Consider the following 72,089-nt stretch of genomic DNA (forward strand, 5'->3'; position numbering starts at 1 on the left):
CCAAAACGAAACCCACAGCACGCAGACGCGTGCACCACACACACACACACACACACACACACACACGCACACGCACACACACAAAGCCAACACATTAGGACAAAACGAACAAACAAAGGAACACAGTGGGGCACCGCCTTGGAACGGTCAGTGGCAAAAACACCACTGGGGAGCTTAAACCGGTTTATGGTGCGCACCCAACCTCACTCTTACCCCCCACCATGTTCCAAAGACACGGGACAGTGTAAATAAAAGTAATCCCCTCCAGGTGAATCTCTGACACACGTAATGGAAACAAAAAGGCAGTTTTATTTTGCTTTTTCCAGACTTATTTGTAAATTATGATTAGCGGGCTCAAACGATTCTTCTGTTATTATGTATCCAAAGTGCCGAGCACTAGCAAACTGACTGAAAGGGCATGCTGTATACAATAATATATCAAATCAACCTAAATAAATTACAAAGTTTTGCAAGATATGTCTAACCATTGAAGTTTAATCTTGAAGTATCCAAATGCATAATCTGAAAGTGCAGAGCATTGGTAAATATCCGAACGAACCATAACAAGTTTTTGCTTGGTCTTTTTTCACGAAACAGTGTGATTCGTTTTATATATTGAGTGCAGTTAAATGGTAAATTTGTTTCCATTTAAAAGATTTCTTTTTTGCGTCGAGTTTTGGTTCACCAACTAATGTGAAATACACTCGATGAATAAGGGACTGTTGGAGTCGCGGTCAAAATACTATGACAGGATTCGACCCCGCGACCTCCGGATTACGAGACATCTATGCAAAAATGAAAAAAGGTAAGATTTGTATCTCGATTCTACTCTATATAGTTTTGAACTAATTTAAATATAACTTAAGTTAGTCAGTTTATTCAGAGATTACTTGCAAACTTGAAAAAAAAAAAAAACTAAAAAAGATGTTAAAACATCATAGCAACCTGCCGAATATGAAATCGATTATCGAAAGTGCAAAGACTATGCCACAAACTACTGCAATGTACCACAATATATTCAATGAGTGATTTTCATCGTACGTCAATTCAGTCGACTAAGTTCAATTCGGTTTTGTTCCAGAGATACTCAGAATACTGCATGAACAAACCTATCTCAGTATTTGTTTCTATATATTTATACAGGAATATTTTAAAAATATGGGGTACCGCGTGTAAAACTTTTCAATACTCAACGCTGCATTCTTCGTGCGTAATCGGTATCCCGACCTATCTTAAATTTTTTACAAGACCCTAAATGTTTTTATGGTATTTGAGATTTTTTTTTAAACGTTTCAATAAAAAGTTTTAAAAACTGCTCATTTTATGCTTTAAATATTGTCAGTGATATTAGAAATTATTCGTATTCATTTTTTTGACACAAAAATAATTTCTGGAAAGTCTCATTGAATAAAAAAGTATAAAAAAAACCCTGCCTATTTACTACCTATTTTTTAGGCATGTTACCGGACACAAAGAATTAGTTAGACCTTGGGCATGCACATGTGAAACAAAAACTTTTGTGCGTGCGTGTGTGTGTTTATAAAGTAAGCAAAATATGGATTAATAGACCAAGCCTTATTTCGGTGTCCGTCATTTCTTGCCGACATTGTAGAAGTAAAACTACAGAAAAAAAAAACAACTAAGAAAACACGGAACTTTATGAGGCCCGCGAGGAATTCCTTTCTTCGAAATATAACAACTTTTTGGACAAAACTTGGTTATAAAAAAAGTATATTATGATAACGATACAAAATTTCGGGAACTAATTAGAAGGCTCGTCCTTGCAATAGAAAACAACGCTATCTATAACGGCTTCCTGTGTATACGTTTACAAATTATATTAAGACGGTTTTGCAACCAGAAAGAATACGCAGTCTTATCCCATTCATCAAAGAAATTCCTCGCGGGCATAATAAAGTTCAGTGTTTTCTCTAAATTCTAAATATGTATGTTGATACCGACACGATATCATTCGTAATTACATTAGCCTTCCGTCCGTAAGTTTCCGGTGGTTTCCGTACAATCGGAAGGCGCGGTTATTAATAAAACCCGGCCCGGCCCGGCCCGGCCTAAACCACGGAAATAGCCGATTCCGATTGTACGGAAACCACCGGAAACTTACGGACGGAAGGCTAATATAATTACGAATGGTGATACCGTCATCTTAATCAAGGCAAATTTATGTGTATTTTATTTCATTATTACAGAAGTAGAAGCAAAGTATTTAATATTGATGATACGCATTTTGTGTACCGGACAGACACGAGATAGCAGTTTGCAGGATACTTTCAACAGAATTGGACAGGCTAGTTAATGGTACGTCGTTATTTCACACCTAACGATGTGACACTAGGTTGTGTAGTACGGCGAAGGGGTCTATACCGTGCACTGGAAGTATTTATAAAATTCGGTTGCCCGACCAAGATAGCGTTTTAGCATATTAAGTATTAATTTAATAAAAATATCTTGCCTTAGGGAACATATGAATATAAACACTCTTATATTAAGGTTGTCAAAGATTTGCATTGATAAGTACACATTTTGCAAAAATTAACTAGAGATGTAAGTTTATGAAATTATTATTATACTCCTTTTGCCTATCTCAGTTGCATTTTTTCATATTAAAGGGAGGCAATTACAAAATTTCATAAAAAGTATCAAAGTAAACATTTCCAGAAGAGGTATAACTCTATGTAATAGGTCTTTGTTCCTGAAATACAAGAAAACTGAAAAAAATATCATAAAATGTTGCTCAAATGATAAATCATATGATTTAGCTTTAAACAAAACCGGGTGATATGTATGGAGATGATACCCGGAGTTACAGTAAGTTGTAGAAATGAATGAACTGGAGTATAAAATATGAAAGATCGGTCGCAAAGTTTCGAATCCGGACCCCCCCCCCCCCCCAAACACACACCCCGAAACATGCCCGCTCATCCTGTTTAAAACAAAACAATAAAAAAACGGTAAATATCTAATATGGATAAATGGGAGGGTAGTGATAGCAATGAACTTTCGTGTTTTAACAATTTACTGCTAACGTTATTTTTGTTTTTAGATTATTTAATTTTTTATATCTCTTTCTTTTATATTTGAAATAATACTGGCATATCTTTTTAACACAGAATTTAAAAAAAATCGGTCTGGTCGGACTACGAACTATTTCAGCCTATGCTTATACAACTATTCACACAATGTTAACTTTTTTGTTTTTAAAATGAACATTTTAAAGCATGGATTACAAATGTGTGCAATTCAGATGTTAAATTATTATACCCCACACAATGTCCAATGCAACTTTCCCATTAGTTTAACTTGAATAATATATCGTATTTACAAGCGTTTTTGTATCTCGTGCGCAAAATCGTTTTTTTTTTTTCAATTTCTGCGCCTGTGATACTATACAATAATTGCCTTTTGGTGAGGTCGATATGAGCCGTGCCATGAGAAAACCAACATCCGCGCAGTCTGGTCAGGATTCATGCTGTTTGCTAACGGTTGCTCTAATCGCAATAGACAATGTTGGTTTTCTCATGGCATGGCTCATATGTGGATTTATCGGCCTGATAAAAACAATATCAACCTCGGGCGAATTTATCGACTTGATATCGCTTTAACAGGTCGATAAATCCACGTATCGACCACATATAAAAGGCGACAATTGTTTTATTATTAAATCCAGCCTACTCATAAGTATAAACATTAGATACAAATGTCTGCAGCCATATTGCATCTTTCGTGGCGTCGCATTGTTTTAACGTAATAACGTGTGGACGTCACAGCTGGAGGTCAATGTGTTTGGCTCCGCCTTCGAGAAAATACGGCTTTTTATCGTTGAACATGTGACTACATCTAGAACAATGGAAAGGACTATAAATATAGATTTAATGATAAAAACAATAATTTCATATCACATTCGCAACAACGCTATTTTGTTTTACTGCGCATGTGATATTACATTTTCATGTCTCCCTATGAGAGATCGATCATACTTTCATACTGATTAAAAGACGATGCGCTTATTTGTACATAGGATTAAACTTTATCTTGTGTTCATACATGTGTGAACCCGGCCTATTTTGAATGATTTGTTCTACATGCAACATTTTAAAAACAATTTTTCATCAAATATTAAACTGAAACTATCACCATCAGATTGGAAATTAACTAACTACTAACTATTAAGAAAATGAGTGCTCTCATTATATGTTCCGTAGTTATCGCCGTTTTTCGAATGTTACTGCTGCTGATTTTGTTGAAGTATGCCCATAAATACAGCGATATGTAACCTCAAGACTATACCTATTCAACGCTGCATTCTTCGTTCGTAATCGGTATCCCGACCTATCCTAAATTTTTTACATGACCCTAAATGTTTTATGGTCTTTGAGATTTTGTAATTGCCTCCCTTTAATATGAAAAAAATGTAAAAAATGGACTATTTTTTTTTAGCTTTTGGTATAATTTATAGTTTTATATTCAAATTTGAATACTTCAACAACCTGAAACAAATGGCAAGTATGAAAACAGCGCATAGCTTCGAAGTTCATCTATTTTCGATCTATTTTGGTTGCGCAACTGAGATAGGCAAAAGGAGTATAATAATAATTTCATAAACTTACATCTCTAGTTAATTTTAATTTAATCTTTGACAACCTTAATATAAGAGTGTTTATATTCATATGTTCCCTAAGACAAGATATTTTCATTAAATTAAAACTTAATATGCTAAAACGCTATCTTGGTCGGGCAACCGAATTTTATAAATACTTCCAGTGCACGGTATAGACCCCTTCGCCTTACTACACAACCTAGTGTCACATCGTTAGGTGTGAAATAACGACGTACATTTAACTAGGCTGTACAGTTCTGTTGAAAGTATCCTGCAAACTGCTATCTCGTGTCAGTCCGGTACACAAAATGACACATCGACTGCCGAACGTATTACTTCTTTGATTGAGATTGATTCCAATATCTTGTTATTTTAGGTCTTTGCTTATGTCAAGTGCAGTACTTCATCAAACATACGTATCATCAATATTAAATACTTTGCTTCTACTTCTGTAATAATGAAATAAAATACACATAAATTTGCCTTGATTAAGATGACGGTATCACCATTCGTAATTATATTAGCCTTCCGTCCGTAAGTTTCCGGTGGTTTCCGTACAATCGGAATCGGCTATTTCCGTGGTTTCGGCCGGGCCGGGCCGGGTTTTATTAATAACCCAATCGGAATCGGGTATTTCCGTGGTTCGGGCCGGGCCGAGCTGGGCCGGGTTTTATTAATAACCGAAAATTTATACAATAATTCAAGTCTAAATATAAAATTTATCAATCTATCCTCTATACCCTAAAATCCGCTATACCCTAAAGCACTGTAGAAGTGGCAAAAAAAAAAAAAAAAGAAAAAAAAAACTTCTTTGCGCTTCGTGACGCTTCTTGTCGCTAAATTCTTTCTTGTCGCTTTATGTACAGTAGCTTCCGGTTCGCTGTAAGGGGCAGGTAATCGAGACTAGAAAATTGCGCAAGTGTGGTCGATTATAAATCAAAATCAATGGCATAAAACTTAAATTATTTGTATGCTGAATTTGAACATAGTGTAGTTAAACTGTAAATAACTAAAGTCTGGTTTATCTGAACAAGTATTTTGCTGAATTTGTACATGGAACTCTGCATGTTTTGACAAAGTTGAAGAGTAATCGGATACAAATGCCAAGCGGATGTGAATGGTATATTTATATATACAAGGTTTGAAAGGCCGTGAATAATGGAACCAAGAAATAACTTTGAAGCTGTACTTGGCAAGTTCAGGAAGGCAAGTTTTTCAGCATTTATTTTAGGAATTTATGTAAGGCAGTGGCTAAAGAACTTGAATCGCTTCCCGAGAAAACAAACTTATTCGTCCGGAATCGGTTTTCTAGCCAAAGTACCTTGCTTAGGCTGATTTTTGGTTATATCCTGTATGAATGCAGGAAGAAAGTGTTTGTTATTAACACCGAGACACCACTTCGGTGAACAGTATCTCTGGAATATTCAATAAAACTGAACGTAAACTAGAAATACATACTAAAATTATGCTATCAGTGTGTATCAACATTCATTTTGACACCATGCAAATTGTCAACAGTCCAGATAGCGCAAGCGAATGCGGGTCAAAGAAAATCGGGCGACTTGCATTTCACTTTGAGGTTAGATTTGAGAGAAGTTTGAAGTTCTAAAGTGACTATTTCACTCGAGTCCCCCATTGTGAGAGCCCTGGCAGTGCTCCAGCTAGGATTAAAAAAGGGCAGGGTGCTGGCAATGAAAAGGGCACTTCTGGGGTGGTGGTCGGTCTGGGACCGTGCTCCCCCAGGAAAAAAATATAACTGGTCCATGCATACAGTGCATTTTAACATACTTTAGGCATGGAATTTGGCATAATTTAGGCATGTTTTTTGGCACACTTTAGGTATGGTCTTTTAATAGGCTATGTCTTTCATCTCTAATGCACCTATTTATTAACTAAAAATTCTACTGTTTGTATTTTACTTGGCATTGATTTTCAGCTTGTAACATTTCTTTGTAATTGCATACTGAATAACAATATCTATGTGTTTAGGCCTATTTTACTTATTACAATTTCAGTACACACCTTCTTCATGTAGGCTATTTGATATTTATAAATTTATACCTGCAACATATTATATACAGAAAATAAAGTTTAAACTTCCACTTAAATAAATGAAATCAGGCAAAGTTTTTAACTTACAACAGTGTAAAAGCAAGTTTAGCACTTGTAATAGACATATTCCGGGTATCCAAAATTTTATATCCCGATATGGTTACACTTTTTTCTAAAAGTCGTGGAATGTCCAGTTTAAACAATATTTTTGAAAAAATATTATGATGCAAAGACAGTTTAACAGCATTTCACAGTATCTGACAGGGTCACACATTAAACCGGAATCCACCTAAAAACCGGAATACACGGGAATACACTTTGCATAACCGGAATACACCTGTATTTTTTAATTTAAAGGTATTTTTGAAGTGTTTTTGATATAATTCAATCATATTTATCGTATATAATTAACATACGAAAGGAAAATAAAATACGTTCACGCAAAATGATTTTATACGAGATTGAAATTCGGCGACTGCGCCGGAAATTTCCATAACCGAAATACACCCGTATTTTATTAATAAATGGTATTTTGTAGTGTTTTTCTTTTCAGAAATCATTCGTGTTTAATATAAAAAATAAGTTTACAAAAGGAAAATAAAATACTTAACACAAAATGATTTATACGAGATTGAAATTTGTCGACTGCTCAGGAAATTACAATAACCTAAATACACCCGTATTTCTTCAACAAATGGTATTTTTGAAGTGGTTTATGACTGAATTCAAACATATTTATCATAAATAATTAATTTTCGAAAGGATATTAAAATACTTCTGCGCATTACGTCTTGTACACGATTGAAAATCGGCGTTTCGCACTGAAAATTTGCGCATTCGTGAATGAATTTCCATGTCCTAAAATTCTGTAATATACACCCGTATTTCTTAAATCAATCGTATTTTTAGGGTTTATGACAGAATTAAAACATTTTTAAAATGAATAATTAATTTACAAAAGCAAATTAAAACGCGCAAAACGTTTTTATACGAGGTTGAAAATTTGTTGAGCGCACGGGAAATTTGCGCACTCTTGGATGAACCACAGTCGCCATAATTTTGTTAGCTTTCAACTTAGGTAGGTAAATTTCTTTAAAGTTTCAACTTTTTAGTTCAAATTATTTCAAAATATCTTTTTATGCTTATATGATATTCCTCCACTCTTTATTTACTGAACTTTAATAATAACCAATATGAAATATACTTTTAAATCTTATTGCTTATCATTCTGTTAAAAGTACCTTATATATAATTGTTAATAACGAACAGGCATGTTATTCGAGTGTCACCTGTCAATCAACAAGTTGAGCATGTTGAGTGGACACTGATTGCTATAGTATCACGTATGATTAAATCTGCAATTCATCGCTGTTTTAGTAAAACATTGAATAAGTGTTGATACGTTTAAGTATATATGTATATGGCTGTATAAGCTTTTCGTGTGCAAAAATAAAAATTATACTGAATGTACCTGTTTTCCTTCAATTTTTCAATTTGCAATAATATTGACAATTAAATGAAATTAAATAAAAGCTTATCATATTTAACTGCACTTCCCTCGTTAGACATAATTAAATTTTGTCACATGTCACTTGTGTGTGCTTTCAAATATACTGATTAATTGATTATCAATAGTGTGATAATCCCAATCAAACTCTATTGGGGACTAATCAGAGACACGTGTTTGTTACGCCGCATATATTTAAAGGATATAATTGTGCTATTGCAATGAACGCAGTAAACGTTTGTATTTTTTATATATTAAACATGATATAATTCTTTTGAAAACTGATTTTTCAAAATATATTTTCTTCTTAAACATGTTAAATTATCAGATTAATTCTGAGAAATAATTCAATTAGTTTCCAATAATAAACATATGGCCGGTCCTTTCCGATCAGCGCGGCTTTATGCGCTGACATGTGTTTTTGTGTATAATTCATTAAAATCGAATATTGATATTGTTTTCTCAATTTATTTTTTTTTTTATTTGTTATACGAAATATGAAGAAATAATTAAATAATTTCCAATAATAAACACGTGACATGCCCCTTCCGATCATGTTATGTCCTTTTCCGATCAGCGCGGTTTTTTGCCACTCGTATTTTGTATATAATTCATTTTAAAAATCGAAAATTGCTATTTTATAATTCCTAATTTATTTTCTTTTTTTATTTGTTAAATGAAATATGAAGAAACAATTAATAATTTCAAATAATAAACATATGACAAGCCCTTTCCGATCAGCGCGGTTATGTCATGACCCGTATTTTGTCTATAATTCATTTATAAATTGAATATCGATATTTTTTTATCATAAATTATTTTCTTTTTTTCATTTTTTAAATGAAATGTGAAGAAACTATTAAATAATTTCCAATAATCAACATTCCGGTATCTAGTCAGAGCGACGTAAGCTCGCCGAATTTCAATCTCGTATAAAATCGTTTTGCGTTAAAGTATTTCATTTTCCTTTTGTAGACTAATTATTTTATATTATACTCGAATGTTTTCTGCAATAGCCCCTACAAAAATACCATTTATTATTGAAATACGGGTGTATTTCGGTTATGGACATTTCCGGTGCGGACGCCGAGCTTCAATCTCGTATAAAATTATTTTGCGTGAACGTATTTTATTTTCCTTTCGTATATTAATTATTTATGATAAATATGATTGAATTATATCAAAAACACTTCAAAAATACCTTTAAATTAAAAAATACAGGTGTATTCCGGTTATGCAAAGTGTATTCCGGTGTATTCCGGTTTTTAGGTGGATTCCGGTTTAATGTGTGACCGTATCTGACATTAAAGTGTACCCTGTCATTACATCTTAGTAAACTAATTTCAAAGAAATCTTCATGAAAATTCGGCAATTTCACAAAGCAGACGACAACTTACTTTCGATTTCAAAAACTTATAAACGATAAAATCAAAATATTTTCCTATTTAAATTTGATTGTGATCGATTTTTATTAATTACATATAAATGTCTGTTGTCTGGACTTAAGTTTCAGTTGTGTATAAAGGGGTATTTACGACTATATTACTGAAAACGAAAGTACACTTTGACAGGTGGCGCGAAATGATAATGATTTCAGACTGGTTTGCAAACTGTTTTAACACTAAGGTTCAATGATTTTAATGCTAGTGGAGCAGTCTATAATATCATGGTTTGCCTCGGGCACGATTACAGCAGGTAATTGTTTAATTGTTTGCTAATTATGTCAATGCCCCCCGGCGTGTATCACTCGATAAAAAGGGGGCAATAAAGCAGTGTATTATAATCACTGAGGCAAAAAAGGGAAGTTTGGCTTAAAAAGAAAGAAATGAATGGTTGTAAAATGGGCAGGGTGCCTTGCGGGGCAACAGGGCGGAACGAATTTCGGAACGGGCGATGCGCCCTGCTGTAAATAGCTAGCTGGAGCACTGCCTGATATTTAAAGTGATCAAAGAAGGCGCTGGAAGCTTTAATGGCAATTACGTATACATCTAATTGTACATATAGTGTAATCAATTACAGTGGATTTTCTGCCTGTAATTATGATTACTGTCTGATTACTGGAGGAAAAGTATGACACCAGGGTATTAATATATATAAATTTACAATGTAAGTGATTTTCTAATATGCTTGCTTCAATTTATCAGGAGAATATTCCTAATAAGTTCAGTGTAGTCAACAACATTTCAGTTTATTATTATCCCTAAACAATTGAGAGGTATGATAAATGCATTTTGTCATCTTATTATAATAGTCTTAACTTATTAAGGATTAATATTTAAATACTACTGTTAAGGCTGTCAACTTTACTGCACAGTGACATTCAGACCTGCAGTCTTAAACATTTGTTTAATAGGATGTTTCCTGCTTATAAATTATGACAGGTTGATAAACACGTTTGTACAAATAATGAAACCTAGTAAATGGGCATAGGTACCCTAATCTTGTTGGTTTTTTCTATGACTTTATGAGCCAGTTAGTCTTCATTTTGAGTAATTTCAAAAACGTTACAGAAAGAAACAGTTGTCAGCATGGGGTATGGAAATTTACTGGCTTGTAAATTCAGTATTGCAATGTCCATCCTCAGGAGTCTGAAATTCTATCACTAAGACTTAAGAAGTCTTATCTTTAAATAAAAAGATACCCCCTATATATCATATATTTTATTTTGTACATGTATGTATTTTTTTATATCAAGATAGATTTTTGGAGTCTTATTGATAGAATTTCAGAGTCCTGTGATCCAACAAATATTCCACTTCACTTCTAGATTACATTTGAATGTTTTAAATAGATTACTTTTGAATGTTTTCAGGGAGCAAGGAAGGACTATGACAGTTTTGTTAGTAAAGTAGCTAATCCTTCTATATCGGTGAGTTTATCAACTGTGATTTTAAGGAAACCGTGGTTTATAATATTATATTGCAGTGTTTTCCTAGCATTTTCTGAAGACCTTTTAAATTAATTGAATAACATTTCATGTCACTTCATTGCTGTAAAAGTAAAGATTTATTGAGCACTGTGTACCAGGACACGGTTCATGCAAATACTTTAAAGCGCTTACCCTGCTAAATTTCTATAATGAATTTGTCCATCATTCAATTAGGACATTACCATTAACTGATAAAAAAGAAGCTTACCAAAAAGATACTGACTAAATGGCGAACGGTGCAGATCATGATCAGACTGCATGGATGTGCAAGCTGATCATGATCTAAACTGGTTAGTTACAAAGGAAGAATCAATTGTGTCCAGTATGATAAATAAAGTCATGTTTCAAACACATCATAGATCGATGTTTCTTAATAAGCTAGGAAAGCAATGATGTTAGTTTGATGTGTGATGCAGAGTTGACAGCTGTTGCTCGATTTCCAGTCCATATTTTTGCTTATTTTGGATATTTTAGCGAATCTTTTTAGATTCAAGATGAATAATATAAACAGAAAAGTTGGATTGTGGTTTGGCTGTCTTTGAGAAAGGTGAACAAGATAAAGCCTACTGTTACTGAAAACAGAATTTAACTACATGTATTTCCCACTGGTGTTTTATGTTTACTGTAGAATCTTTTATTCTTTGAAGAAGAAGGCTTTTCAGTCTTTGAAATTTGTTTTGAAAGTGCACTTGTCATTCAGGTGGCTAACTTGAGAATATTGAATCTAGTCAAATGAATAATTTACAGTCGGAGAATGCTTAGAGCTAAGGCAGTTAAACTTCAACAAAAATGTTATTTGTGGTGAGTAGATGACCCCTGTTGTTTAAGGGTCATAAGCCCAAAGATCAAGGTACCACAGTTCAAATATTTTACACCAAAACCTTCCTCATTTTCTTCAGATTTTTAGCATCGGTTCATGATGGTCAGGTAGATATTTATAGTTTGTACAAGGTTTACATTTGTATTACATGGACAGCTATCAGTGTATTTGCTGTCTAGAGAAATTTCCATGACAACCATATTGTTTTAATAATGGACATTATAATGTATTAACCTTTATGTTTGATGGCTAAATAAATTGCTACATAACAGTGTTAGGCCAGTGGGTAATTATTCATAGAAAATGAAATGGCAGCTTCTTCTCCTGGGGACTGCTGGCATTTCAGTATTTTAAAATGTCAGCATATAAGTTAGTATGATTAAACAGTTTTACATACCTAGGTATAGTGATGTGTAAAATATATATGGTTGCTCTACCATTGGAGCACCATAGTTTGGCTCATTCGGATGGAACGAGGAGACTATAATTTCTCCTATCACATTAAACTCTTCTATAAACTTGTTTTGCTTGTACTTTTCTGTCTATGCTATAATGCAGGACGGCCTTCACATACTGGTTTATATATATGTAAAATGAAGTATGAAATTATAGTGCTCTGCTTTGAACATAGCCTATCATGACATAGCTGTACCACATTTATGTTGTTTTAAGAAGAAAAGAAAAAAACCTTGATGAGTAGATAAAATACAAAGTGTTTGTTCTATATCTGAATTCATGTACAATATGATATTTAATCTTTCCAGGATGCTGAATTAGTGAAATGTTTGAAATCTTTGAAGGACTGTGCTACACTGCTGGACAATGAGCATGAGGTGCTGATAGGGGTGCTTCTGGTAAGGCTGCTCAGTTGAATAGTTGTGAATTAATTGCTTTCTGTAGGTAATTCTGATATATAATACAGAATGTGTTAAAGGAATAATAAGCAGGATTTACTGAGGGTTCTCATGCTATTTGATGAGACCACCATTTACATATAAAAGAAGGTGTTTTGACCAAAAAAAGTTCACATAAAGTGATAAGTTCAAACAGCTGTTATGGCCCAAAGTGAAGTTTTTTTTGATACCCTGTCCCCACCCCCTGAAACCTAGATTTAAAGTGTAACCAGAATACACATGGTGAGAAGTATTTCATTTGTTTTAACATTATTTCATTATGAAAATTTAGTGTCTGCTAGCCTAATATTGCTATAATAGACTGACCTATATATTAAAATGTCATATAAGATCAGAAGATCTGTTAATAACTACATTTTTATGTCCCAAATGGGAGGTATATAGAAATTGCACTGTTCATTACTTAACATGCCTGACTTTCAGCCACTAGCAAGGATTCTAACTCGTATAGGCAAGGATACTAACTCGTATAGGCAAGGATACTAAACATTGTGTGTCACCTGTAAGAGTTAGGTCTCAAGCCACAAGCAAGCATCCTAACTCTTGGGCAAGGAAACTCAACATGGACAGATCCAAAACTGTCAATCATTAATGTTTACATAAAACAGACTGTCCAGTAGGGACTGTCAAATACGATTGACCTAATTTACACAATAGACCACGTGCGTTTTGTTTGTGATACCGCTTGTGAGCACTTGACCTTGGTATGAATAGAATAACAATAGAGGGAGGAGTTAGATGAAATTTATCGACAAAAACTGGAACAAGAGTTAGGTCTTGAGCCACTGGCAAGGATCCTGACTCATGTGGGCAAGGAGACTCATGTGGGCAAGGATACAAATGTACTACACATTGTGTGTCTCCTGTAACAGTTTGACCTTGAGCCAAAAGCAAGGATTGTAACTCATTGTGTGTCTCCTTAAGGGTCGTGTCTTGAGCAACTTGCAAGGATCCTAACTCCTATAGGCTAGGTTACTCCATTTCAAACGCATTTACCACTCGCTTGAGACATCTTTTGTTTATATCTTGTTTCTTAAAACAGACCTTAAGAATATAATAAAAATATTTATGCTGTTTTGTAGAAACTTGATTGGATGAGGCGATCGAGTGCTGTGGTCCAGATGTACCAGTCTATGATGCTGAATATTGTGTCAGTGCATACAGTGTATCTGAGGGCTTGTTTGAGAGCACTCATCAAACATTTCATGCCAGGTGTGTTTTTGTTACTGAAATATATCAATTTATTAGCTTTTTAGCTCACCTGTCACATAGTGACAAGGTGAGCTTTTGTGATCACCCTTCGTCCGTCGTCAGTCCGTGCGTGCGTCCATCCGTCAACAATTTCTTGTCTGCACGATAGTGGTTTCATTTATGATTTTATTTTAACCAAACTTGCACACAACTTGTATCACCATAAGATCACGGTTCCTTTCTTGAACTGACCAGATCCCATTATGGGTTCCAGAGTTATGGCCCCTGAAAGGGCCAAAATTAGCTATTTTGACCTTGTCTGCACAATAGCAGCTTTATTTTGATTTGATTTTTTACCAAACTGGCACACAACTTGTATCACCTAAGATCTTGATTCCTTTCTTGAACTGGCCCAAATTCCGTGATGGGGTTTCCCGAGTTTTATGGCTCCTGAAAGGCCCGAATTAGCTATTTTGACCTTGTCGCACAATAGCAGCTTCATTTATGATTTTATTTTAACCAAACCTGCACACAACTTGTCTTACCATAAGAACTTTGGGTTTCCTTTCTTGAACTGGGCGAGATTCCATCATTGGGGTTTCCCGAGTGATGGCCCCTGAAAGGCCAAAATTAGCTATTTTGACCTTGTCTGCACAATAGCAGCTTCATTTATGATTTGAATTTAATCAAACTTGCACAAAACTTGTGTCACCATAAGATCTTGGTTCCTTTCTTGAATCAGCCAGATACCATAATGGGGTTTCCCGAGTTATAGCCCCTGAAAGGGGGCCAAAATTAGCTATTTTGACCTTGTCTGCACAATAGCAGCTTCATTTTGATTTGATTTTTAACCAAAGTTGCACACAACTTGTATCACACAAATCTTGCTTCCTTCTACAGCTGGCCAGCTTCCATCATGGGTTCCAGAGTTATGGCCACTTAAAGGTCCAAAATCGGCTATTTTGGCTTTTGCAGCCATATAGAGACTTCATTTATGGTTTTATTTGATACAAACTTCCAAAATATCTTCAACAACAATAAATCTTGGATTCCATGACAAATCAGATCCAATCGTAGGTTCCCAGGGTTCTCACTAGCAATTTCAAGTTGCAGTCCTGGGACTCCCAAAGCTAAAAAAGTTGCAGTCCCAACTACTGACTAGACTGACGGACAGACTTAAATGTTTCGTCAATACACAGGCCTGTATTGTACTGTCAAATTAAGTTTAGACCGAAAGACATTTTGTAATCACAAATCTTCACCCAAATATTGTTAAGGTGCGATGAAAAGGTAAAGGTAAAATGTAGTCAAAAATTAATGCACGACAAAATCACCCCTGCACAACAGCCCCACACCCTCTCCGCCCCATCCCTGCTGTTTCTGATCTTCCTGGACAAAATCCCCTTGTGAAATTATAAAGATGGACAAAATTCCCCTTGTAAAAATATAAAGTTAGACAAAATTCCTGGCGATAATTTTATCTTTACCTTTTTATTTCAAAATGGAAACGTATATAAACATACAGTGAAAAGAAAGTACGTGAACAATTACTGCTTTTATTTTAATACTTATTAAAGTTAAAACATTCGGTCTAAAATACATTAAGAATGCACAGTATGTCTATGATCAACATATTAATAAATGCTTCTTCAGTAAAATCATCGATTTCGCAGAATAATAATCACGTTACTAAGACTGGCATCGGCAGCATCTTAAATTACTCGGACATTCATTCCTAATTATCACTTCTTCTAAAAAAGTTCTTTAAAACTGCCTGGTAATTAGTACGTGAGAAAACAATCGGAGTTACACCAAACACTACGTAATCCGTCGTTAACAATTAGAAATTGTCACCTATGCAATCACGCCGACAATCACATGTATACATTAGAGTAAATTATACATATGCAGCTTATCTCTCGGTGTACTGTAAACGGGCAATGCTGATTGGCTATACGCGGCTATCGGTGACAAGCGAGTGACTCCGCCCACATATTTTGCTCTCGAGTCAAACCTTGTGTATTCACAGGTTTATGTAATCAATTAATTTTCATTGCGTCTCACTGCAGAAACGTGCGTCCGGGGACTCCCAAGCTGCAATAAACACGCGTATACCGGGACCAATTATGTGTACAGGGACGCCGATTTCGGCGTTTCCGAGAACCCTGGGTTCCAGAGTTATTTTATATCTTATTACCTCACCTGATTGTAATTAAAATGGATTTATATCAGTAAGTACTTATAGGACTTTTTTGAAATTTCATCATTGTTATTAGTTGGACAGAGACAATCAGGGTAGATAACTATGAACTGATTTTATGTCAAATTACCTCCCTTTATTTCAAATTAAAATGGGTATATCTCCATAACTAATGAAGATACTGATCTGAAATTTCATTTATATAAACAGTTTATTTGGCAGATCCTGCTTTTGTTCACTTACAATATTTTTTTTTAATTACTTTTACGTTATTATAAATAGCTTATTTTCAGTAACTTTTTTATTATTGGCCATAGGGAAAAACCGAGACCACTTTTCTGTGGTACAGCATGGATGGTACCTCCAATTTTTAGATGTATTTTGACATATCTATACCTTGTAAGATTTTTTTTTCTTTTTGGTTAAATTTCTTCACTTTGTTGTTCCTGTCTTTTGGACTTAGATATTTTTTCTGAGGACCTTCTTGTCCTCAAGTGCAATGATAACAGGTGAGCGATATAGGGCCATCATGGCCCTCTTGTTGAATTATTTTGATGTAAAAGAACAAAGAATTTTAAGGTTGAAAAAATGTCTTGCCTCATGATTTATGATAATACATATTTAGTTGTTGTGTTGGTGATGATGTTGTGATTACAGTGATTACCTTCTGAATTGTAGTGTTACGTCCTGTAGAAAGCAAGGAGACACCTGAAGGTTTCGTCACTGATGAAATGATGGCTGCTCACAATCAAGGCTTCACACATGTGCATACCCTGATAAAAACTATAATGAAGATTGTACCTATGTAAGTAGAGTTTGTGTATTAATTTAGTGTTCAATATTTTATAAAACAAAATCTGTTTGGAATGTATAAATCATGTTTTCTTTATTTAATGTCTGTGAGCAAAAGGAAAAAAAAACAAAAACAAAAGAGTCTCATGTATTATTTGCTCGATCTGTGGTATATGTCTGAAGTTGGATTTTACTGTACTTAAAATTTGTCAGCTTAAAGTGGCAGTAGTCACAACAGGAAAAAGATGTGACCATACAGTTGTATAATTTGAAACAGATATGCAGATTTCTTGTATAAACCTTGTTTCAGGTCCTCAAATTTACTGATGCCACTTTTGATAGATAACTACCCATTCTTCACAAAGGATGTGTATATCCAAGAGTGCTTCATGAAAAACTTGCTGCAGATAACATACTACAAACCAGATCTCAGACAGTCCATTATGGAACTTCTCATAGAGAAAGTCATCAAACTTGACGTATGAAACCCTATTTTACTCCCTACTTTACTTGTGATGTATGTTACCCCTTCTTTACTTGTGATGTATGTTACCCCTTCTTTACTTCAGGGGTTCCATTTGACCCGGGACCCCGGGTCCGGACCCGGGAGATTTTCAAAAGACGCTCAAAGGACCCGGCATGATACTTGCCTGTGCGTCCTTCGGGACCCGGAGGCATTTTCCTTTGATAATCCTTTCTCTCATCATTCATTTCCTTCAGTAAAACTTTTCCACGATAGACACGTGTATTCCAAAATAAACACTCGCGGTCATGCCCTCCTGCCTTTGATCTTCTGCTAAATCCCGCCCTTTCTCCTGTAGACATGCCTCGCTGATTTTTTTATCAGCAAGTTACGTCACGGTGAGTGCACATAGGTAAGAAGAATCAATGAAGTGTTGAAATTAATTGATAAAGAGTATTGATCCTGTGTACTGTCAAAAAAGGCGCCAATTATTAAATTATCGTAAGCAGCTGATTACCGAGCATGTGAAAAGTGCCCTGCAAGATTTTTTCATGCCAACTTTAAATTAGACCATTGTTAAGTGATCATACCGTAATTTCAACAAGAAACTTCACAAATTTTGATGAATTTTGAAAGCAAAAATAAATTTAGAATGTCCGTTCACGAGTCTAATTACACCCGATGTCATATGCATATTTCCAAAATTCCTTAAAAAAACTGACTTTCAGTGCAGTTTTTAATGATAAATAGCATCATTATTTGAGGAACTATCTCCGATTTAGCTTAGTTGGCCAAGTAAACTAAGCAAAAACTACTTTCCGATGACATTCCGAAAGTGTACCAGTATCCGGATAGTACATTTTGGATACATTTTTATAGAGTGTTATAGCACTGTTCTGTTATTAAAAATTAAATGAAATATAGAAGAAAAACCTAATCAAAATAACATGAATTTTGATAAATATTAGTTTACAATATGAGACTATATGACCTGAAACTGACATTTTTATTATGCTGTAACATGATCTTGGGTTTATTGTTTTCTTAGGTAAAGATCTACGTATTACTAAATAAAAAGAATATAGTCAATTATATGGACGTGTTGGGACAGGACTCCTGTATTTTGGAAAAGGACCCTTCAAAATTTGGGCCCAAGGGTCCTGGGACTCTTGGGTTTTCAGGTCTAGTGGAACCCCTGTTACTTGTGATGTATGTTACCTCTTCTTTACTTGTGATGCATGTTACCCCTTCTTTACTTGTTACCCCTTCTTTACTTGTGATGTATGTTACCCCTTCTTTACTTGTGATGTATGTTATCCCTTCTTTACTTGTGATGTATGTTACCCCTTCTTTACTTGTGATGTATGTTACCCCTTCTTTACTTGTAATGTATGTTACCCTTTCTTTACTTGTGATGTATCTTACCCCTTCTTTACTTGTGATGTATGTTACCCCTTCTTTACTTGTGATGTATGTTACCCCTACTTTACTTGTGATGTATTTTACCCGTTCTTTACTTGTGATGTATGTTACCCGTTCTTTACTTTTGATGTATGTTACCCCTACTTTACTTGTGATGTATGTTACCCCTTCTTTACTTGTGATGTATGTTACCCCTACTTTACTTGTGATGTATATAACTCTTCTTTACTTGTGATGTATGTTACCCCTTCTTTACTTGTGTGACGATTTGATAAAAGACATTGTGTCTAAAATCATTAGTCCTCCACCTCTGATTCATGTGGGGAAGATGGCAATTACTTGCGGAGAACAGGTTTGTACTGGTACAGAATCCAGGAACACTGGTTAGGTTAACTGCCCGCCGTTACATGACTGAAATACTGTTGAAAATGGCGTTAAACCCAAAACAAACAAACAAACTTTACTTGTGATGTATATAATTTTTCTTTACTTGTTATGTATGTTACACTTCTTTACTTGTAATGTTATAACTTTTCTTTACTTGTTATGTATGTTACCCTTCTTTACTTGTAATGTATATAACCCCATCTTTACTTGTGATTTATAGAACCTCTTCTTTACTTATTATGTATATAATAAAATCTGTAAAAAGATCTTTTGGAAGCAAAGAAAGCAACCAAGCAGAATAATAGCAGACTCAGTTTGAGTCTGTTCATGAGAGGTAATGAAATATGCAACACCTCTCATGCCCCCTAGCACCGGCTTAAGCGAAACTCTATTACACATCAATTGAATGGACTCCATGATCCAAAAGGACCAGAAAATATAACAACACTGAATCCAAGTATGGGGAGACTTTTTACAGCTGCCATAATGACACTTAAAGATTGCTGTTGCGATAGTTAATAAAATCTGTAAAAAGATCCTTTGGAAGCAAAGAATGCAACTAAGCAGAATAATAGCAGACTCGGTTTGATTGAGTCGGTTCATGAGAGGTAATAAAATATGCAACACCTCTCACGCCCTCTAATACTGACTTAAGCAAAACTATTACACATCAGTTGAATGGACTCCATAATCCTTTTTAACTTGTGATGTATATAACCCCTTCTTTCTTGTGATTTATAGAACCCATTTGACTTGTGATCCATTCTTTTTCCAAAGGGACATATTATGTTATGATACCGATGTCCGTCTGTCTGTCTGTTAGCATGTGTAATTCTTGAAGGATTTCAAAGAAATGTGACACAAATGTTCACCACATCGGGACGACATGCAGAGCACATGTTTTGGATGGCTCACTTCAAGGTCAAGGTCATACTTGGGGGTCAGAGGTCATATGACTTTGTTTCGTGTCCGCTCTGTAACTCTTGAACTGCTTGAAGGATTTTAAAGAAACTTGGTACAGGTGTTCACCACATCGAGACAGCAAGCTGGACCTTTTTTCGGATGGCTCGCTTCATGGTCGAGGTCACACGTAGGGGTCAAAGGTCAGCTCTGTAACTCTTTAACCCCTGAAGGATTTCGAAAAAACTTGACACAAATGTTCACCACATTGAGAGGACTTGTAGTGCGCATGTTTTGTCTGACTCTCATCAAGGTCAAGGTCACAGTTAGGGTCAAAGGTCACTTGGCTTTGTTTCATGTCCGCTCTGTAACTCTTGAACTGCTTGAAGGATTTTAAAGAAACTTGGCACAAATGTTCACCACATCGAGATGACATTCAATTTCAATAAAAATACTTTTACAGTATTTAGTAATGAATTAACACATTTTCTGAATGCTATCATGGAACAGCTGTTTAATAGTATAATAATTTATTATCAGCAGATGAGATTGTTAATAGAATGGAGTTTTGTTTCTGTTTTGGTGTGACTCATTGTTACAGGATAAATCATAACACTTGTAATATCAGGTTCCTGGTTGTGATATATGTAGGATATGGTAGTTTTTAATAGAAAAAGAAAATATATTTTATAAAATTATTGTACTTGCAGACTAGAGCTCCTAGGTCAGCCATATTAGAAGCGAGATTACAAGATGAAAGTCAAGAAAGTGGTATATTCAATATGGTGAGTGTATCTAGATGGTTTCATTTGACTTCAGAATTTTTATTACAGTACTACATTAAGAGTTGATTACCATTAGAAAATATGTTTGGACAGGATGGCATTGAGCTCTTGTTACAGAAAAGAGTTATCATTTGCAGACTTTTATTAAATATATTATTTCCATTTATCTAGATCTTTACCAAACCATTGCTGAGAAAAAAAAAGTTGATATAAAAAAATTCTGTCTAACTATATACTTAGCTTGCCTTGATCTTTGATTTCTCAAGCTTAAGAAAGGTGATATGCACTTTCAGAAGTGTATCTGACTTCTTGCATGTATTTAACACAACTAATGATAAAAATCCAAACTTAAATATTTAGTTTAAACATATTGTAAAGATTTAAATAGTTTAGTGAAAGCTGAATAGATTTATTTTGTTGTCAAAATAACTGCAATATCATAAAAATGAAAAAAGTCCAAACATGTGAAAGTGGCCTTACCTTTGTGTTTATATACAGCACTTTACAAAAATTTGTAAATTGATTTTATCATAAAGGCACAGCCACTGTTACTCAATACTGGAATCTAAGATAATGGGATAAAATCAAATTCTTCTGTTTCATCTTTAGCTGTTATTCAAAAGTATTTTGAAAACCAAAGTACAACATATATATTTGATGCTATGAAAATCAGTATTTTGGATATTTTACCAGGGAGGAAAGTTGTATATTGTTTGTTATTTCCTACAGGATGAAGAAACGAGCCCTGTGATAGAGTATACTGACAAATTAGATGTTCTAATGGTTCATCTGTTTGAATACATACAGTCTGTTTGTCATAAAGATGGTAAGTGTTTTACACTTTCTGATAACAATAGTCATTGCAGTGATATGTTTAAATGATGTGTGAGGTATTTTTCAGTCCCTTGGAGTAAAAACTGGTATTGATGTCACTTACAATGTTTGGTCCTAACTGCACTTGGGTTCAGTCCCATAAACTTTTAATCCTGAGGGTGATACCTTATCCAATAAGCCGTCACTGTTTACAGTAGTATGTTATGTTGTCCATTAACTTCTTTGGCATAGAAATGGACCGTGTCTGCATTACCTGTCCTGCTTTTTTGTCAGATCCATTTCTCTACCACCAGTCAATAGATTTTCATATTACTTTGCAAAAATGTTCTAAATAACTAGACTACCTGACGTGTGCAAGGCCCAGGCTCCAAGTTCAAGGTCACACACAGAAAGGTCAAAGGTTAACAGAGACTGTTTTTTGCCCTGTCTATAGCTCTGCCATCCATCGAGGCATTTTAGTATTACTTAGCACAAATGTTTAGTAAAAAAATAAATGTCCAAACATAAATTTATGGTCACATTTATAGGTGTAGGTTATGGTCATGTTGTCTGGGCTATAACATGAAAACTGGGCCCTAATCCCCTAGATAAAAGTACAAACATTTGTCTTCATAGCTTGTAAAATCACTTTGATGATATTTAAGCTTGACTAAATGTATTATATGGAGAGTTATCCTACTTCACTCAGCGTTGATGTCTATTCTACATGGCTTTGCTTCAAACTTAAGGTAGTTATACCTCATCAACACCCAAATCATTATGACATAAGAGCCATAACTCTCATGCCAATATTTTATAAATTACTTCCCCTTCAGGTTAATGTTTTGATGGATTTTCACTCTCCTTCTGTTATTACTAAATGGATTTGATTCAAACTTGATTTGGCTGTTACATATTTTTAGCCACATGATATGACACATGGTGCATCACTTTTGCAGAAATATTCCTTAGCCAATGGATAGATACACTTTCACTCTATCTATGTTCTTACTTGAAATACATTTAACTCAGACTTAAACTACTGTCCAGTGTCATCACCCACATTCGAGTCATTAAATACTCCAGTGATAGCTCCAGCTTCTCAGATGTGCCCTGTTTCACTATCCTGCCCTGAAATAGTTTCTTTTTGTTTGGTTTAACTTCGCAAGACACAATTATATGTCATATGGTGACTTTCCAGCTTTGATGACTTCCTCACATGAAGAATTCAATGCCGCAAGTGAGGGTCGAACCAACATCAGTGATGGACAAGTAATTTGAAGTCTGCCACCTTAACCACTCTGCCATGGAAGACCCTGGGAAATAGTTAAGTGCGCTGTCTCCTCTAACAGCTCTTGTTGTTTGCTCTATTAATTTAAGTATGTGTTTTTTTTGTATAATTTCAGGGGAGTTGGAGTGGGAAGGCACAAAGAGGTTTTATCGTGAGATGTTGTATATATTTGAGAAGGTTATATTGCCCACATATGCTTGCTGTCACATACAGTTCATCATGTTTTATCTAGTCAGCTTCAGAATGGTAAGTATAGCAAAATACATCCCAGTCATTGACAGGTGAACTTAAATCACCAGAATGGTAAGTATAGGAAAATACCTCCCAGTGATTGACAGGTGAACTTAAATCACCAGAATGGTAAGTATAGGAAAATACCTCCCAGTGATTGACAGGTGAACTTAAATCATCAGAATGGTAAATTTCATACAATCTTCTCACTGATACACAAGTACATGTATATTATTTAGAAGTATGCATTCATTGCTCATTGTAACAGAGCATTATTAGAGCTGAAGGTTGCTCCTTATCTCTATAGTTACATGTGAGAAATGCATCCTTTGAACTCTCACAAGTTTTGGTGGTTCTACCCAGGTGTCTGAACATGCCAGAAATATTTCCCAGAGGGGCACCTTGGGTCTTCCTCTCTACCATTGCAAGCTGGAGTCATCATATGACCTAAATTGTGTCATGACTTAAAACTAAACAACAACAGGGCAGTTATTGTAGAAATGATTATGGTTTTATGCACAAAATAAGTATGTGAGTTTAGGAAGAAAAATCAGTATTTAAATTGACAGCCATATCTACTGTTATAAAAGTAATTGTTTTGTGTACAATGAAATACTGACTTCACAAGGTCTCAAGGGGATTAGGAAAATGCTTCAGTAGTCAGGACTCGAGTGACCCAAACCTTTGAGCATACATGCTTAGATTCATGTTAGATAAGTCCAGATAAAAACAATACAAGTTTGTTTTGTTTCAGCAATTATGTGATGGGTTTCTGGACTACCTGTGGAAGCTGGTACAGAATCCAAATGTACATTCTGTATACAGGCAGTCAGCCGTGGCTTACATGGGCAGCTTGTTGGCTAGAGCCAAGTTTGTTTCTATAAGGTGAGTGTTAGATGTCAGTCAAAAGGTACCATGCTTGCAAAACAAGATGCAAAGGAGCAACTGCTGAATTTTTGTCTCTTTAAAACAAAAAGATATTATTATATTAACATAAAGGAGAAGGTTTAACTTCACCAAAATGGCCTAAAAACTGAAAGTCTCGCAGTGGAATAAATTCTAAGTTTTCATTCGTCAAGAAGTACTGGTACTTTTTACCCAACTGCATGCTATAATTTGCAGTTTATTAGTCCCCTACTGGTTGAAAACCAGTTTCGGGGACTATAGGATGCGCTTTTCCGTCATTCCGTCCGTCCGTCTGTCCGTCCGTCCGCAATTTCGTGTCTGGTCCATAAATCTCCCATCCATGAAGGGATTTTAAAATTACTTGGCACAAATGTTCCCCATGATGAGATGACGTGTCATGTTCGAAAACCTAGACCCTTAGCTTAAAGGTCAAGGTCACAATTGGAGGTCAAAGGTCAACAGGGCTTTTTTCCTGTCCGGTCCATAACTCTGCCGTCCATGAAGGGTTTTAATATTACTTGGCACAAATGTACCTCATAATAAGACGATGTGTCATGCACAACTTTCAGACTCCTAGCTCAAAGGTCAAGGTCACACTTAGCAGTCAAATGTTAACATAGCATGAACAGGGTCTGTTTCGTGTCCGGTCCATAACTCTGACTTTCATTAAGGGATTTTAATATTACTTGGCACAAATGTTCCCCATGATGAGATGACGTGTCATGCGCAAATCCTGGACCCTTAGCTGAAAGGTCAAGGTCACAATTGGAGGTCAAAGGTCAATAAGGTTTTTTTCCTGTCCGATCCAGAACTCTGTCATCCATCAAGGGATTACAATATTGCTTGGCATAAATGTTCCCCATGATGAGATGACGTGTCATGCGCAACACCCAGTACCCTAGCTTAAAGGTCAAGGTCACACTTTGAGATCAAAGGTCAGTAGGATTTTTTTCCTGTCCAGTCTATAACTTTGTCATGCAAAAAGGATTTAGATATCAGTTGGCACAAATATTCCCATGGATGAGACAACATGTTATGCGCAAAACCCAAGCCCAGGGTCTAATGTCAAGGTCACACTTAGAGACCAAAGGTCAGACACAAGAATTACTTTGTCTGGAGCATTTCTTCTTCATGCATGGAGGGATTTTGATGTAACTTGGCACAAATGTTCACCAACATAAGACGGATTGTCATGCACAAGAACCAGGTCCCTAGGTCTAAGGTAAAGGTCATATTTAGAGGTCAAAGGTCAAATTCAAGAATGGCTTTGTCCAGAGCATTTCTTCTTCATGCATTGAGGGATTTTGATGTAACTTGGACCAAATGTTCACCACCATGAGGCACCCTATTTTTAGAATTATGTCCCTTTGTTGTTACTATAAATAGATTTTATTGTAACTTTTTTATTATTGGCCATAGAGAAAAATTGAGACCACTTTTCTGTGGTACAACATGCATGTTACATCCAATTTTTAGGTGTATTTTGACCTATCTCTACCTTTTTTTTTTTTTAAGATTAATTTCCTTTTGTTGGTACTATAAATAACTTATATGATAACTTTTTTAAAATCGGCAAAAACATTTCAATATGAAAACAACTGTGGGTTTTTGTATATGCACATTTTAATCCAAGTGTGTTGTTATAACATATTGTATATATAGTACAATATTGTTTATACATCATTGACAGATATCAGTTCATTATGTTATCCTGCAGTAGAGAAAATTAGGTGCCTTACAGTAGGGGACTTTGTAGTGCATGGCAATACTTCATTCACTTGTTTATGTTGGAAGAAACCATTAAACATTGTAGTGAAAACCTTCAATTTTTAGCTCACCTGAGCTCAAAGTGCTCATGGTCAGCTATTGTGATCACACTGTGTCCGCCGTGTGGGTGTCCGTCTGTCCATCAACAGTCATGTTTAAAAGACATCTCATTCAAAACCACTGAATGGATTTTGATGAAACTTGGCATGGATGTTCCTTGGATAGTCTTCTACCAAAGTTGTTCAAACAGTTCTGCTTGGTTGCACATAGGGTCCGCCAGAGCTAAAAATATAAAAAATCTTCAAGAGACATCTCCGCCTTATCCGATGGTCAGATTTTGAAATTATTACACTCAAATGGTCCTTATGTCACCCTCTACCAAAAAATTATACCAATTCGTGAAAAAACTTGACCACCAGGGGGTGTGGGCACTTTCCCCTATATGTATATAGTTGAAATTTAAAAAATCTTTTGTGAAACTGCTGGCCTGATTTTAAAATAATTTTACACAAATCATCCTTGTGTGACGCTCTACCAGGATTGTTCAAATTATTCTGATTCGTCACAAAACATGGCTGCCAGGGGGCGTGGTAACTTTTCCCTATGTGTATATAGTAGAAACTTAGAAAATCGTGTATAAAGCTGTTACCACGATTTTAAAATAATTTCACACAAATTGTCCTTGTGTGACGTTCTACAAATAGTGTTCAAATTTTTCTGATCCTTGAAAAAGCATGGCCGCCAGAGGGCATGGTCACTTTTCATCAACAATTGCTTTAAACAACATCTCCAAAACCACTGAATATATTTTGATGAAACTTTACACAAATAATCTCTGGGTAGCCCTCTTTCAAAGTTGTTCAAATGGTTCTGGTTCATTGAACATATTATGGGTCTTTTGGTTAAAAATAGGTTTTCAGCTATCAGGCATTAAACATTTTTTTCTCTAGACCTTTGATATTTGGCATGTGATATAAGGGTTTGACTCGCTACCAAAACTATCCAAATTATTGCCTTAAGGTCAAAAACAGCCATGCTCTTGTGTGTGACATGTACTTACTATAGGCTTATATGTAAGAAACTTAAGTCATTATACAGGAAGCAATGCCAATCTTATTTTTCTTTGCATTAGATACTGATTTCTGGAAATTGCTCACCCAATTTGAATAAATTTGTTGTTTTTTTTTTCACTTTTTATACGCCCATTTGAAAAACGGGACGTATTATGGGAACGCCCCTGGCGGGCGGATGGGCGGGCGGGCGGGCGGCGTCCACAGACCTTGTCCGGAGCATATCTTCTACATGCATGGAGGGATTTTGATGAAACTTGGTACAGTTGTTCACCATCATGAGACGGAGTGTCATGCGCAAGAACCAGGTCCCTAGGTTTAAGGTCAAGGTCACACTTAGAGGTCAAAGGTCAAATTCAAGTATGACTATGACTTTGTCCGGAGCATATCTTCTTCATGCATAGAGGGATTTTGATGAAAGTTGGCACAACTGTTTATCATCATGAGACAGAGTGTCATGCGCAAGAACCAGGTCCTTAGGTCTAAGGTCAAGGTCACACTTGGATACAAGATACTCAAAGGATACAAGAATGAAAACTTTGTCCGGAGCATATCTTCTTCATGCATAGAGGGATTTTGATGAAAGTTGGCACAATTGTTCATCATCATGAGGTGGAGTGTCATGCGCAAGAACCAGGTCCCTAGGTCTAAGGTCAAGGTCACACTTAGAGGTCAAAGGATACAAGAATGAAAACTTTGTCCGGAGCATTTCTTATTCATGCATGGAGGGATTTTGATATAACTTGGCACAAATGTTCACCACCACAAGACGGAGTGTCATGCGCAAGAACCAGGTCCCTAGGTCTAAGGTCAAGGTCACACTTAGAGGCCAAAGGTCAGATACAAGAATGACTGTCCGAAGCATTTCTTTTTCATGCATAGAGGGATTTTGATGTAACTTGGCACAATTATACACCATCATGAGACGAAGTGTCATGCGCAGTTCCCTTCCCTTTGTTGTTACTATAAATAGCTTATATTGTAACTTTTTCATTACTAGACGTAGGGAAAAATCGAGACCACTTTTCTGTAGTACAACATGCATGTTACATCCAATTTTGAGGTGTACTTTGACCAATCTCTGCCTGGTAAGGATTTTTGTGTGGACTTACAATTTTTTTTTTGGAATTTTTTTTTTTTTTTTTTTTTTTTTAAAGATTAACTTCCCTTAGTTGTTACTATAAATAACTTATATTGTAACTTTTTTATAATTGACCGTAGGGAAAAACCAAGACCACTTTTCTGTGGTACAACATAGTTGTTACTTTCTAATTTTAGGTGTATTTTAAGGTATCTCTACCTGGTAAGGAGTTTTTTTGTGGACTTACAAAAACAAAAGAATTACAATGATTACTAAACAACCACAAAATTAAAATTACATCTGCAAATACAGGTGCTAGTGTAAAAAAATTTGCTGTGACGGGCGTATATTGTGACATTCTGGCACTCTTGTTCACAGAGTGAAAAAACGTGTCGTTTGAGGACACATTGTACCGTATCCAAAACAATTCAGCCAGAAATTTGTGTTCTTTTGCCTCATCATATTTGATGACGATTTTTGTGCACTGTCAATATTCTTGTGTGTTTCAGTTGACGCTTGCGTCGGTGTCAGGCCAAACTTGTCTGTTATAGTGGCCTGTTTCATCTTTGACTTGCTCATTCAGAAAAAAAAAATTCACTGTCGGCCATATTGACTAATCATGAAATGTAGAGGCTTTATATACCTACTATTTGCTTTGTAAGAGCGTGTGCAAGTGCCAGAATGATTTTGAATTGGTGTTTTATTTAGCAACAGTTGAAAGCCTTGAAAGTGTGGTAAACATTGCAATGGAGCATCAGATTTTTGCATGCCCCAAGGACACAATGTAAGTTACAAGAGCAGGTCCCTGGCCCTAAAATTGTGTCAGAGATGCAGAAAACCTGCGTCAGAGAAAACTCTCCATACCCCACACTAAACATGCTCAGGTATTTCATACCCAATGAAAACTACATACTAGGATGGTGATTCACATCCTAATGTAACTGTGTTACAGGACGGTGATTCACATCCTAATGAAACTGTATTACAGGACGGTGATTCATGTCCTAATGTAACTGTATTACAGGATGGTGATTCATGTCCTAATGTAACTGTATTACAGGACAGTGATTCATGTCCTAATGTAACTGTATTACAGGATGGTGATTCATGTCCTAATGAAACTGTATTACAGGACGGTGATTCATGTCCTAATGTAACTGTATTACAGGATGGTGATTCACGTCCTAATGTAGCTGTATTACAGGATGGTGATTCATGTCCTAATGTAACTGTATTACAGGATGGTGATTCACGTCCTAATGTAGCTGTATTACAGGACGGTGATTCATGTCCTAATGTAACTTTTTACAGGATGGTGATTCATGTCCTTGTATATCTAATTGTGAACGATGATTTGTGTCCTATAATTCTATAATTGGATGGTGATTCATGCCCTAATGTAACTGTATTATAGGACGGTGATGAGGACCGTAGAGCTGATGATGAAGTGGGCACACACGTACACGCACACATGTCAGGACTGTGTGATGGCTGATGTTGTACATCATGGTCCTTTCTATTCAGTCTGTCAGTCTGTCTTCTATGTGTTCGCCTTCAGGCAAAAAGAAATATTTGAAACTAAAGCAGGTATGTAACTGTGTTAACAGTATATGGTAGTGCTTAAATCTTGAACATTCTGTTCTTTCTTGGCAGTTATTGTTTTGGAAAATCTGTAGCTCATTAAAATCTAATTATAGCAAATGTATGTCAGTGTTAGAAAGTAGCATTTTCAGATACTTGCCAGTATTGCTATATTAATTTGATAAAAATGTATTTAAATCCCAGGTATGTAAACTTTTATAGTTTTTGAAAACTTCAGCCTTTTACCATTCATGTGATTGTGCTAGTTTCAATCACTGTGATATTATTGCAACATTGTTCTTGTCAAAGTTATGCTTCCTGACTGTAAGTGTTCTATCATCGAACCCCTTGCAGGGACGTAGACGTGTTGTCTGTTACATGGAATAAGAATGAAATATAGATGATAATAGTTGAAACCTTAAACTTTTTTCCTATCTTCTTCAATATTTGCAATGATTCCATCCTATTTCTAATTCATTCTTAATATTTAAAGTCAAGTTAGCACTGTTTAAAAAAAACTGTAGAAAGAAGTGCAGTGGTACATGTTTTTAGTAAGTATTATAAAGTGGCATTATAACCTTGATTGAAACATTGGTAAATTAGGGTTTGGTTGTGAATATTTCAGGTTTAAAATGGGCAAAGAGTTTACAGTTTCAACATTTAGTTCAAAGTCGTCTCAACCCGTTAAAAGTCTGTTTACCGCTTGTTGTCAAAACGTTTGCTTCAATAACAAGGTATGTAATATTGTTTGTTTATAAAATATCTCATGAATAGCAATAATTGCATATTTGATTCATATTTTACAACTGAAATATTTAAAAAGGTTTTGATTTTTGGACTATGATTAAGGCCATTTCCTTGTGTTGTATTTGAAGGTACAGAAGAAGATTGCAAATGCTTGTGAATGTAAGGTAGTCTGATAGGTGGATAATCTTCCACCCATTGTCAGTCATCCTGCATCTACATTTGTAGCTCACCTGAGCACAAAGTGCTTATGGTGAGCTGTTGTGATCACGCTGTGTCTGTTGTCTGTAGTCAACAGTTTTGTTCAAACAACATCTAGGGGCTGCAAGAGCTTAAAATAGAAAAATCATTAAACAACATCTCTTCCTAAATCAATGGTCCAATTTTGAAATTATTTCACAATATTGTCAAAAAACATCACTGCCAGGGGGCATGGTCACTTTTTCCTGTATGTGTATAGTAGATTTTTTTTTAATCTCATGTGAAACTGCTGGACCAACATAATTTTACACAAATGGTCCTTGTGTGACCCTCTATTGAGATTGTTCAAATTATTTTGATTCGTCAAAAAACATGACTGCCATATGGCGTAGCCACTTTTCACTATGACGAATGTTTTGATACTGGTAGATACTGGCTTGATACTTAACTCTTTTAAGGGTGAAACCTTTTTATCTCATTTTAGGGCTGACACCAGTTCACTGAATTTGCTTGTTATTTTACAGACAACATCAGTTGGCATTCTGTGATCACATCATACAGCAGAATAACAGATCGTTTTTACCTGTAGATAGTAGCAGTTCACAAACATCATTTGAAACCTATTTTCCTTTTGATCCTTATTTATTAAAAAGGTAAGAATCTTTCATACTGAAACTACTTAATATTCTTTTACACTGTTTTCTTTGCTTTCTAGAATCTGTTTAAGATTTTTCTGTTGCTTTGACATTGGGTTCTTCATTAAATGTACATATGATGCATCCATGTAAATTGTTTAACATAAGACAGAGCATAAAATGTTTGCTTTCTTCGGGTTAAGTGCTGTTTTTCAAAAGAATATCAGTTATATAATGGTTAATCTAACCAGATTTTCCTGTTGTTGTTTTTTAGCTCATCTGATTTTTGGAAAAAAAATGATGAGTTATTGTCATCACTTGGTCGGCGTCGGCGTTGCCTGGTTAAGTTTTATGTTTAGGTCACCTTTTCTCCTAAACTATCAAAGCTATTGCTTTGAAACTTGGAATACTTGTCCACCATCATAAGCTGACCCTGTACAGCAAGAAACATAACTCCATCCTGCTTTTTGCAAGAATTATGGCCCTTTTTGTACTTAGAAAATATCAAATTTTTTTGTTAAGTTTTATGTTTAGGTCAACTTTTCTCCTAAACTATCAAAGCTATTGCTTTGGAACTTGCAACACTTGTTCACCATCATAAGCTGACCCTGTACATCAAGAAACATAACTCCATTCTGCTTTTTGCAAGAATTATTGCCCCTTTTGGACTTAGAAAATATCAGATTTATTGGTTAAGTTTTATGTTTAAGTCAGCTTTTCTCCTAAACTATCAAAACTATTGCTTTGAAACTTGCAACTCTTGTTCACCATCATAAGCTGACCCTGAACATCAAGAAACATAACTCCATCCTGCATTTTGCAATAATTAATGCCCCTTTTGGACTTAGAAAATATCAGATTTCTTGGTTAAGTTTTATGTTTAGGTCAACCTTTTCTCCTAAACTATTAAAGCTATTGCTTTGAAACTTGCAACACTTGTTCACCATCATAAGCTGACCCTGTACATCAAGAAACATAACTCCATCCTGCTTTTTTCAAGAATTATGGCCCCTTTTGGACTTAGAAAATCAGTTTTTTTGGTTGAGTAATATGTTTAAGTCAGCTTTTCTACTAAACTATCAAAGCTATTGCTTTTAAACTTGCAACACTTGTTCACCATCATAAGCTGACCATGTACAGCAAGATAAATAACTCTGTCCTGCTTTTTGCAAGACTTGTGGCCCCTTTTGGACTTAGAAAATATCAGATTTATTGGTTAAGTTTTATGTTTAGGTCAGCTTTTCTCCTAAACTATTCAAGCTATTGCTTTGAAACTTGCAACAGTTGTTCACCATCATAAGCTGACTATGTACATCAAGAAACAGAACTCCATCCTGCTTTTGTAAGAATTATGGCCCTTTTTGGACTTTGAAAATCATGGGTAGGACAATTTTTCTATTATACAAAAAAAAAATCAGATGAGCGTCAGCACCCGCAAGGCAGTGCTCTTGTTTTGTACCAGTACTTACTAGTTCCCAGCAAGTAACTGCCAACTTCCCCAGTGTGAATCATAGGTGGAGGACAAATGATTTCAGACACAATGATGTTTATTAGTTGTCATGGAGAACATACACCTTGCCTGGGCATCAAACTCTGGATCACTGATCCGTATTTCTACATTCTACCAGGCATACAATGTAATTAGCATTTTAAAAACAATTTCACTGTAATTATCATGTTACAGGCTGTTAAATATAAGAGCCCTGTTTTGATCATGCATTTAGCTGGAATAATTATGTAGTATAGACAGTTAAACTGGTAATATCATAGCAGTTTAGATATACCTCTAAATTATTTATATACAACAGATCTATGAAGTATGTAGAACCACATTACCGAAAATATGATCAAAGTGTAGCAGTTGATGATGATTCCTCAGGGGAGGTAAGTGTGACAGGACTAATCAAGGAAGCTTAATCCGATAGGCTTGTTAGATTATATTTTTCAAGTCACAGTTAACATGCTGTATAGGATGGTAAAGTATTGTTTGGGTTTCTATTTACAGTGACTACAATATGAGAAGACATACTGCAGGAAGAGAACATTTATTTACTTAGCAACTGACAGTTGGTCTGTTTATTGTAAATATTGATGTCATTTCTAATAACCTGTCTTTAATGGGGTAATATTGATAGTTGTCTTTAATGGGGTAATATTGATAATTTATCCAATGCTTGGTGATAATGTGGTACATCATAACATACTAAATGTCAATATATTTTACAGACAGATCTTGTGATCGTGTGAAACTGTAATGCCTTGAGCTCACATATTTTGCATGTAGCATTGTATAGTGATCTTTATCCAATGTTCTAACTATACCTCTGGGGGTCAAAATTTGTCCCATCTGGGTGTCAGTTTTTAGCTCATCTGATTTTTTGAAAAAAAATGATGAGTTATTGTCATCACTTGAGCGGTTGTCGGCGTCGGCGTCGGCGTTGCCTGGTTAAGTTTATGTTTAGGTCAGCTTTCTCCTAAACTATCAAGCTGTTGCTTTGAACTTGGAATATTTTGTTCACCATCATAAGCTGACCCTGTATAGCAAGAAACATAACTCCATCTGCTTTTTGCGAGATTTATGCCCTTTTGTACTTAGAAATATCAGATTTCTTGGTTAAGTTTTTGTTTAGGTCAGCTTTTCTTCTAAACTATCAAGCTATTGCTTGAAACTTAGAATACTGTTCACCATCATAAGCAGACCCTGTACATGAAGAAACGTAACTCCATCTTGCTTTTGCAAAAATTATTGCCCCTTTGGACTTAGAAATAGTTTCTTGGTTAAGTTTTATGTTTAGGTCAGCTTTTATCCTAAACTATCAAAGCTATTGCTTTAGAACTTGCAACACTTGTTCACCATCATAAGCTGACCTGTACAGCAAGAAACATAACTCCATCCTGCTTTTTGCAAGATTTATGGCCCTTTTGGACTTAGAAAATATCAGATTTCTTGGTTAAGTTTTATGTTTAGGTCAACTTTTTCTCTTAAACTATCAAAGCTATTGCTTTGAAACTTCCAACACTTGTTCACCATCATAAGCTGACCCTGTACAGCAAGCAACATAACTCCATCCTGCTTTTTGCAATAATTATTGCCCCTTTTGGACTTAGAAAATCATTTTCTTGGTTGAGTATTATGTTTAAGTCAACTTTTCTCATAAACTATCAAAGCTATTGCTTTAAAACTTGCAACAGTTTTTCACCATCATAAGTGGACACTGTACATCAAGAAACATAACTCTATCCTGCTTTTTGCAAGAATGATGGCCCTTTTTAGACTTAGAAAATCATGGGTAGGACAATATTTCTATTATACAAAAAAAATCAGATGAGCGTCAGCACCCGCAAGGCGGTGCTCTTGTTATGTAAGAAAACGTAACATTGAACAATTTTTGTAATAGCTTGCTAAGATACAGTTTAATTAGCTGTATTTGTAGTGTTACTTGTTACTCGCTTCCCCTCTCATTATCAAGTTTAAAATATTTGTTTGAACCATATTGTATCATAATATTTGCACCCTACAGTGATGATACATCACATACTGTTACACCCTTAAATGTGTAAAATCATAAACTTTTGCCTTTCATATATCATATCTTAAAACCACCAATGTTTTCTGTAAGCAACATATGCCCAGGTGACTGGAGCAGGGTGCTTGGTATTAATGGAATTCTATGATAGATCTAGTTTTCACTGAAAAGATATGTTATATTTGAGAAAAGAAAACAAGTGTTTGAACTAGCAGTTTCTGACATACAGTATTTTTAATTTTGATTACAGGAAGATGAAGATGAAATGTTCACAGATGACATCCCTTCATCAGAGGCTGTTGACATAGTAACAATGACTGGGAGTCTGGTTGATAAAACAGATTTGATGAGTTACGGAACATCACCTGGATTTAAACACATACTTTAAACATAGACAACTGGGATTTAAAGAAAAGTATTCTATTCTTGTTGTCTTCAGAGTTTAAGACATCGCTCACTTGCAGTATCGAGGGTTCAACGCAATAAGGGCATATCTACATATAGTTATTATATATTTAGATACATCCTTATTGCGATGAACCCTCGGTATATGAATGATAGCAGTGGTGTTTTAAGCAGTACTGTACATCAGTCAATAAGTGTTCCTCTATTACAAACAGAAAGTCTTACTGCTGTCATTCATAGTGAATATGCCGCAGTATATATTAAGAAGTCAATTTAGGGGTGCGGTGGTCTTGTGGTTAAAATGTTGGCTGCTCACCCGAGGGTCTTGGATTTGAGTCCCGCTTTGGTCATGACAGCACTTTCACATATGACATTAGTACAGGTTTTTTCAGGAAGCGGTCTTGAGAGTGATTCAAATAAGCTTAAGGCTTTTCATCAAAGTTAAGCTAGGATAAATAAGTGTAAATTAAATAGATATTTCTGTAAAAGAGACATTTCTACTGATATTGTTGTATTTGAATTATATTTTGCCAGTTGTATCAAGTACAATAAAATTTTGGAATGTCTGGCAATGTAATATTTAGAAGCACTTGTTAAGTAGTTTTACACATATTTGTTGATTGCCATTTTAAGAAGGTAACATTCTTATAATGTATGAAATTTAATTAAAATGAAATTTTATTTTTTGTTCATTTAGACGGGTATAAACAATGTTGGGACTGCTTGAAAATCCAAGAAATTGCTAGCAAATCTTGAATAATTGTTGCATTTTATACCCATCTAAATGCACAAAAATAGCATTCAATACCTATATTTTCAACACCTAAAGGACTGGCCAACATTAATTTAAATCGTAATTTGCTTCAGATAAAAAAAAAAAACTGGTCCTGATTTTTATTTAAAGTATCCTGAAGTCATAGAAAAAGCATATAGTTCTGTCAATGTAGTTTTGATCTTTGCAGTCAGAAAAATTAGTAGCTTTTATTTAATTTTCATTGTAATTTTTGTCTCGAGTTTTGAAAGATTTTTGGAACAGCACCATTTTGTTCATGTTTTTTGTGAATGATGATAGATTATGCATTCAATCTATTGACACCAGAGAATCAGTCTTGTGTTTGGTTGCTTTTAAATTGCATGCTTGCTGTTATTGTTTGTTGAATGGAGACAGTTTTTTAACTTTATTAAAACCATAAACTGGTGTTAATGAAATATTTTAAATATTATAATTAAATAAATAAAGTGGCCATTATAATGAAATCAATACAATTATCAGTGTAGTATACCTGCTGGAGTCATGTGCTTAGTTTCTGTTGGATGGTTTGGACGAGCAAGATATTTCCCTGTTTTCTATAGCAGTGGACAAATGTATTCCCATGTTAGAATCCTAGTGATTTATCATAGATTTTATTGTACCCCCCGACAACAAAGTTGTAAGGGGGGGTATACTGGTTTCAGGTTGTCTGGCCGTCTGTCCGTAGACGCAATCTTGTGCGCACCATCTCTCCTTATCCCCTCGACAGAATTTAATGAAACTTCACACAAGTGATCAGTACCAACAGTAGTTGTGCATGGGGCATGTTAGGTTCTTTTAGAAAAAAAATTTGCAGAGTTATGGGACTTTGTTTTTTTGTTACTGTACTATATACATAGACACAATCTTGTGCGCACCATCTCTCCTCATCCCCTTGACACAATTTAATGAAACTTCACACAAGTGATCAGTACCAACAGTAGTTGTGCATGGGGCATGTTATGTTCTTTTAGAAAAAAATTTTGCAGAGTTATGGGACTTTGTTTTTTTGTTACTATACTATATATATAGACACAATCTTGTGCGCACCATCTCTCCTCATCCCCTTGACACAATTTAATGAAACTTCACATAAGTGATCAGTAACAACAGTAGTTGTGCATGGGGCATGTTAGGTTCTTTCAGAAAAAAAATTTGCAGAGTTATGGGACTTTGTTTTTTTGTTACTATACTATATACATAGACACAATCTTGTGCGCACCATCTCTCCTCTTCCCCTTGACACAATTTAATGAAACTTCACACAAGTGATCAGTAACAACAGTATTTGTGCATGGGGCATGTTAGGTTCTTTCAGCGACAAAAATAGCAGAGTTATGGGACTTTGTTTCTTGTAAACATACTATGTACATACAGTCTGCATATGCAATCTTGTGCGTGCCTAATCTACCAAACCCTTACACACAATTTAATGAAACTTCACACAAGTGATCAGTACCAACCCTAGTTGTGCATGGTGCATGTTACATTCTTTTAGATAAATATTCTGCATAGTTATGGGACTTTGTTTTTTGTTACTATACTGTATACATACAGTCTATATACATACAGTCCACATAATTATGCAATCTTGTGTGCGTCAAATTGCAATGTACTGTGTCAGTGCATGCGGGGGGTACATTCATCACCTTTAGTGATAGCTCTAGTTCTACATAGAACTGTAACTATGTAGAATTTATTTGGACAATTTATCATTATAATTATAAATTTTTAGCTCTTATGTGAATATGGTATAGGTCAAATGAGAAAGTGGGTCATCTGGGTCAAAAACAAGGTTGCAATGTAAAATCATAAGAAAAGTTTGTTCAGCTTTACTCCAGATGTCACATTTTCTACCTGATGTAGTGTCAGTGAAATCTAGGTCAAATTAGATGAGAACTAGGTCAAGTAAGTGATACATGGCCCTTTTGTACCAGAGTTAATATGACATTTTCATCTAAGTTGAGGAGTATATTTAACAAGGTCTGAGCAGGTTTAAACCATGGACTTGAGATTATGGTACGGAGATTCTAGTTTTGATGGGGTTTACACTCCAGTTGTAAACAAATTAAAAACTTTTTAGTGGATTCACTGTTCATACATCCTATTTTATGTTGTCACACTTGTCATGGCATTTACCCTTGTATTGTGTTGTGATATATTTGACAGATTTTTTCCTTTCATTTTCTTAAACATAAAAAAGATGAAAACTTTTTTTTTATCAATAGTTTTGAAAAGAAAAATTTATTAATGTGTCTTCCTTTATATTAAGCTGTATCTTTCATAAAATGCATTCATCTGTTTAGATATGATAAATTATGTTGTATGACTTTACATTAGTTTTCATAGATGTCCACCAAGAACATTGTTGAGTTTTAAAGTATCTGTCCCAAAATAAAAAGGAAAATAGTTAAGTGTATGTTTGGTATTTTAAAGTGAAACCCCGGAGTCCAAGTTAATTGTACTGATACTGTCACTGAATGGATAAGAATGAGAATTGTCCATCATGTTACATAGTCTATTCCACCAAACTTCGGTTCAGTTGAATTACTGTAAGGCCTCTCGCAACATTTTACAGATTAGGGCACACAGGCCCTTTTTAGGGCTAGTTAATAGTTAAGAGCTGATATTAAAAAAACCAATTTAAACAGCGTCTGGGAACTCTTGAGGATCTTCATCAACTTGGTTTGAGCATCAAGTTTTGACCATATCGAATTTGTCAGGAATTTCGCATCTTTAGGAGCCACTAACTGACTAGTAAACCTGCAACAACTCTTGACAGCATGGTGGATCTTTATCAAACTTTGTCTGTGGCATTATTATAAAGGCTTTTTCCAATTTTGTTCAAATGGAGGCACTTGGACCCATTTAAGGGCCAATAGAGTTAAAAATGGAAATATTCTTTAAACTACTTCTTCACATGAACCGTTAGCTTGATCGTCATCAGACTTGGTTTGTAGCATCATTATTAAGTCTGGTCCCAAATCTTTTTCAAAATGGGGTACTTGGCCCCTTCAAGAATTTAAATCAGAAAAAAAACTTTATACACCTTCTCAACAACCAGGCAATGGATTATCACCAAACTTGGTATCTATCATCCTTATATGATCCGTTCTCAGATTTGTTCCAACGATTCTGCTTCTGGAGCTAAAAACATAAAAAAAGCTTGAAACTGCTTCTCATGAACAAGTGGATGGATCTTGTATCCTTGTATGGTCCTCTCTCCAATTTGTTAAATGGTTCTGTTTTAATGGCAACCAGGACTAGACATAGAAAAAAACTTGTTAATTACTTCTCATGAACCAATTTATGGATCATCAAACTGTTTAGCATTTTTGTATGGTCTTCTCTTTAATTTATTCATTTGGGTCTGATTTGTTCCATTTAGAGGTTGCCAGAGCTATAAATAGAAAATGTTGAAACGTCTTCTCATGAATGGTCAAATTTTTACCAAACTTGGTCAGTAGCATCCTTGTATGGTCCTCTCAAAACTATTCATATGTTTTGGCTTAGCCCGTTTTAGGGGCCACCAGAGCCTAAAATAGAAAAATAGAAAAAAAAGTATTCAAATAATTCCATTTCGTGAACCATGTGATAGATCTTCACTAAACATAGTCTGTAACATCTTTGTTGGGTCTTCTCTCAAGTTTGTTTAAACATTTCTGCTTGGGCCCCTTTTAGGGGATTAAAAAGCCTTTAAATGACTTTCCTCCACCACTTTATGGATCTTCACCAAACTTGGACTGTAGCATACATATAGCCATTTTTTCTTGAGTTTGTTCAAAAGGCTTAGCTTGAGCCCTTTTAGGGGCTATCAGAGCTAAATGAAGAAAACAACTTTAGATAATGACTTCTCATAGACCACTTGGCTGATCTTCACTAAATTTGGTATGTAGCATAAGGTCCTCTTTCAAGTTTGTTAAAATGGTTTTGTTTGGCTGCTTGTATGAGCTACCGCAGCAAAATAAAAATAAAAGAAAGAACTTTAAATAGATTTTAATGAACTGCTTAGTGGGTGAACACGAAACTTGCTGAGAAGCAAGGTCCTCTTCAGATGAGTGACTTGGGCCCGGTTATGCCTCTTGTTTGATAAAGGGTTCACCCTATTTACATTCATCTGTTTGATTGTTTTGGTCTTGGGAATAAGTTTTATCCAAGCAGAAAAATATCCTTCCAAAAATTATGGTTCTCAAGTTTTTAGCTCACCTGTTACGAAGTGACAAGGACAAGGTGAGCTTTTGTGATCGCGCAGCATCCGTTGTCCGTGCGTGCGTCTGTGCGTGCGTAAACTTTTCCTTGTGACATCTCTAGAGGTCACAGTTTTCATGGGATCTATGAAAATGGGTCAGAATGTTCATCTTGGTAAATTCTAGGTCAAGTTCGAAACTGGGTCACGTGCGGCCAAAAAGTAGGTCAGTAGGTCTCAAAATAGAAAAACCTTGTGACCACTCTAGAGGCCACAATTTTCAATGGATCTTCATGAAAATTGGTGAGAATGTTCACCTTGATGATTTCTAGGTCTGGTTCGAAACTGGGTCATGTGCGGCCAATAACTAGGTCAGTAGGTCTAAAAATAGAAAAACCTTGTGACCACTCTAGAGGCCATAATTTTCAAGGATCTTCATGAAAGTTGGTCAGAATGTTCAACTTGATGATATCTAGGTCAAGTTCGAAACTGGGTCACATACCTTCAAAAACTAGGTCAGTAGGTCTAAAAATAGAAAAACCTTGTGACCTCTCTAGAGGCCATATATTTCACAAGATCTTCATGAAAGTTGGTCAGAATGTTCACCTTGATGATATCTAGGTCAAGTTCGAAACTGGGTCACGTGCCATCAAAAACTAGGTCAGTAGGTCTAAAAATAGAAAAACAATGTGACCTCTCTAAAGGCCATATATTTCATAAGATCTTCATGAGAATTGGTCAGAACGTTCACCTTGATGATATCTAGGTCAAGTTCGAAACTGGGTCACGTGCCATCAAAAACTAGGTCAGTAGGTCAAATAATAGGAAAACCTTGTGACCTCTCTAAAGGCCATATTTTTCATGGGATCTGTATGAAAGTTGGTCTGAATCTTCATCTTGATGATATCTAGGTCAAGTTCGAAACTGGGTCACGTGCGGTCAAAAACTAGGTCAGTAGGTCTAAAAATAGAAAAACCTTGTGACCTCTCTAGAGGCCATGTATTTCATGAGAACTTCATGAAAATTGGTGGGGATGTTCACCTTGATGATATCTAGGTCAAGTTCGAAAGTGGGTCACGCGGCCTCAAACACTAGGTCAGTAGGTCAGATAATAGAAAAACCTTGTGACCTCTCTAGAGGCCATATTTTTCATGGGATCTGTATGAAAGTTGGTCTGAATGTTCATCTTGATGATATCTAGATCAAGAACGAAAGGGGGTCACGTGCCTTCAAAAACTAGGTCAGTAGGTGAAATAATAGAAGAACCTTGTGACCTGTCTAAAGGCCATATTTTTCATGGGATCTGTATGAAAGTTGCTCTGAATGTTCATCTTGATGATATCTAGGTCAAGTTTGAAACAGGGTCATGTGTGGTCAGTAGGTCTAAAAATAGAAAAACATTGTGACCTCTCTAGAGGGCATACTTGTGAATGGATCTCCATAAAAATTGGTCAGAATGTTCATCTTGATGATATGTAGGTCAAGTTCGAAAGTGGGTCACGTGCCATCAAAAAGTAGGTCAGTAGGTCAAATAATGAAAAAACGTTGTGACCTCTCTAGAGGCCATACCCTTGAATGGATCTTCATGAAAATTGGTCAGAATGTTCACCTTGATGATATCTAGGTCAAGTTTGAAACTGGATCACGTGCCTTTAAAAACTAGGTCAGTAGGTCAAATAATAAAAAAACCTTGTGACCTCTCTAGAGGCCATAGTTTTCATGGGATCTGTATGAAAGTTGGTCTGAATGTTCATCTTGATGATATCTAGGTCAAGTTTGAAACTGGGTCAAAACTAGGTCAGTAGGTCTAAAATTAGAAAAATCTTTTGACCTCTCTAGAGGCCATATTTTTCAATGGATCTTCATGAAAATTGATCTGAATGTTCACCTTGAGTTTCGAAACTGGGTCACGTGCGGTCAAAAACTAGTCCAGTAGGTATAAAAATAGAAAAACATTGGGACCTCTCTAGAGGCCATATTTTTCATGAGATCTTCATGAAAATTAGTGAGAATGTTCACCTTGGTGATATCTAGGTAAGGTTCAAAACAGTTTCACGTATCTTCGAAAACTAGGTCAATAGGTCAAATAATAGGAAAACCTTGTGACCTCTCTAGAGACCATATTTTTCAATGGATCTTCATGAAAATTGGTCAGAATTTTTATCTTGATAATATCTAGGTCAAGTTCAAAACTGGGTCACATGAGCTCAAAAACTAGGTCACTATGTCAAATAATAGAAAAAAACGACGTCATACTCAAAACTGGGTCATATGGGAAGAGGTGAGCGATTCAGGACCATCATGGTCCTCTTGTTTTACTGGTTCTCAGGCAAACAGTATTTCACATACATTAAAACATTTGTCTGTATACGAGGAAATGTAAACTGTACTTTGGAAATGGGCATTGTGTTATTCCAATGAAACTTGGTATAGAGATAAAGGAGTTAGGAAATGCAGTTGCTATGGCAAAACATTTTGAAATCTGACCAAAAAAAGACCAGAAAGTACACGAGCTATTTTCATGATACTAAGATTCTATTTTGATTATTTTACTGCTCATTCCTCTATCTATCCATCAGAATGTGGATTCTCCCATTTCTGAAAAAGTGCAAGAGGTTTTTTTCGTGACACCTTGTTAGAACGTATTTTGAAATACGCAAAATATGAACATTGATATTTGTTCATTGATATGACAGTTCCCTCGTCCGTCCGTCTGTCTGTCAGAAAAGGCGGATCAAGAGTTAAGATTTCTTCATGAAACACGTAAAAAGGCATTGGAGAAAATGTGTTCAAGTCCGTTTATCTGTCCGTCCTTCAGTTACAAAAAGGTTGACTTTAATTTTCATAAAACCTGGTTTATAGATAGCTGGCAATTTTGAGAATATTCAGACCTTTTTATTTGATTGAATATAGAAAATATGCAACACATTTTTAACCGATTGCTACAGTTGTAGGTATGGCAACAGAAACTTTTCCTGCTCAATTATAGTCTTGTTTTATTTAGGCCAAGTTCGAAGCTGAGCCATCTAGGGTCAAAAGCTACGCTTGCTAGACAGAATGTCTCGTTGAAATCTAGGTCAGACTGGAAACGGTCATCTTGGCTCAAAACTAGGTTAGATGAGAGATGCGGGCCTACAAGACCCTCTTTTTAATAAGAAAGTGCATATAAAACAAGGAATACTTTCCTTTGAGCATTACTAGTGATATCACCGTATTTTACAGTCTGGGAAAAAGTCCGCTAACTAAATACTACTTATCGACTATCAACAGCAGCTCTGATCAATACGTCAATAAAAGGTAAAATAGAATATGGCAATGAAGTAATGACATTATGCATTGATTGATACGGTAGCTGGGTGTGAAATGGTGACATTTCCTCGGGCTGAGGAAAAGGTTAACACTGCGGAAATTTACATTGGAGATTTACCCGTAACGTGAGTACTAATTTATAAAAAAAATGTAGACGAAAAGTGATATGTATTATCGATTGATCAGTATTATATGATAAGATTTGTACGTGTCTTTCACGGCTAAAGCACTTCTAAAATTATCGGGAATTTTTGAAGTTGGTAAGATTAAAGCAGGGCCTGAAGCCCATTACATGCATAATCTAACAGGAACACGAATGAAGAATTTTTGAATGACCTACTTCTTATTAAAAGTCAAATGATCCATAGAATAGTAGAAAATTGATATTTAATGGTAGGTGTATACAAAGAACACGTATAGATGTGCTATGTTTGTTATTACATTTCTAACAGCTAGACCTTTTTAGCTAACATTTGACCGTCGGGGTACTCTGATTGTTTTCTTTTTGTAAAATATAAAATTTACGATTAATTATATTGATGCATGTTACAGACATAACAGACAGTATCTGATGGGTTTAATTGAAGAGAAATGGAAGCTGCCTGATGAATTTCCCCAAAGAGTCATCACGGCGAGGATTGCTCACAAGATTGTGTCACGTGATTCTCGACAAAGATGTGCAGCAGGGAATCGGAGCTGTGCTGGTATTGGTTGGTTTCACACTTTTAGTGTCTGGTGTGATATTTACAGTTGTGGCTTACACTAGCACCAAACGTAACGTCATAGGGTCCTTCCCTTACGTCGGGCCTGTACTGACTGTTCTGGGTGTTGTATGCATTGTAAACGGATATCTGCTTGGCCATAAAGATGATTTTATACAGCTATGGTTTTATTTCAAGCGGAGAAAACAGCAAGCGTATACTGAGCAGGACTATTGCGATTGCGAATCTGAAGAACTTAACGGGTCAATTAGTGCAATCTGTTTTCGTGTTCTTGTTTGTTTCTTTATAAGAAGAAATACTCTGGAGGTAATCGAACCTTCCAACAATGACGAATGTAGTCGGCGTGATACCAGGGAAATGTCGTCTGCTTGTGAAGCTGTCAGTAAGACGGAACAACGGAGTAAACACGGCATGACGTCATCATTCTCACCGTTCAGACAATCTAAAATTCATCCAAGTATCACAGAATCGTCAGTGTGACAATCGGTCCGTGGTGTAAATAGGTCAGATGAAAACATTATTATGTTTATTGGCTGACGAAGTTTCTTTTACAGATGAATGACAATTAAAATATTGTGGAAAACATTAATGCACAGATCTCGAGGAGTACAGGTGGATAATCTGGTGTACATCTATCGTCCGGCATCAACATTTTTCCTAAATAAGTTCGTCAGAACGGCCGTCAGATAAAAACTGGAAAAAAAAACATTTAAAAACTTTTTAAAGATGAACCGCTTAATACTCTGGTTTGCAACATTCTTACATATATATCTCTCAGATTTGTTCAAATAGTTATGTTTCACTGCACCCGGGACCGCTATAATTTAACTAATTTCTTCACGAACCATTTGATAAGTATTCACCAAACGCTGTCTGTAGCTTCCGTCGACCTCAGATAGTGCCTTTCATTGCATCAGGGTTTCGCTGGTCTTCTTACATAGGTGATTTATGACCAGCTCGGTCGTCTTGGATCATCTATTAATGATATTTATTTACTGTTACTATGTATAAATATATTATGTGCAATTTTAATTTGTAGTGTTTTTTTTTTATTTTACGTCCTTGAAAAATATATATGCAAATGAAAGTTGTTCAGTCATAAAATACACTTGCAAACGAGTGCATTTATACAGATTTATATTTTATGCGTCATAGTAAACAAATTCGGCGGCCGGCCAGAACACCAAGTCTCCTCCAAAACGGTCATTTATAATAAACTGGAGGTATTCGAAATACCAAAACTATACAATGTTTAAGCATAAAATGCGCTCGAGTAGGCCTATTAAATTGTTAAAAGCAGTTTCTGACTTTTGATAAAAAATGTATTGTCTAACATTTGTCCTTCGAATTTGTAAATATCGGTAGTCAAGCGTAGGTATCGGCTGCAATAAACAGGTTATTTCCCTTCTACTGGCCCGTTGTTTACGGGTTGCTAATAACAACCATAAACTACAATCAGATTGGGCTTTTGATAAACCTAATAACCCGACCTAGACCTCCGATGCGGAACTAAGTAAATCTACTCTTATGATATTAGTGAAGATGGTTTAAAATGGCCGCACACGCCGACACCAGTAAACATCTGAAACATAAGGAGTCTGGATGTATAACGGAACGAGAGAATGTAAGTAATATTTGTTTAATAACTACTACAAACACTGCGTGCTGTTTTAACACAACACTATTTACAACCTTAATATTTTGTAAAACGTCAATATATAGACCACCCAAACTGTATTCGTCAGGCTATTAGGTGTCGTGTTCTTAGCTCACCTGAACATTTTGTGAGATATTGTTCGTAGGGTACTAGTTTTCCTGGATTTCGTTTGCACGATAAACATGTGAAATTCCCATTCATTTTATCTTAAAAGATGAAATCTACAAACTAATATCCCCTAGAAATAGCCGTTTTCCTAAAAAAACAGGAAAAATCTCGCCTACGGAATTAAAGAATTTCACAGTATTGTGATCGCCCTGTGTCCGTCGTCCGTCATCGCACGGTGCCGTCGTACTTCGTTGACATTTTGCCTCAATCGACATGTTACAGTGTTAACTAAATTTCAAATAAATGTTACTGGGGAAGTCCCGTCGCAAATGTGTTCAAACAATTCTATTCCATGCGGAATCCAAAAGAAAGTAAAAACTTCAAGATGTCCGAGACCGTTGGTCGGATTTCAAAATCATTTCACAAAACTGTTCCATGGGTGACTCTCTACAAAGTTTGTTCAAGCTATTTTGATTGTTAAAATACTGCCGCAAGTGTGTGTAGGGGTGTGGTGGGGAGTCGTGTTTTCCTTATTGGGTACGCATGGCTATAATGAAACGTTTAAAAACCTTTTCTTACTGTTGTTCAGATTATAAAATAAAGTTGCGTGAATGTTCCTTAGTAGACCAAGGTATTTTGAATTAAACTTGAACTGAAGACGCGAATGTCACCAGAGAGCATTGTCACTTTCCCCTGCATGTATGATTGTAGTGAATATTTAAACATATTCCCGGTTAGCCAGATTTCAAAATGGTTTTTACTTTTCTTTATATGACCTTCTTCTAAATTTGACCAAAACATTTTGTTTTGTCTAAATCATGGCCGGCCGGGGTGCTACATGAATCTGCTTTCAAAGTCATTTAGTAGACACGTGTTTTGGACGGCTCTGCCAAAATTGTTACCAGTTTGAACTATGAGACTAAGGTGAGCGATCTTGGACCATGTTGGCCCTTTTGTTTCTATTTTGGTATTGCCGTGCAGGTTTGAAGTATCGAAGCTATTTATCGAAATTATCTCAAATTTAATCTCTATTTTGTATTTGTTTAAGGCACCAAGAAAAAACACGACTGTTGTTGTGTATCGGATCGATAATAACTGTATATAAATAACATAACAATTACAAAAGTACGCTGTTCCGTTAGGGCCATCGCCGCATATTGTACTACGAGTGAGTGAGTTGGGTTTTACGGCGAATCGACACAAAATGGTTATATATCGCCGAGGATTTTACGATGATGCTACGTCAAAATATCGAAACTACAATGGTGAAAAGTCAAACCATGATGATGAAAACACTGAAACTACAGTGTTGAAAAGTCGAAACAACGATCACACGATAGTAAAATGTCGAAATTATTTGGTACTTTCATCATCGTACTTTCGACTTTTCAACATCAAACGGCGACGGCTCGAACATGTCACAGTGGAAAAAAAAAATCTGTTCGCTAGACTCGCTTAGAACCTTAGTTCTAGCACCTTGCTTTTAAAAGAAATATGAAAACGTCCGTTTAAAAACAAATGGAGGTAAAGGTAGAAACGAAATTATGTAAGAGTCTTATACACATGTATATAATGATAAGTAGTCCAAAAGAATGTCACAAGTCTTTTCAATCGGCTTCGCCTCTTGATTACCGTTAAACGGTTCGGTGCATTAGGGAAAGTTAGTAGCACGGAAACACTCTCCCGATCTATACCTTCTATTGTTTATTTTATTAATTATTAATAAGAACATCCCGGTATAACTCTATTCAGAAGTTACCTTTCAATAAACAGCTCTTGCGGGTGATGGCTACAATGATCGATGAATTAATATTTAAAAGGAACGCATAAACCAGCAATCGATCTAGATTTGCATGTAAGAAAAAAGGTTTGTCCAAGTTGTTCTCAAGGGGTTATTCTGTTATTGATCAATTCAGATGTGAAACAAGGCGCTAACTAGGTGAAAACATGTACATGGTTTTAACATAGTATCCGTGCGAATGGAGTAACATACAGAGGATGTTAAGTGACGCAAATCACTGAATATATAAAACAAAGTTAATTAGGTTTTACATTATAAACGACGTATTTCCAGAACATGAATATTAAATGTTTTACAATCGTGATAGAAACATGAACAAAACCAGATGGAACAAAAATATAACAATACAGTATTGTCTTATGTCGAAATGCAATGGAAAATAATACAGTGTGCGTGTGAGCTTATGTCTCAGAACAAGGACTTAATAATACTGAATTAGAAAAAGACAAACATAAGTTTCAAGTGATTGAACAAAACAACTAATGTTATTTCCTTTATTGTTGGATTTTATGCGTCTATTTATGACAGTTTAGTATTTTGTTGGAATAAACGTATTTGTTGTTTTTACAAATGAGAAAAATAACATTAGCGGCCCGACGGCGTTTGTGTTTGTAAGGTTATACATGTATATGAAGCAGCGCTTAAAGATTTTTTTACAGGCCTGGAAATCTAAATTGCAGGTACAAGTACTTCATGCAAAATGAACAGACTCGATCAAACCGAACTTGCTGTTATTTTTGTTTGGTTGCGCTCTATGTTTCATAAGGATCCTCTTACAGATTTTATTGTACATAGGAGCACGGTTGGATAGAGGGGGCGGGGCATTGGGAGGAGACTAAGGGGCGCAACTTTGAGAGTTTACAGTAGATAAAGTGACAAAAAGTTAACTAGAGAGAGAATTTAGATGTACTGGTAAGAATTTTATGCGTCTATTTATGACAGTTTAGTATTTTGTTGGAATAAACGTATTTGTTGTTTTTACAAATGAGAAAAATAACATTAGCGGCCCGACGGCGTTTGTGTTTGTAAGGTTATACATGTATATGAAGCAGCGCTTAAAGATTTTTTTACAGGCCTGGAAATCTAAATTGCAGGTACAAGTACTTCATGCAAAATGAACAGACTCGATCAAACCGAACTTGCTGTTATTTTTGTTTGGTTGCGCTCTATGTTTCATAAGGATCCTCTTACAGATTTTATTGTACATAGGAGCACGGTTGGATAGAGGGGGCGGGGCATTGGGAGGAGACTAAGGGGCGCAACTTTGAGAGTTTACAGTAGATAAAGTGACAAAAAGTTAACTAGAGAGAGAATTTAGATGTACTGGTAAGAATTTGATGCGATGTCTATTGTCCAAAAGGGTTTCTTTTCGTGGTTGTAAATTTTTAGGAATGTATGGGTAGGTTTGGCTGGTCGCCCACTACCCCCTCCAACTACCCCAACTCCTGTCCCCATTTTCGAGATCGCTCCTACGCGAATGTTATACTTTATCTGTGTTGGAACTCAATATTTATAATTGTAATTCTTTGATTCATTTATTTCAGATTTCGCATGCCCTTTTCGTTTTAACTGGAGTATTTCTCAGTTATGTCTGGTGAAGGGAACCAGGGTTGTTTAAAGATGAAGATCATAGAATATCACAACTACAAGACGTTGCTTGGACCCTGTTTCATAAGTTTTAGCATTCCCTTACTTGTGCCAGGGGTGGTGTTAACCGTTGTTGGTTCCTATGGTAACGAGAGTTCTTTCCCGACTTTTGGTGCCTGGCATATTATCGGCATAGCCATACTTTCCTTTGCTGTGTTATTGTTGACCTTAGGTATAGTACTCAAATGTTGTTATCGGCCGGTGATCAGTGCCGACATTGAACAGCATCTGTCACCGACATCTTCCATGATCACCGGAAGTAAAAATCTCGGGTACGAAAATGATATATATAGCTCAAATAGTACAAAAACAAATAAAGTGAGACACCATGACTTAGATGGATCTCATCAAGTGGTCTCTACCCACGAAGCTAAAACAACGAATAATGTGAAAGAAACAAGCAAACACTTTTCAGCAAACGCAGCTTTTGATGAAAAAAGAAGGAAAATAGACAGAAATCAACGAAATCAGTCTCAGGAGCCAAGTTGTAGCACGGCGCCTTCCGTAAGAACTTCAAATGATATATCTAGAAATGTCATTCCACCTCCTTCTTATGAAGAACTGGAAGCTAAAAGCAAACGCAAGAAAAAACCTGAGCCAATAGAAATTCCAGAAAGTAATTTTAGTTCTAGTGCAACTAGAACCATGCAGGGACAAGTTAAAGTTACAGCGAAAATAGTAGCTGAAGCAGAGACTGTACATACTTCCGGTTCACGTGATCTATCCAGTGATGGCGGAACTGAACAAACAGAGTGAGTTGATTTGCTGCTTTTTCTGTAGGTTCATTCGCGTTGTTGCACGTACACGTGTATTGTGTTTAATAATTTTGTAATGTCAGATATTTAATACTGGTTACGTTAGAAAAGATGCACGTTCAAGAACGTATACGTTTCGGATAGATTTCTTACATTTTTTTAAGTTCATTGGTTAAAGTAATATTCGTTCCCATCAGGTCTTAACAATCTGTCCAGACAGTCCAAATTACTACAACACTGATGTTCTCGCAGCACTTTTGCGTTCAATTACACACCAAAATGTTATGATCCGCCTCTAATTTATAACACGTTTTTATTTTGTGAAGTCGACGCAAATATCGGAGGAGGAATTAGGTGTAAGCATGGTCTTCACGAAACCTTCTTCATACTTTTCCTTTCGTATCGTTTAGGTAAATGTTGTCTTAGATTAGAGAAAGTTTTACCATTTTTTTTTATCTTAGACGTGAAAATGTCATTATTTACCTTGTAAGTCATCCTCATGGTAACATTCAAAATGTGTACATAACGCTACAGTTATTGCTGTCTTGACACTTGTTAATAATGTCAACGATATTTTAAAAATTCTCTTTTCTTCCCATTTCCTCATTTTCATTTTCCTAAGTGTAAACATTGGACATGTAAACTTATAAAAGTATGTACTTTGACTATTTAGAGAGGCTTTAAAACTAGAAGTCAGTTGCATACATCTGCATTTACCGAACTTTGATGTAGTGACCACTATATTATACTATATTGCGACTGTTACTATACATAATGTTCCATTCCTTACACGACAGAACTCATCAGTATTTTAGTTCTTATCCGAAATTAAATGATACAGTACTGTAATTCTTGTGTTTTATGTTTGCTAATATCTTTCGAATTTAGGTAGTGGATAATATGTAGAGACACGGTATGTCAGCTTTTTTGCACATGTTATATTTCTGTTGCTAAGAAACCTTTAATTTCCCCTTTCTCGACAATAAATATAAGTGATTTATTTATTGTAGCATGTGTGCTTGCTTAACCCTATCTAACTATGTTTGTTTTTAACAGTTCATGAAATAAGTTAAGACTGTTAAGCATGAATTATAGCAGGTTTGTTCGAATGTTATCATCATGTTTAATTAAAATTTCTTTTAAATTTATTGCATGTTACTATCGCATTCTGCAATCTTCTTTTGACTGCATCTATTGTATACGTCATTTGTTTGGTCTTTTTCATTTATTCAGTTGCATTCATTATAACACTGTTTTGTATATAATATATTGCACAACGCTTGCTAGGCTAACATTTGCTTCTTAACAATACTGTTGCAATATACCAGGAGTATTTGGGTTTAATTAATTTGGTAGGCCAGTTCTGATCATCTTGTATTCTTCAGTTTACATTGGTATATTGAGCGATTTCCTGTCTCATTATAGGTTTCTTCCTGAAAAGAAACGAAAGAAAAAGAAAAGACGAAAACGGCACAGTAATTTATCGCAGCAATCACACCAGTCACACCAGTCTGCAGACGATATTGACAGTCCTTCTGCCGAAACAAGCGCAAGACAAGTACTTCCGGAACTGCGCACGCGCCCAGCGTTAATTCATGAAGGTTCCGAACATCACCATCATAACTTACACGTTCATTTCCAGGAAGAGAAAGAAGATACCATTTCAGACAGTAACACCAAAGACGAAGTCCCTCACCTAGCTGTATACATTGAAAAGGAAAAAGATGAAGCTGCTCTCGGCAATTTTAAAGCCAAGGACAATATATGAAAATGCATCTTCAAAATAACTAAGAAATCAGGGACGGAAAAGCGATTTTGTCTATGTACAGGTCAGCACGGACTTGAAAAGAAATTGAGTCAATCTTTTGATGGACGTTGGTGCATATATTTTATTCCAATATGCTTGTCTCTGTTAAAACACTCTTACGCTACAATGACGTCGCGTTAACGTGCGATGACGTCAAAGATTTTGTTGCGACCCTATATCTTATCTACTGTTTTAGATTGAGGGCATATTAGAATCGAAATAATTTATAGCAAAAGAGTGTTTTAACACTGTTTATACACTTGGGCGGTAGTACGTCGTACAAATAATTTCACTTCGGCTGATCCCTCGTGAAATTATTACGCCCGACGTATAACCGCCCATCGTGCATAAATAGTTTTAGGTCTATCTGGTATTTGCGGCTCCTATTTTTCGTTTGAGGTCGGTTGCACAATGGAAAAGCAAGTTTCCATGTAAAAAATAATGAAATGAAATAAGAAATTCTCGCGATTGTACTTAACAAATAATTTATAGTAAAAGAGTGTTTTAACACTATTTTATATCAGCTAATTTTCACAGTTTCGCCTTTAAGATATATTTATGGGAATTACTTTTATAGAATAACTCACTGCATTTAGTTTGGTGTGTGATATCAAGGATATAGAATGCTATTTGTGAATGTACGTTTTTATTTTTTAGTTTTTTAAGTCATTTCTGCTTCATCTTGGACTTTTCCGAGTACAAATACGCAGTCGAAATTGAATGCAAAGATATACTGAGTAGGGTTAGGTTAAGCTGATATGAGATGTACATTTATAAGTATCAGTTCTGAAAAGTGATGTTTTAGAAAGACATACACACTAAAAGTGTGCAGCATTTATTTTCGAAATCATACATATGTATATACGCGGAATGACTGACGAATTTTTCAGCCACATTTAGGGATATGTCCATATCGCTGTCCGTAACGATGTTTCAATTATTTCTCTTTATTGTTCTTTTACATAACATTTTTTAAAAATAAATTTTTGTATGCATTTACATGTGAACGTAAATATTTACATATATTAGGCATCTTGTTACATATATGTGACATTGAACTGTCTTGAAATATTTTTCATTTACTGTACAAGACGTATATGTACCTACTTAATCGCACTATAAATCATTTTCTCTAGTTTCCTTGACAATGCTCTGACTCTGGGAAGATGCTATTTTTGTATTATCTGAAGTGTCGATCGCCGCTGGTTCGGTGACACGTGTTTTTATTACCCTCAATAAAACATTCAATGTCCGTCCATTCTAAAATTTGTATCTGTAATATTGTTTGCTGAGCTGTGATACTTTTTATATAATAATTGTTATAGCTTTACCTTCAAATCTAACAAATAAACTATTTAAATTTAGTTTTCAAGTTATCTCCCTTCACACATCACCGCTTCTTACTTGCCATATTCTCGGCGATTAGAATCGATCAGTGAAATAAGTTTTAGTACGAAAAAGACCGATACTTCCTAAATTTATGTAGTGGTCCGTGTGTCCATAGTTAGCCTTATCCATAAACACAAGGACAACAAGCTTAAAGAATAGGGACGCTCCAAGAACGCAGTCTCTCAGAAACCAAACACAGCAGCTGTATGTAATGGATGTGCAGATAAATTGACAATAAGGACAACAAACATAAGAACACAGCTCCCCTGTCCAGTAAATATCTTTTTACCTGTATTGGTAACTTGGAGGAGTCCATACATATATCATGTCACGCATATACGCCTCTTTATGTAAGGAAACCATCCAGTTGGAAGGTCGGTGGTTCTACATCAAAGCTGGAAAGTCGCCATATGACCTACAATTATATCGATGCGTCGTTAAGATAGAACGCGACACTTTGCGAACTTTCGAGTGTCGTCTTGAAATTTGGCATATGTAAAGTTGACCATATTTGAATCAAGGTGCAGTTTATTTTATACCAATAGAGCCAACCAGTTTTTTAACACTAGACGTCTAAGTTGACCACCAAAGCCCGTTTTTGAAAATGACGTCGCCGCGTATCCTTGGCAACTTTTACGGATACTGCAACGGCACCAACAAACAAATTTTCTTGAATTATACACTATTCGACATGCAATATTCCAAGACGTTACTCGAAAGTTCGCGAAGTGTCGCGTTCTACCTTGAACTCAACAAAACACATACACGCTACAGCACGGTCAGTAAGACAAATACCAAGGCCACAGTGTTCAAGCCGGCCCAGTGGTATCTAGAAGCAATATGTTTGTCGATGATCAGTATGTCAGGAAACCAAATATCCAGTTAACTCGGATATCAAAGAACATATTTAAACGTTCTCTTACATTTAAAGAAACTGGAAACAAATCTTATTCATAGGTACATACTACCTTAAAATATGCTGGAGAAAAGATGTATATAAATGTAGGAACAGACACTCCATTCTTTTATTACATTTTAGATCTAGGTTAAAAACCCATTAGGCTGGCATCACTTTAATATATTTCAAAGAACTGTCTGTGTTTGAATCAAAGCTATATCATCTCATATAATAGAATTTAAAAATCCCTACTTCCCAAGTGAATGGTTGCCATCGATTGACAGTTTTGTATAACAAACAAACGTCGAATGTACAAGTATGCTTGTGCCAGGTGCGTGTTATCATGAACATACTAACTTGAAATTTCACTTACGCAACTACTAATTTTGTGTTATGTATCTACATAACTCAACAGTTCTACATTTTAATTCGGATTGAATTACGTTACTTGAAACTTCAGCGTACTAGCTACCATATATGGACGTAGGTGTATAGGTGTTCTCACTTTAGATGTCACTAGTTTATTCATGTTTAAGTCTGGAAAGTTTTCGATGACGTTCAAGTTCCTGTGGAAACTGCGCGAACGTGTAGTTCCAGGTCCTACCTACTTTTTAAGGCCAATATCGGATACCTGCGGTAGCTCTACTATTTAGATGAAGTTATAGAAGGTGACCGGGTAGTGTTTGAGGTAGAACTTTAACCATTTTGACCATTTCTTGAAGGTTTAACTTTTCATCGTAACATATACCCATACTATATACGAACATAGTGGTATATGTCCTGGCTATCAATCTGAAGTAGCACTAGATGCTTCGATAGATGTAACTCTTTGGTAGTTAAAGTCCCAACATACTGAGTACCATATATGGATGTGTAGGTAGATTTTTCCACTTTAAAAATTTCCCATTTTAACGTCAATGAAATGATTTCCGATCTAGGGTGCTAAGGAGAAGTAACCATGACAAAACCTTTTCTATGAACAATTTTGATCTTTGACAGACGGACAGACGTCCAAACTTGCAGTAAAGAGACAAGACACTAAGTCGAAATTTCGAATTACGTTCGAAAACCAGACTAGCGTACCGACAAAAACTTGTTCATTGGCCGACCATTTTTTTTAAAATGAAGATACAAAAATAGAATGCTTTTGAAAAAATCTATATTGCAATTTTAGATGGATCAAAGAAAAAAACGATAACAAATGTTACTGACATTATTGTTATAGCCATTTTCTACAAAATAAATATAAGTTTATACAGTCATAGTGGGATTTAAAATTAATTGACTGAATTTCAGGGATTCATTCGATAAGAGTCACGTATTTCAAACAGGTGTAAAAGCTCTGTCAATATTTGTATTCTGAGCCATTAGATTGTTTGTTTTGATATTTTTAGTTCTGGCTTGACAACGCGGTAAAGTATACATGTTATTGCGATACCTTTATAGTATAAGGAAAATACATTATACTGCAGAAAGGACAAGTTTATATCAGTAAGGGAAAGCAGGTGTACCATCTGTAAGAGCCAATTTGGAAAGTTTATTGGCAATAAGTGCCAGCAGGTGAATCAGCAATTTTAAGTAAGGGCCAACGTGAAAGCATGTATATCAGCAGTAATGGTCAGCAGGTTTATCGATAATTAGGGCCCTCAGATGAGCCAGCAGTAAGGATCAGGGTGAAAGTAGCTGTATTATCAGTAAGGACCATTGAAAAATTGTGTGTATCAATAGTAAGGGCCAGTGTGAAAGCTGCTGTATCAGTTAAAATGGCCAGTGCGAAAGTAGATGTATCAACAGTAAAGGCCAGTGTAATAGAAGTTGTCAGCAGTAATGGCCAAAGAGAAAATAGGTATATCTGCAGTAATGACCAGTGTGAAAGAAGCTATTTAGCAGTAAGGGCCAGTGCGAAAGCAGTTGTATCAGCAGTATTTCCAGTGCAAATGTATGTGTATCAGCAGTAAGGGCCAGTGTGAATGTTGGATTATCAGCACTTATGGCTAGTGTGAAAGTATTTGTATCAGCGGTAATGACCAATGTGAAAGTATATGTTTATCAGCAGAAAGAGCCAGTGCGAAAGCTGTTATATCAGCAGTATTTCCAGTGCAAATGTATGTGTATCAGCAGTAAGGGCCAGTGTGAATGTTGGTGTATCGGCACTTATGGCTAGTGTGAAAGTATTTGTATCAGCGGTAATGACCAGTGTGAAAGAAGCTGTTCAGCAGTAAGGACCAGTACGAAAGTAGGTTTATCAGCAGTTATCATCAGTGTAAAAGTAGGTGTATCAGCAGTAATCACCAGTGTAAAAGTAGGTGTATCGGCAGTAAGGACCAGTGTGAAAGTAGGTGTATAAGCAGTAAGGACCAGTGTGAAAGTAGGTGTATTAGCAGTAAGGACCAGTGTGAAAGTAGATGACTCAGCAGTAAGGACCAGTGTGAAAGTAGGTGTATCAGCAGTAAGGTCCAGTGTGAAAGTAGGTGTATCAGCACTAATCACCAGTGTAAAAGTAGGTGTATCACCAGTATGGTTCCGTGTAAAAGTAAGTGTAACAGCAGTAAGGACCAGTGTGGAAGTAGGTGTATCAGCGGTAAGGACCAGTGTGAATGTAGATGTATCAGCAGTAAGTACCAGTGTGAAAGTAGGTGTATAAGCAGTAAAGGCGAGTGTGAAAGTAGGCGTATCAGCAGTACTCACCAGTTAAAAGTAGGTGTATCAGCAGTAATGGCCAGTGTGAAAGTAGATATATCAGCAGTAAGGACCAGTGTGAAAGTAGGTGTATCGGCAGTAAGAGCCAGTGTGAAAGTAGGTGTATCTTCAGTTATGGCCAGTTTGAAAGTAGGTGTATCTGCAGTAAGGTCCAGTGTGAAAGTAGATGTAACAGCAGTAATGACAAGTGTGAAAGTAGATATGTTAGCAGTAAGGACCAGTGTGAAAGTAGATATATCAGCAGTAAGGACTAGTGTGAAAATAGGTGTATCTGCAGTATGGTTCAGTGTGAACGTAGATGTATCAGCAGTAATGGCCAGTGTGAAATTAGATATAATACTATCAGCAGTAAGGACTAGTGTGAAAGTAGGTGTATTGGCCGTAAGGGCCAGTGTGAAAGTAGATATATCAGCAGTAAGGACCAGTGTGAAAGTAGGTGTATCGGCAGTAAGGGCCAGTGTGAAAGTAGGTGTATCTTCAGTTATGGCCAGTTTGAAAGTAGGTGTATCTGCAGTAAGGTCCAGTGTGAAAGTAGGTGTAACAGCAGTAATGGCCAGTGTGAAAGTAGATATGTCAGCAGTAAGGACCAGTGTGAAAGTAGATATATCAGAAGTAAGGACTAGTGTGAAAGTAGATGTATCTGCAGTAATGGCCAATGTGAAAGTAGGTGTATCAGCAGTAAGGTCCAGTGTGAAAGTAGATGTATCAGCAGTAATGGCCAGTGTGAAATTAGATATAAAAGTATCAGCAGTAAGGACAAGTGTGAAAGTAGGTGCATCGGCCGTAAGGGCCAGTGTGAAGGTAGGTGAATCTGCAGTAATGCCTAGTGTGAAAGTAGGTGTATCTGTAGTAATGGCCAGTGTGAAAGTAGGTGCCTCTGCAGTAATGGCCAGTGTGAAAGTAGGTGTATCTGCAGTAATGGCCAGTATGAAAGTAGGTGTATCTGCAGTAATGGTTAGTGTGAAAGTAGGTGTATCAGCGGTAAGGACCAGTGTGAATGTAGATGTATCAGCAGTAAGGACCAGTGTGAAAGTAGGTGTATAAGCCAGTAAAGGCGAGTGTGAAAGTAGGCGTATCAGCAGTACTCACCAGTTAAAAGTACGTGTATCAGCAGTAATAGCCAGTGTGAAAGTAGATATATCAGCAGTTCGGACCAGTGTGAAAGTAGGTGTATCTGCAGTAAGGGCCAGTGTGAAAGTAGGTGTATCTTCAGTTATGGCCAGTTTGAAAATAGGTGTATCTGCAGTAAGGTCCAGCGTGAAAGTAGATGTAACAGCAGTAAGGACCAGTGTGAAAGTAGATACATCAGCAGTAAGGACTAGTGTGAAAGTAGGTGTATCTGCAGTAATGGCCAGTGTGAAAGTAGGTGTATCAGCAGTAAGGTCCAGTGTGAAAGTAGATGTATCAGCAGTAATGGCCAGTGTGAAATTAGATATAATAGTATCAGCAGTAAGACAAGTGTGACAGTAGGTGTATCGGCCGTAAGGGCAAGTGTGAAAGTAGGTGAATCTGCAGTAATGGCCAGTGTGAAAGTAGGTTTATCTGTAGTAATGGCCAGTGTAAAAGTAGGTGCATCTGCAGTAATGGCCAGTGTGAAAGTAGGTGTATCTGCAGTAATGGCCAGTATGAAAGTAGGTGTATCTGCAGTAATGGTCAGTGTGAAAGTCGACTTATCAGCAGTAAGGACCAGTGTGAAAGTAGGTGTATCGGCAGTAAGGGCCATTGTGAAAGTAGTTGTATCAGCAGAAATGGCATGCGTGAAAGTGGGTGTATCAGCAGAAATGGCATGTGTGAAAGTAGGTGTATCAGCAGAAATGGCATGTGTGAAAGTGGGTGTATCAGCAGAAATGGCATGTGTGAAAGTAGGTGTATCAGCAGAAATGGCATGTGTGAAAGTAGGTGCATCTGTAGTATTGGCCAGTGTGAAAGTAGGTACATCTGCAGTTATGGCCAGTGTGAAAGTACGTGTATCAACAGTAAGGGCAAGTATGAAAGTAGGTTTATCAACACTAATCACCAGTGTGAAATTAGGCGAATCACCAGTAAAGGCAAGTGTGGAAGTTTTTGTATCAGTGGAATGATCCAATGCTTGTCTCAAATTTATTATGTATTAAAGTATTTGTATCGATCAGTAGTAAGGATCAATGCGAAAATAGGACCGATATATATTTGGAAATCAGTTAGATCTTACGGTATAGCCTATAACGGAGATCGAACTCTACTCCGTCGGATCCGTAGATTTGAGCTCTCCCTATTCGTTCTCCCTACGGAGGTAAGCAGGAGAACGTTTTAAGGGCCTTGTGAAAGTAGATGTACCAGCATATATCAGCAGCACATTGAAGGGCATATATTATCTTTGCGGAAGAAACATGTTTTACGCTAAAAATGCAAAACAAAGTTATGAAACCTAATTTATGCATGGCAGCCCATCACAGTGGACAAGCATGTGAAGCTTCAATCCATATCCACTAGAGAGTACTGAGATACCAGTTTACATACAAAAACTTAACCAAAACTCAAAAAGCAAAAGTAAAAAGAAATGGACACAATTTTGTAAGTAATCCAAATAGAGTTATGGAACCTTTACAGTGTAAGTCGGTTCGTCATAGCGAATAAGTCTGTGAAGCTACTAGTGGTTACTGAGATACCAGCTTATATACAAGAATACAAGAACTAAACTAAATTTGATAAGTCGAAAAGGCATACTTCTTTTTGTAAAAATGCAAAGTTGAGTAATGGAACCTATGCAATGCATGTCAGATCATCACAGTGAACAAGTGTGTGAAGTTTCAATCCATTCTTAGTGGGTACTGAGATATCAGCTTACATACAGCCAATAAGATTTGTAAGTTAAAAGGGGCCATAATTCAGACAAATTCCTTGATGGAGTTATGTACTCTTGCCTAAAACTGGACATGGGGATGGTTCACAAGTGTTGAAAGTTTCAAAGCGTTTTCTTAAAAGATTTTGTGAAAATGTGGACTGGTACGAAAAACTTAACCAAGGTGTGACACCGATGACACCGAGGCAGGTAGGATAGCTCTACTTATTCTGGCCATCTTTAGCTTGACTTTTCGAAGAACAGAGCTATTGGACCCGTCTATTCATCAGCACCGGCGTCCCGACCTGGTTAAGTTTTTATATGTAAGCTAGTATCTCAGTTTCCGCTTGTTGGAATGCTTTGAAACGTCATAGACTTATTCACAGCAATGAACTGACTTACACTGCACTAGTTCCATATAATTCTATTTTGCTTTTTGACAAAATTATGCCCGTTTTTAGCTCACGATACTGAACGTAGTTTATTTACCTTAAATTCTAACCCTAAAGCTAAAAACGTATAACAGCATGGAGAATAACCTTGTCAGTTATGCAGTCCTATATAATAAACCAAGTGCAACGATCAATGGATAAGAAAAAATAATATGCGTTTTTCATAAATATTTAAATATTGACTAGAAAAAGAAATTTGCGCAAAGTAAGGGGAACCAGATTGACGCATTTTGTATCATTTTTTTCCCCAACTCAAACTAGTATTAGTGCCAAATTTCGGACAAGTTTAGTCTTTGTGTCTGGAACGCTATACGGTTTTACTTTTATAGTAGTTCTATTCCGAGAAAACACAAAAACTTGACTGCATTTTTTTTTCAGCAATAAAAGCATGTTCTATCTACTTCATATGATATATTTCACACATCGATGTATTAGCTTGGACCAGGTCTACATCAGTCGCATGAAAAAAAAAGGTTATAGTATGCATCCTGTTAAATGAGTTTGGATGTTTCGGATACAGGAATTAAGGATCGATAAATCATGTAAAAATCGCAATTTTAATATGACGTACCACTAATTTCATCTATTATCGCATAGTGCGGCAGTTTTCCTTTGATCTTTGCAGTATGTTAAACATGGTAACACACATTAATACTACAAAATCTGTGCTGATATTTTACAAAACTGTTACGATATATATCAACACAGAAATCTCTATAGTGTTTCATTAGAAAAAAAACTGTTGCGATATATATCAGCACAGTAAAACTGTTCCGATATATATCGCAACACTTTTTCTCTACTGAGGTCCTATCAAGGGAGTATAATTTTTTCCTTTCAAAGAAAAGATAATTTTAGCTCCAATTTACAGTTCACAGAGAAAGAATTATCACAAACACCTACATTTATAAAGTAAAAGAATAAATAAACTAGAATATTTCAAAAACTCGATAGTTATCGCCAAATTCAGAAATACATGAAATATATGAAATTCTGAGATTTCTCAATTTGATTTTTTTTTACCAACAAAACAACAAGTTTTACAATATGTTTGGCTAATGAAATGCAAAGATTTAAAACCAATGCAGAAATCTGTTGGATACTTTTATCTGGGGAACACATTTTCTAAAACAGAAGTTTTAGTGTTTCAGTCAGCGAGGCGCAGAAAGGGAATCAGAAGAGTAAAAATAATAATAAACAAATTTAAATGAAAATAATATATAAATTTTAATGATAAAACTATGCGAAAAAAAACAGTTATAATATGTAATGCTCATGTGTTACGAGGATATATTAGAGCTAGGGGTACATCTCGGTATTTTTCTCTGCACATATCTGTCTCGGCCGTATATCCTGGTAACACACTCTCACACATACTATAACTATTACATACAATCGCTAAAGCAGAACGTTTCTTTTCAAAAAAAAAAAAATGAACACGTATTTCAGCGTCATCCTTACTCATCCGACATATCGCTATTTAGTTAAATTCGAGACGGACCTGTTTTACACCAGGGATTGGTCATATTGTAACCAGTCTTTAGTTCTCAGGTTATTAAATGAGCCATGCCATGGGAAAACCAACATAGTGGGTATGCGACCAGCATGGATCCAGACCAGCCTGCGCATCCTCGAAGTCTGGTCAGGCTCCATGCTGTTCGCTTTTAAAGCCTATTGGAATTGGAGAAACTGTTAGCGAACAGCATGGAGCCTGACCAGACTGCGCGGATGCGCAGGCTGGTCTGGATCCATGCTGGTCGCACACCCACTATGTTGGTTTTCTCATGGCACGGCTCATATCATCATTTACATTGTAAAAATTCACACAATCATTGTAACACTAACCACTGATATTAAAGGCATTGATACTTTACAATGTCAATATTCCCAGTGTGTAACCTGGCGAGATGGTCTGAAGATAACTGAACACAAAGACATTAAATAAACAAAGCTTTTAATGTAATGTTATCTTATATTAGTCTTCAAATTAACATTTAAAACATAATAAACTGATTCTTCCAACAAAATAACAAAATAGGTAAATATTTGACAAAATTGTTTTATGCACATTTATACATCACGGTACGCAGACACGTAGAGCACACATACTTAACAATATAACACGTGACTTCATGTCGAATCAGTCACAATATACTATGAAAATCTAACAAGCTATAAAAAGTATCAAAACCAGTTTAGTGAAAGTTCATATTTAACTGAAGTTATCAACCACTGCAGGAATAAGATCAGTTAGTAGGGTTGATGAATATCATCGGGAGTGACCGTTGTTTGGTAGGATTGGAGCTATCACTGTTTTGTAGTGCTGGGGAAAGAGGACTGGGAGCTACCTTACTTCGTTAGGTTGGGAGATAGGATCGGAAGCTACCGTTGTTTGGTAGGGTTGTGGAATACGATTTGGAGCTACCGTTATTTCGTGAGGTTGGGGAATAGGATCGGAAGCTACCGTTGTTTGGTAGGGTTGGGGAATAGGATTGTGAGCTACCGTTATTTCGTCAGGTTGGGGAATAGGATCGGAAGCTACCGTTGTTTGGTAGGGTTTGGGAATAGGATTTTGAACTACCGTTATTTCGTCAGGTTGGGGAATAGGATCGGAAGCTACCGTTGTATGGTAGTGTTGGGGAATAGGATTTTGAACTACCGTTATTTCATGAGGTTGGGGAATAGGATCGGAAGCTACCGTTGTTTGGTAGGGTTGGGGAATAGGATTTAGAGCTACCGTTACTTCGTGAGGTTAGGGAATATGATCGGGAAATACCGTTGTTTGGTATGACGAGGTAATATGATCTGGGGGATGGGGGACGCCATTAAGATAAATACCCTGAAAAATTTCATCGGATAGAAAAACATAAAACTAATGTTTACCGAGATATAATACATGAAATAGTTTAACAAAATAGCGCTTGTCTGACAAACACATGGTACTAAAAGGGATCTAGGTCATGATAAATTTAAAGAAAATTGCATTGTTTGCACGTAACGTTAATATAATTTGCATTGATAAGTATATATATATACGCTCAGAGCAATGATAAAGGCATGACAGCATCATTTGTTGTGAATTTATCATTCATTCAGCCATACATCCCTACTCACTTCATTTGTGTCATACTGATTGTAAGCAAGCTGCTTGAGCGAGGATATGATGTCCACGAAGATGTTGATGAGGAAGATGATGACGATTCTGATGATGTATTTCGGAATTAATGATGAATTAAGTATCTAATAAACACTAAGATTTATCACTGAAGGTGATTTATACCTCAATCAAAGGCATGTTTGAAATGGAGCTTGCCTTACATGCAATTTACATCGAATTCCTTCAGTGGAGTCATAGCTGTTGTCTTAACTTAAATATAAAAAAGTAAATTAGTAAGTACAAAATGGGAGGTAAGTCTAACATGACAGTTACAGTTCATACAACTCCATACATCATGTTACTGTCATTTATCATTGTGTTTCAAGATATATTGAAGTCCATCAGTGGCAGCAAAGAAATTGTTTAAATAAGCTAAAATCATATACATAAATGGATATAATCTTTATTTTTTCCCAGACAGAGCTATGGGTCTTTAGCTATACTTATCCAGTCACTTCATTTATCATTAATTCATCTTTACATTAAATTCCCTTCAAGAGATAAGAAGGTATTGACTCAGATGTTCATATCATGCGAAAAAAAAGCAAAAAAAAAAGGGTTAATTCTAAAACTATTAAATATATAGTTATGATTTTTTGTGATAAATTACTTCTCGCCATTGCGCCTAGTAATATTAAATTCGCTCCGTTATCGTCTTAATTGCATCGAGCAGACAGACGGACGGGGCAAACTGATTCCATTATAGCCCCCATCCGGAATCCACCCAAAAATCGTTTTCTGGAGATATGATTATGCCTTTATTTTTATATGCTACAAATAACAATAAACTACACATAAATCAGTGCACTGCACAGGAAAATGCATGTAAATATAAATTAAAATCTGACTTGCAAGCATTTTTAAAAGTATATGTAAACATTAAGTCATGTGCTTACACATGTCATGCTATATATATATTTATATATATGTACTTAAATTGAGCTGATTGTAAAATTACATAGAGTAAAATGTGTATATATCTAAGTATACGATTGTAAGAAACATTTTTATCATATTAAAGACGATATTATGCTTGTACTGACCGACACTAGACAAATCAATAATTTGGCATACTTTAGACGGCGGATTTCATTTATCATTGTTCGGACTTCCCATGAACTTGAAGAAATGTAATTCTTTTAAACGGTTCTTACTTATAGAGGATTGTATTTACGAGTATTAAACCGTGAACCCTCAAGCCTACAATAAAGTAAACTGGTTCAATGTACAGTTGTCAGTGGCAATATTTTCTTTATGCCATTTTTTGCTAGAACTGAAATATCTCAAACTAAAATCTCCCGATGAACCGGTTGAGGACGCCAAACTGCATAATAGAGGAAAATAAAGACAGAAAATATTCGACATACAAGATGGTGTTTGCGCAATTACTTAAAAACAAGATAAACAGCCTTATCTTAAAAGGGCGTGCCATACTTTGAAGTCTGTTGGTCACAATTTCGTACTTCAAAGTTTTTGTGAAAATTGAATTTCGTGTATTATTCATCTGCTTTGATCAAAAGTTTGACAATTTATCAGTTACAATCTAACTTTTAATATCATATTTCAGATAGAATATTGTTTTTACAACAAAAAAAAAACTTTACAAACAAAATGTTATATAAATTTTGCACTGTATACGACATGGTACATAAGCTTTTTGCTTTAAACGCTTAAAGTGTTACAACATGCATAAGCTAAACAACTTTAACAATTCTGGCGTGTCAAATGGATGATCTATAACAAAAAAGACGTGACCAGAAAAAAGAAGATATCCATTTGTATAGTCCTCATTCTTAAATATAATGAGAAATTATAAGTATTCGTTCTAGAAAAAAAAATGTATTCTATCGAACAAATATTTCTTACATTTCTTACCGCGTGATTGAATAAACTGACCACAAAATTATACCTTTTGTCAAAAACCGTGATATTCCATGCCAACAAAATGAAATGAACTGGTCTGCATGTACTGTAAAATACAAAATTTTAGAGCAAAATAAACTGTATATAGATGTTACCTTTACAAAATTAACACGTAAATGCTCAGTGAATATTAAACAGACAGATAAAATACAAACTTTATCCAGTTTTCAAACAACAACCTTACTTAAAAGTCAGAAGTTAGAAGAATTTTCCCATGCATAACTAAGCTGAAGAACGATAAATAAGTCTGTTTGAACTTCAAGTTTTTATTTCTCTTCCTTGTCTTGTTGGCCTGAAGATGTAACTTAGTTCAGAGCATGTCAGAACGGTATTTGCGTGTTCAAATTACATATTCATAAACTATTATGGAAATATTGATCTCAGTCCTGGTCTGATAACTCTATTACATTTCTTTTATTGTCCGTATTTGATAACATTGATAAAGTTTCATTAACGTAACGATTATTTCACCTGATCAATAAAAGAGGAAAGAAAACTTGTCCTAGCATGGTATAAAGCAAATCATGTTTTGAACTTCTGAATACTTTAATAGAATGTAAAAGGTTGCCAGATTATTTATGACATTTTTGTGACAGCTTTATTTGTACAAGGCCTTCAAAAGTTCCTAGTAGTGCAATTTATATATATTCAATACATATTCCTGTAATGCCACACAGCGAGTTAGAATTTCCCACTATGATAAAGCATAACCAATGCCACACCTTCTTCAGCCTATACTTAGGGACATGATAGCAGTGCAACCCGTTAAGAACCAACCGTTCCAACATTCTCTTCCCACGGAATTTAGATTCCCGGATGAGTCTCACGTGTCTTTACTTTCAATGACTATCATAATTAAGGTCATGCCAATATTCCTTATTCTAAACTCTTTCAGCTACAACATCAACCCATTAGAGAAATCTTACTCATTAAAGTTATAAACTGATAATAAAGAAGGCAATCTAAAAGATTTCCTGTCACATCTTACGTAACTGACATCAAATACAGCGTGACTGAGTTACTCACAATGGTGCTCACATACACGCCTCCTTTTCACCAAAATGTCAATCTCCACATGAAATAACAAAATCTACTCATTTAGAATTTCTGTTCATGCCAATGAAAAATTATGTCAAATACTGCACATTACTGACTAGACAGATGCTCCACTGTTCTTTATTTATACTAAACATTATAAGCATTATCTGACGTGTTTTAACATTTTATATCTGTATCATTTCCCCCTGTACTTTTGTCTTCATGCTTTTATAAACGTTTGTTGTTTTTGGCATGTATTTCACAAAACACTTTTGAATGTGTATTTATACATGAAATAAGAGTGCAACTATATCTTTAAAAAGGTTTACATGAAATGTAACAGTAAACAGAAAGCCAGTAGAAAAAAGCCATGTAAGTACTGTGTATATACATGACAATTAATACTTCATACAAACAGTTAAATCATTAACCCTTCAATCACCCCGAGATCTACAATATACTGTTGAGTATAAAATCATTACTGAATGACTTTGTTCAGTCAGACAATAGGGAATTTAGTCAATAAATATCCGTGTGTGCCAAAGATCAACCAGAAAAACTAGCATAGAAGTCAAATACTAGAACACACTGCTTGCACAGTACGCAAGTCGTGCCAACTATTTAATTTGGGCCCAATTATACAGGTAAGAATATAAATTAGTAAATTGTGCGACAGTAACAATTCTTATACAAGTATTGCTTTCACCAATATTTTCTCTGATCAGACAACACTTCTCAATTATAAATCTATATTTTTTGCTATATCACATAGAGAAAATACACATTAAACCCGTAGAAACAAAGTACTCTTCCCTATTTAAAACGGAAATTTAAATTATAAGAACAGGAAGATACTCCCCAGTTCACAGGTAGTGTTGGCTCTGGACGGGTTCTGAAACATTAACAACCATTGAACCTTAATTTCATCTTTAAAACTGATTGTCCACAATGTAAAAAGGCTATAATCTATGCAGTTTCGCATGAAAACATTTATCATTTCAAAAAGTGAACAAAAACCTAAAAGTAAAACAGATGTAATGTGTACTTATCATTACAAGAAAGAAAATAGTACTTTGAATTCTACAATTGACATGCCACATACTGTTGAAGGAATAAGTCTTGGGGTTAGGATAGGGATGTCAGATCTGACTAAATTTGTCACAAGTTTTATACGAAGAACCGAAGACAATAAAAAGTAAGATTTTCCATCGCAATGGACTGAAGTTCCAATTATTTCACAGCTATCTGCTTTACATTGTAAGGCTTTTTACCTATAATTATACATCATTCTCTTTACAAACGAACGAAGCCGGGTGTACCTGCCCTATCTCAAACCTTCCACATTTGACTGTGCTAACCATGTTTAACCACCAATATACCAGATCTTTTAACCTTTCCAACTGCACCACTAAATATTCAGTGTTGTTTTACATGCCTTAAAATCCACAAGCGTGTTCCTGTAGGCACCTGAAGCGTGCATATTATCCGAACCACTCCATTAACGGCACCAGTGTAAACTGCCTCGAGTTCAACATATTTTTGCTACTTAAGTGTATGTCTGATGCACCATCATTCCTGAAAAGAATCATTATCTCGAATCTGTACCTTTATTTTGAGCTTCGACAGAAGTAAACATTTCAACTTCTCCGATTTGTGGTGATATTCGACCTGTTGTCTGCTCGCCACGCAGCTCTGTGAAGTGGGACGCTTTATAACTTATAACGCTTCCATCCGAGTCAGTTACTCCCGGTTGGTAAGTTTGAGCAGCACCATGTTGACCCTCAACATTCATTCCGCCAGCGGAATTAGGAAGAGTAGTGTCACTATTCTGTGAAGGTGTGGTACTATTGAAGAGAACTGGATTTCTCAGACTGTCACTACCTATTGAACACTCATCACCATTTCTATTATCAATAAGAGAATTTTCATCGTAATGTTCCAAAGAACCGTTATCTTTGGATACTGTTTCGTTTATATCCCTATAATGTACAGAATCGGGAAGAAATTGCAATTCCCGCCTAGATTTGTCATTTTCTAGGTACCTATAATTACTTATATCACTAGTTTGAGATGTAGTTGCGCTGCATTCACTAGGTGGTCTATTATCATAATCATCAAGTATCACTTTTGGAGGCCTGTTTTGGTCGTCTAGTGTCATTTCACTTGAAAACGACCCACTTCTTGGAGTATCATTTTCATAACCCTCATTTATTAATGCACCGTCAACTGTTTTTCTAGATATTGCGTCTTGTTCTTTGATTTCTTCTAATCGCCTAACATGACGCTGGTTTTTCCGATGTCTACCTTTTTTATATGCTCTTGGAAGTTTAACTTCAGTCGAGCCTGGAATTTGCTTAACGTGCTGAGTTCTTGCTGCTCCGTTTGGCACGTGATTAACTTTCGCGCCAGTTTGAGAGCGCTTGTCCCCTCGACTTCTACTTAAACTATCTGGAGTTGCATTGCGAGCGGAGGCCGGAATTCTAGAAAGCTCACTCGGATTGATTGCTGTGGACTTCGATTGCGCGCAAAAATATAAAACACTTACAATGACACTTATAACTATAGCCAGTGCACCACAACATGTCAGAATTATACCGACTGTGCGTTTACCCTCTTCATTCTGAAGATCCGGCGGAAGAAGATTTTCGTCGAAGAAACCATAATTGAGTATTAATGTAATTCCTGTAGCGAGCATTATGACCCCTCCCAGGAACATAAACACGCCTGTTATACACATACAACATTGAACCGCCGCCCCCTTCATTCTGGGCATCTGAAAATACAAAAACAAAGATAAGAAACATAATTATGTGATATATTTGGTCAAAACTGACTTGCTCAGCTTTTCTACCTATGCATACTTTTGATACACTAACCATGTTTATGATAACAGCTAATTTTCAGACGGTTTGTTTTCTTCCTTTGAAACACACCTATGTAATCTGAACAAAATATACAAGAAAAGGAATAACTTCGTTCAAATATTCTTGTTTTGTGTACCATTTTGCCTGCCGTCAAAAACACTCTTAACTGGTTCATATTTAACTGAATACAGAAAAACGACAATGACTTGGCTTGTTGATACCAAGTCATCTCTGACATTTTCAAACATTAAATGTTTTGACAATTCTAAATTCATAAAAAACTTAAACTAAAAATCTAAGTAAAAAAAGGACGCATAACTCATGGCATATTGGTACCAGAGTTAGAGACCCTGTGTCACTGTTTTAACATTGAATCAACTCAATTGAATAAAACAGAAATAGAGTAAAAGTGCATCAAAACTTTAATCTGAAATTTAAAAAAAAAAAGGAGCATACATGTAATTCATGCAATATCGGTACCACAGTTATGGCCCTTGTTTCAAATGACGTGGGTGATGATGAGGAACATTTATTTTACAAATGGAGAAAATGTATCCAGTAAAACAGTGATAGAGTGCAAATGCATCAAAACTTTAACCAAGCTGCTGAGGCGGATGAGTAATAATTTCATTTGATTTGGACTGAAATTGTAGAATGAATACAAGGAAGTTTGACGGACGAACGGACCGACAAACGGACAGTTCAAACAATATACGTCTCTCAGGACTTTGACACCAATGACACCCAGGGGCATAAAAACAATTAGTGCTTTTGAAGCTGACTTTATATGATAGTTAATCGCTGTTCTATGTTTCTTTTATCGAGTTCTGACACGTACTACAGTGCTATCATAACATCATCTACTTAGTAAGACTATCGTGTCTGGTCAAGAACAACTGACTTTACAAACTTTAATCCAAAGATACAATAAAATAACAGCGGTCAACGTATACATACAACTGTATGCAATTTGACCCCATGTGACAAAATTTGAAATAATGTCTTATATATTATATCAGATTAAATGTAAGAATTTATAAAAATAACAGTTGATAACATCGAAATTAATGCCAGTTTACATTGAAGAATTACGTAATTTATGTCAGCATTAAAAGGCTTAACTAGAGACTGCCTTTAGTAAAAGCACACTCCTCTACCCTTACCCTGCTAAATTTCTGAAATGGACTGATCCATCATTCAATTTGGGCAATACCATTTAATATTCGAAGGGGTCTTCACTGAAAATTTACTGACTGAATAGCGAACAGTGCAGACCATGATCAGACTGCACGGATGTGCAGGCTGATCTTGGTCTGCACTGGTCACAAAGGCAGAATCACTTGCCGACAAGCAGGCTAAAGGTTAAACAAAGGCGAACGGATAGATATTTTTCATATAAGTCTATTTATACTTTGTTTCAGAAGTTACTTTTCTACATATTAACAGAACAGAACAGAAGTTTATTCTTAACTTGTACGCAAGGTACCTCGTTGTACAACATACATATAAAATATACAGTATACATGGCCAACGTGGTTGGAAATACTGTGATAGGTAACAAATTAAATTAGAGTGATGGTAAACAGTGGCAACAAGTTTACTAAAATGCATTCCAACACGAAAATGCCAACGATATACAATACTAGCCACGTTACCGAATATTCCTACAAAGTTTGGTTGAAATCCAACGAGTAGTTTGTACAACTTTTGTGTTTTGTGAGAGGCGGACAGAGAAAATGACGGTCACGAAGACATAATTATATTTAAGTTATCGAGAGTTGCAATTCACAAGGCACCAATATAAACTACGAGTGTTAGATATTCAAATATCACGCACAATTAAAAACATCTATTTAGTCCCCGTTTTGACAGAAAAAGGCAGCTATGTTTGGTACTTGCTATGTTTTGCTATGTTGGTACTGACTAACTTGATACCAAAAGTGAGCGGGTTTTTAAAAAAATAAAATAAAACATTAAGAAACCAGACAGATAGTTAAAACAGCTCCTTAATCGATACCAAAAAGCAAACATGTCCACTTAACAGATGTTTTCAGACCGAACAAATGTTGTTTTTTCAAAGCTAAAATCCTGAATAAATATTGTCTACATCAAGCACTTCTCTTATCTAAAGTTTGTATGAGTAACACTGCACACACTGCACACTCAGCTAAATTTCCACATACGTCATGTGGTACACACGGAAATTAATACACCCATGTTCTTGTATCATATCTCTTAAACATTAAACAGAGAGTTTTTATGACATTTTATCCTTGAAGTCCACTTTATATTTTTTTAACTTCATAGAATATTTAGTTAGCGAATTTCAGTTCATAAATGAAAAGTCACCCCCCCCCCCCCCCACACCCATACACACACGCTAAAAGCCTCGTTTTAAAGGGGTCATAATGGTAATAAGTAATAGCCATTTTATCCTTCCTAATACTACTCACTCACTGCCCATTTTGTGTTATGTTATACCTATTTAAGAAAGAGTCATGGTTCTTGTCCGTCTTTGTTTATTTTATTTCATCTGTGATTGTATTAAGTAACATATGTTTTAAAGTTAATCACGGTCTCAAATTATAAAATGTACAAAAGGTTTTGAATTATAAATATTCATGACAGTGTTGTTGTTCTTCTGCTTTTCATTTCAGCTATTATCATTTCCACTGTGTAAAGTCACATTAACAATACTGCGACAAAATAAGTAAACAAGAGCTGTCCATATGCGACTGCGCTCTAGTATTCGAATGCTTCTAAATCGAACAAGGGCCGTAACTTAGCAACACTGAGTTATTTTTTAAAAACTTCAAATAAATTTTCTAAGCTTATG

The 72,089-nt window shown here is 35.7% G+C and overlaps 3 protein-coding genes across 7 annotated transcripts in view; 2 read left to right on the top strand and 1 right to left on the bottom strand.

Annotated features, from left to right (window-relative positions):
* The first annotated feature begins 5,491 nt into the window (after positions 1 to 5,491).
* On the top strand, positions 5,492 to 38,433 carry LOC123564136 (RNA polymerase I-specific transcription initiation factor RRN3-like). Its single transcript, XM_053536806.1, has 15 exons — positions 5,492 to 5,825; positions 10,991 to 11,043; positions 12,688 to 12,777; positions 13,920 to 14,049; positions 16,907 to 17,033; positions 17,331 to 17,499; positions 20,903 to 20,977; positions 21,707 to 21,803; positions 23,197 to 23,327; positions 24,067 to 24,197; positions 29,551 to 29,723; positions 30,343 to 30,451; positions 31,187 to 31,315; positions 33,106 to 33,181; positions 35,075 to 38,433. The coding sequence occupies exons 1-15, from the start codon at positions 5,774 to 5,776 to the stop codon at positions 35,210 to 35,212; spliced, it is 1,680 nt and encodes a 559-aa protein (XP_053392781.1). The 5' UTR covers positions 5,492 to 5,773; the 3' UTR covers positions 35,213 to 38,433.
* Positions 38,434 to 45,702: 7,269 nt separating this feature from the next.
* LOC123564137 (uncharacterized) lies at positions 45,703 to 53,375 on the top strand. Of its 3 annotated transcripts, none has more exons than XM_045357491.2 (3): positions 45,703 to 45,860; positions 49,347 to 50,201; positions 51,630 to 53,375. In XM_045357491.2, exons 2-3 carry the CDS (start codon positions 49,390 to 49,392, stop codon positions 51,970 to 51,972), a joined length of 1,155 nt encoding a protein of 384 aa, XP_045213426.1. In that variant the 5' UTR covers positions 45,703 to 45,860; positions 49,347 to 49,389; the 3' UTR covers positions 51,973 to 53,375. The 3 variants fall into 3 exon arrangements, with proteins under 3 accessions (XP_045213426.1, XP_045213427.1, XP_045213428.1); XM_045357492.2 differs by lacking the exon at positions 45,703 to 45,860 and adding an exon at positions 48,747 to 48,896; XM_045357493.2 differs by lacking the exon at positions 45,703 to 45,860 and adding an exon at positions 48,986 to 49,128.
* Positions 53,376 to 67,121: 13,746 nt separating this feature from the next.
* Positions 67,122 to 72,089, bottom strand: part of LOC123564138 (uncharacterized) — a 19,819-nt gene continuing 14,851 nt past the window's right edge. For all 3 annotated transcript variants that reach the window (XM_045357495.2, XM_045357496.2, XM_045357494.2), the window contains exon 2: positions 67,122 to 69,162. In XM_045357495.2, the coding sequence (XP_045213430.2) occupies positions 67,978 to 69,162 (1,185 nt within the window). In that variant the 3' untranslated portion in view covers positions 67,122 to 67,977. The remainder of the gene's footprint in view (positions 69,163 to 72,089) is intronic.

Source organism: Mercenaria mercenaria, chromosome 2, assembly GCF_021730395.1.
Source record: "Mercenaria mercenaria strain notata chromosome 2, MADL_Memer_1, whole genome shotgun sequence".
NCBI classification, from domain to species: Eukaryota; Metazoa; Mollusca; class Bivalvia; order Venerida; family Veneridae; genus Mercenaria; species Mercenaria mercenaria.

Excerpts from the sequence above, each read along its gene's own strand:
- LOC123564136 (XM_053536806.1), top strand. The coding sequence starts at position 5,774 with ATGGAACCAAGAAATAACTTTGAAGCTGTACTTGGCAAGTTCAGGAAG. Across the intron at positions 31,316-33,105 it reads GATCCTTATTTATTAAAAAG|ATCTATGAAGTATGTAGAAC; the intron begins GTAAGAATCTTT and ends TATATACAACAG. Across the intron at positions 33,182-35,074 it reads ATGATGATTCCTCAGGGGAG|GAAGATGAAGATGAAATGTT; the intron begins GTAAGTGTGACA and ends TTTTGATTACAG.
- LOC123564137 (XM_045357491.2), top strand. The coding sequence starts at position 49,390 with ATGTCTGGTGAAGGGAACCAGGGTTGTTTAAAGATGAAGATCATAGAA. Across the intron at positions 50,202-51,629 it reads GGCGGAACTGAACAAACAGA|GTTTCTTCCTGAAAAGAAAC; the intron begins GTGAGTTGATTT and ends GTCTCATTATAG.